Source organism: Eumetopias jubatus, unplaced genomic scaffold (assembly GCF_037043125.1).
Source record: "Eumetopias jubatus isolate StellerSeaLion01/CBP00866 unplaced genomic scaffold, mEumJub1_p1.0 scaffold_5, whole genome shotgun sequence".
Classification (NCBI taxonomy): Eukaryota; Metazoa; Chordata; class Mammalia; order Carnivora; family Otariidae; genus Eumetopias; species Eumetopias jubatus.
This window is the reverse complement of record NW_028274811.1, coordinates 140,291,294-140,363,382: the sequence shown is the minus strand read 5'-3', so window position 1 is coordinate 140,363,382 and position 72,089 is coordinate 140,291,294. Positions and strand designations below refer to the sequence as shown.

Sequence of the window (72,089 nt, the reverse complement as noted above, 5' to 3'; positions counted from 1 at the left end):
CTGGAAGGTTCTAGCATCTTCTCTTTATCTCTGGGATTCTGATATTTCAAGATGGTATGTTTGTGGTGATCTTTTCATTCATTGTGCTAGGCATTCATTGTGCCCTTTTAATTTGAGACTTGTGATTCTCAGTTCTGGGGAAAATGTTCTATAATGTCACTGATAATTTCTTCCTTTCTGATCTCTTTCTGGAATTTCAGAAAAGTTGGACCTCTTGTTTTGAACCTTTATCTTTCTTTACCTTTCCTATTTTCTATTTCTTGATATTTTTGTTTTACTTTCTAGGATTTGTTCCATGTTATATTCTAAACTTCTGTTGAAATTATATCTTGGTTATTATATTTTTAATTCCCAAGGAATCTCTCTTGCTTTCTGATACTTGTTTTGTATCTATCTTCCTGTCCTTATTTTATGACTAAACTCTCTTCCCTGATAGCTCTGAGGGTACGCACAGCACACACACATCCATTCCTGCATCACCTCTACGTCCTCTAGAGTCCTTCCTTCCAGTCTCCAAATCATGTTGCAAGTTTTCTTAAATACCTGATGATTCTTGATTGTTCTTTTATAATTAAGACCAAGATACTTGAAAGTGATTTGCAAGTTGTGTGTGTATAGACAGAACTGTGGACAAGTGGGCTTCAAAATAGGTGCCAAACTAAAATTTTGGCTGGGGGGCCCACTGACCTTTTCCTTAGGGGCCCAGTTCCCCAGAGAAGCCTCTGATCTCTTGCTTGGGGGCAGGATTTTCCTGGCTGTGGCCTTCTGGCCTCCGATTCTTGGAAGTAGGCTGGGTAATCTACATCAGTAAGCTGGGTTTCAGTGAATTCCACTATTTTCAGGTCTGTGCCTCACACTGTGTACTTATCAGTAACAACTAGACTGGCACCTCTTGAGATCAGTTTCTTTAGGGCACATTTCCAGCCAAGGGTGGGGACCAAGGAGTATGGAGGTGGTTGTCTCTATTGAATGATTGGTAGGAAATTTGGGACTGCATTGATCTACATAGAAATGTTCAACTAATCTCTTGCACTGCCCTCAACTTCGGGTATCTCCCACCTCCAAGTGTTGGACCTTTGAAAGTTCTGTAGGGAAAAATGGCTTTCAAACCTTCCCATGAAAGAATTACAGTTTTAAAACCATTTTCTTTGTTATTAAAGGGGCCAATCACAGAAGTATTGTTGTGAATTGTCTGATGGGGTGGAATTTGTGATACTTGATCTGGGTTGAAAGAATCAGTGGGAACTGCAGGGCAGAATCTACATCACTCAGGAAATTGGCTGTTAACTAGCAACTATCCAAAACTGTTTTAAGAACACTAAGTTGTTGGGGCACCTGGGTGGCTCAGTTGGTGAAGCGTCTGCCTTCAGCTCAGGTCATGATCTCAGGCTCTTGGATGGAGTCCCACATCGGGCTCCCTGCTCGGTGGGGAGTTGGCTTCTCTCTCTCCCTCTGCTTCTCCCCCTGCTTGTGCTTTCTCTGTCTCTCTCAAATAAATAAAATCTTAAAAAAAAAAAAACCCACTAAGTTGTCACCATTATGAAAGGAAATTTGTATTCTTTGGAACATTAGAATGTATTCTTACAGAAATATTAAGGCGATATAAAAATAATTCTAATTTGGCACTAAATAACTGACCCAGACATGTAGGGGAGTGTGCCCTTTCCTTTTCTTGATGCCAGGAACTCACTACCAGAAGTGAAGAGCACAAAGTTATTTAATGGAATTGAATTCAAAAATTAGAATATTTTAGATTAAGTAATTTCCTTCATTGGTTGTATTTAGGAGTCAAAGAAATGTGTACCTTTGGAATAATAGAGGCTGCAAAGACAGAACAGGGGTATCAGGGAAATTACCACTAATTGTTCAATAAATGTCCTTGAGTATGTGTGTCCCACGGATGGCACTTAATCATCCGTACCTTTTATCCCTCTCCATGTAGAAGATATCTTATCTTCTTTATTGGACTCTAAATCTCATCTTAAGCTTCTCAATGATGCCAACATCTTATAATACAAATTAGATGAAGCCTACATGTGTTTTATCATGAATATGGCAGGTAAAGTGAATGAATGAATGAATGAATGAATGAAAGAATGAATAATGATCGATGATATTAATAACTTAGTATTTTCTATTGCTTAATATATACCATACATGGGACTAAGTATTTCATAGGTATTAGTTCACTTATTCTGTGACTGACACAGGTATTGTCAGTCAACTCAGACTATGTAAGTTATGCCACAGTGAAAAAGAGCCCCAGATCTCAGGGGCCTATGACAACACATACTTATTTCCCACCCACACAGCATGTCCATCATGAGGCTGCATAATTAAGGATCCAAAAGGTGTAGCAGCATCTGGGTGAAAACAGGTAGTCTCAGGTGAAGGGGGAGGAGAGATGGTGAGCCAGGAGCTGGTTCTTAAAACTTCTGGTCAGAGGTGACACATGTCCATTCTCCCTTCAATTCAGTGGCCAAAGCAAGTCACATGGTCACTCCTGACCTTAATGAGTCAGGCTGATTTTATTCTATTTCATGGAGGGGCATCTCAAATCTTGCCGCTAGTCTGATATCAGTGGGTGGGGAAGTACAGTCCTTTACCAGGGAGGGCGGCAAATATTTTGAGTAATACCATCTACCATAGATAAAACAAAACCAGCAAAACCAAGCAAAAACACAGTATCAAGGTCCTAATTACGCAGAAATGTTAGAATCAAGTCCCTCTGTATCCCACTTTTTTTATTTTTAAATTTTATTTATTTATTTGGGAGAGAGAGGGAGAGCTTGCAAGCATGAGCTGGGATTGGGGGGCAGAGGGAGAGGGAGAAGCAGTATCCCTGCTGAGCAGGGAGCCTGATGCGGGGCTCAATCCCAGACCCTGGGATCGTGACCTGAGCTGAAGTCAGAGGCTTAACTGACTGACCCACACAGGTGCCCCATCCCACTTTTCTTAAAGAAAAATAACTAATTTTCATTTGTATGGTATTATTCCAGGGTATAGTTGGAGAAGAAAAATAAAATGGTAAGATATTACTATGAGGAATAACACCAAGAAATTTCCTTACATAAGGGCCAATCTAATGTTATTTGTACAAATAAAACTCAGGGTCTAAAATTTAGATTTCAGACAGCTTAGGTGGTCTCAAAGAGGATCTTATTTCACTTTGGGGATTCTCTAGTGTTTTACATTTATTGTGTGACTCAAACTTGCCAAATGTGAGAAATGGCGGAGAGGCAGTAAGTGTTATTGTTTTAAGGGGAAATAATTTTAAGAGGAAATAATTTCACATCACCAGAAGCATACCTTAAAACTCTCAGGGACTCAGCCAGTCTGTGCATTTTCTTTCTTTTCTCATGCTTGCATCGAGTCTTGTCTGTCACAAGAAAAGCAAGTACAGACGCATCCCAATGCTATCATTTGTTTTCTAGTTTACTCGAATGTTCATTAAAAAGTCACCACTTCCCTGGTTTTCGCCTTTATTATACTCTAAAAATTTGCCAAGTACTTGACGCTGTGTTTTCTTGAACGAGCCTGCCACCTTGTGGTGATTAGGAAAATGCGACTTAGCAAAACTAGCGCTCAGATATTCGAAATATTTGCTGCCCTCCCTGAAAACTCCTTTCAATAAGTAGTTGTGAGCCCCTAACCCTGTTCTAGGTACTGAGCTTACAAGAGTGGATGAATTGGATGAGAATCTCTCCCCTCCCGGAGCTTGTGTGTTATAGTACGAGGACTTGTGTATATGAGTTAAAATTTGGAAATGTAGTCAGACTTTGTAACTTGTAAACCTAATATCCTACCTACATACGTGCTCATCTTCCCTATATGTTATCTGTGAGCGATACATCCCTGCTGCTATAAAGGCTAGCTCTTCCCTTTTCTATTCTCTGGGTCGAAGCACTGCTGTTTTCTCAAGGACTCGGGGACTTTGCATCTGTTATAAGCCCCTCTTTCTCCAACATTCTCAAAGGCTTGCCTCCCCCTTGTTGTGTCCTTAAAAACATACACATGCTCACTGGCTTCCAGTTAAAAAAGTCTTTCCTTAATCCCAAATTCTCTCTGGCTAAAGCTATGTTTCTCTGCTTCCCACCACAACAAAGCGTCTCAAAAGTTTTGTTTTTATCTCTTGCGCCCACAAGAAGCTTGTCTGCCTTGTTTATTGCTGAATTCCCAGCGCTCAGGAATCATTTATCTAGTAGGTGCTTGATAAGTATGTTTAATCTGCCTACGAATTCATATTGCAATAATGGCAACGCCCATCCTGCCCGAGTCTATGGGTAATCTGGTATTTGCAAAACAGAAGCAGAAAGGGCATTATGTTGGAGAGAATCCTGCTTAGCACGCGGGAAGTTTCTTTAACCTGATGGCTCCCTGATTTGTAAAATGAGGATTGTACTATCTTGGAAATGACAGTTACATGACAGCCTTGGGGTAAGATCTGATTGGTAGTGGTATCTGAGTACAGTACTATAAATAATGTTTTGGCCGTAGGAAAAATTCCGTGATTAACTGATATTGATTTATTAGTGATGTCCACCCTGCATGTGGGAGGCAACATTGGCTGTAGATTCTTGGGCAATGCGGTTCCTTCCAGCTCAAAATGTGAAGAGTGATTTAAAAAGACAGAATCTTGGGGGCACCTGGGTGGCTCAGTTAGTTGAGCCTCCAACTCTTGATTTTGGCTCAGGGCTTGATCTTGGGGTCATGGGATCCAGCCCCGAGCCGTCGGGCTCTGCGCTGGGCGTGGAGCCTGCTTGAGATTCTCTCTCTCCCTTGGCCCCTCCCTCTCCCTCACTTCCTCTAATAATAAAAAATAAAAGTAAATTAAAAAAAAAAGAATCTCAGCACGTTGCTGCATTTTAGATTTAAACTAGACTAAAACCTTTGAACAGTTCTCAACATTTAATTACAGAGTAAGAATTAAACTCAGACTCAAAATTATAAACTGCAATCTCTAGGAGTGAATCTAAGATAAATGGATATGGATTTGCATCTATTTTATTTAACTGGAGTTCATCTGCTATCCCGTATCATGAAGGAAAAGTTTTTTATTGTATAATATTTAAAAACATTACTTTCAAAAAAAATGTCCTGCACTAAGTCTGACATTTATTATGCTTAATATTTTATTTCCACTTGAATGTGTTATCTTTCCTTCTCTTCTGGATGGCTGACTTCATTTGCTTTCCTTTCCCCCATTTTGCTTCCCAACAAGGAGGTAATTCCAGACTAGACTGGCAAATATGTCAAGCTATATTTCAATTACCGGGACAATAAATGTGAAGTTAATGAGATTAAAATACAATCAGCCTCAGAAGTGAGTGTAAGCCCCTTTTAATGGAAATCAGGATTAAACGCAAATTTTCATCACCTTATGTGTCAGTCATAAATGTTTTGAGTCCATGAGAAAACATCTGAATGGATTTAGAGACTCTGAGGAATGTAGAGTTTATCATAGTGAAAAGAAAATGATTTGAGAATATAGACTATTACATGACATTCTGTATATAGAATGTTAAAAAAAAATTGCAGAGTTCCTTTTCGTTGCTTGCATTTATTTGTTGCTCCAGAATAATTTTTTAAGGCCAATAAAAGAATGCATATGGAAAAATTTGAATTTGTGAAAGGAAGCTTCAAACTTACTTTATTACAGTCTAGGGGTGAATTTTGTAGGGGTGGGCAAACTGCAGCCCCTGTGTCAAAATTGACCTGCCACAGGGTTTTGTAAATAAAGCTTTATTGGAACACAGCCATGTCCATTTGTTTTCAAATTGTCTGTGGCTGCTTTCCTGCCAACGTGGCAGGGTTGGGCAGTGGCAACAGACATCTCGTGGCTTGCAGAACCTGATATAGTCACTGTTTGGCCCTTTCAGAAAGAAGTTTGTAAACTCCTGCCCTAGATTGTAAGCTTTCTCCATTATACTGCATATTTCTGAAGGCTGGGACTCTGTGTTTAAGCTTAGTTTTTAATTTCTCTTATAAAAGTATCCGTACCTTTGAGATGATCGGTTAATAACAACTTGAAGAAATACAGCATAAAATATAGATTTATGCAAGGGGTCATATTTTAAAATTTTTATAGCAGGAGTTACATGTGCTTGGGTGAATCCTATTTTTCTCAGCCCTTGGAGGAAGGTTGCGTTCTCTGCTTCTCTGCCCTCCCTTTGGGGTCTGTAGCCTGCCTCACGCCGGGAGGGAGCCCTGCTCAGCTGGACATCAGGCCTATCACCTTCCGGCCTGGAGCTCCTCCTCCTGTTTTCCTGGAGCCACTGAAGGCAGCTTAGAGCCCATCCTGCTGGTGGAGGGGGAACAGCTGCTCTCAAAAATCTTCCAGGTTGCCCCTTCCATCCTCAGTGCTTTTGGCCTCTGGAGCTTCCAGTTGGCAATTTGCAGGCTCTTGAGCAGCAACTAATTGATTGATTAATTAATTACTATTTTTAGAGAGAGAGAAAGTGTGGGGGCAAGGGGCAAAGGGAGAGGGAGGCAAGGGGCAAAGGGAGAGGGAGAAAGAGAATCCTAAGCAGACTCCCTGCTGAGCATGGAGCCATCCAGGAACCCCAGTTATGAAGTATTTTTATGAGAAGGTAAAAATAATGTGGTTCAGGGACTCCTGGGTGGCTCAGTCATTTAAGTGCCTGACTTTTGATTTTGGCTCAGGTCATGATCTCAGGGTCGTGGGATTGAGTCTGATATCAGGCTCTGTGTGCAGCGGGGAGTCTGCTTAGGATTCTCGCTCTCCCTCTGCCCCCACCCCTGCACACTCTCTCTCCCCCCCTAAAAATAAGTTAATTAGTTAAAAATACTTTATAATTATAATTATAATATATTTCTAGAATTTTTTTTTTTTTTTTTTTGGAGAGAGAGCACACGCGCACGTGGGTGGGGAGGAGAGGCAGAGGAAGAGAACCTCAAGCAGGCTCCACACCCAGCACCAGCCTAACTTGGGGCTCAATCCCACCCCAAGACCATGACTTGAGTTGAAATCAAGAGTCGGACACTTAACTGACTGAGCCACTCAGGCACCCCCAGAATTCAGAATTATAATATGAATTATAAAATCCAGAATTTTCATTTTCAGAATTGTGATATGATGGCTTGTGGAGTTTGCAGGTTGATGGCCACATGAGAAAATTTCTACTTCTCCAGTAAAAATCATTATTGGAAAATTGTCCTTTATGTAATTCACTATCCTTTACATAAAGGGCTATGTCGATATATTCTTCTGAAAGTTGATTGCTTTAGAAGATTTGTCCCTCTAGACACACTGCAAACATTTCCTTTATTAGATGACAGTTAGTAGTCCATACTATTTTGACTTTCTCTTTCTTGGCTGCCAGGAAGCTTAGAGCTAAGTTTCTTGTGCAAACATAGAGCGATACTGCGCGCTACGGGTTTCCGGTACAGCGACCCGCGGTGTCCCGCTGCTCTCCCTAATTGACTCTTCTTACTTTATCCCTTCCTTAATGGCTCTATTGGTGGTGCTGTAACATCAGCTTCTTTAGGACACATTTATTTCTGGGTGTGTTTCATGAATTGGCTGAGGGATTTAAATGAATTTTCTTGTAGAATCCTCAGACCAACCTAGTGAAGTTGGAAATATTTCCATTTTCCAGACGAAAAGATTGAGACTAAAAGAGATGAAGATCTGTGCTCAAACTCATAAAGCCGGAAAGCAGAGGCAGTTAGGACTTGGAACTGTTAATATCGAAAAATCAAGCTGTTCTGCACAGCCACGAAGATGTGCTGCTTCTCCTAGTCCTATTCCAGCCAAGTTCAACAGAGGTCAAAGAGAACTGGTCTGTGGGGCGCCTGGGTGGCTCAGTTGGTTAAGCGACTGCCTTCGGCTCTGGTCATGATCCTGGAGTCCTGGGATCGAGTCCCGCATCGGGCTCCCTGCTCAGCGGGGAGTCTGCTTCTCCCTCTGACCCTCCCCCCTCTCATGTGCTCTCTCTCTCTCTCTCTCTCTCTCATTCTCTCTCTTTCAAATAAATAAATAAATAAATCTTTAAAAAAACCTGGTCTGTAAGAATGAAATCAACTTTCCCATTGAAAAATGATTAAAGGGATGAATAGAAGACTTTTATCAACAGAATTGATAATAATGCTTTCATAGGAGATAGACTGTTAGAGCAGATGAAACCCATACAGTGAATCAACTTTGGGGGAAAAAAAAAAGTCTGATCTTGTCCCTAATTAAATATATGCAACTTAAAAACATTTTGCACCTATGAAAAGTTATAAAATGTATTGGGGTTGGATCTCTGGGGAAATGAATTCTCTTTGTTTCTTTTGGTTGCCCTGATTTTTGTTTAATCTTACTGGAGGACAAAACCATAAAAAGCAGCATAGCAGATTGATGGATCCCCTTTCTAGAAATTTAAAACCAAGAAAATACTTCAAAAGATGAGAACTATGTGTTAAAGTTGTCACAACACCGTTATCAGGAGTAAAAAACAAAAAAGGAAGATAATTGGCCTCCAGTAGAAGAGATAATGCTTAAGTGATTTCGAGTCAGCAGCATGCTGTGTAATAGAAGATCATCCAGATACACAGACGTACAGAAAACAGAGTGTCGGGTGTGATTATGGGGCCATCGACGCCAAAAGTAAGTTCATATATGGATGGCACAGTAGGGGCTATCTCTAGGTTGACATCTTGTTCCTGCAATCACCTCAAAAGCTGGGGAGGGGTGTTTTTTTGCATTCGAGGTAGACTGGGGTGGGGTCCCCCAGAGACCTGGTCCAGCAGATGAAGGGGAGTGTCAGGCCATATTCTTCGTCTAAATCAAACCACTACTTTAAACGTGAAGAAGCAGGAAGTTACGAGAAGTAGAAGTATGGTGTTAAAAAAACATAGAGCAGGAAAGCTGATGAGAAGGCAATCTCCAAATGGTTTCTTAGCCCAGCACAGGTTTCCCCAGCAACGTACCAAATTATATATTCTGCCTCTCACAATAATGAATGGTCACTGCAAAAATACTCGTTTAACATAGAACTGCATAACATGATGTTAGAAAGCTGAGCAACCCTCCACCCACCTCTGAAATGATACCAGTTCTCAGTGGGAGCCACTGCTAACAGTTTGGGCTAAAACCCCACAAAATTTTCCCACATATCTATTGACAGCATAATGGCACAATACCACACGTACTGTTCAGCAACTTGCTTTAGTACTTCCAAAGTTTTTGACATCTTTCCTCGTGTTTGATTTTGATCAAATGAATATTTCAATTACAATGAAACTGTTTTTCTTTTTTGTTCCAAGTCCTTTTGTAACACTGATGCTTTAAGACAGGGACCATGGTGCTTTGTGTCAAATACCCTGGCTCGGAAATCATTCTTTCTGACATTGAGTTGACCTTGTCTGAGTAGGAGATTCCCGGGCTTGAGACCCAAGAGGGTCATGGCATCTATCTGGGGGTCTTAGGGAGTCTATCCAAGGAGCAGAGTTGGGTAGAAATATTGGAATTTGGACAGTACTTGCACTTGGAGAAGTAGGCAAAGCAGCATCCTTTAATTAATTTATAACCAAAAATGTGCATCCTCTGCATTCTGTTTGGCAACTTGCTTTTGCACTGAGCAATTTATTTTGGGCACCATTCCTTGCATCGGAGTTAAAGTAAAAATATTTTAATTACCAGTAGGGGCTGATCTGAGAGTAGAGGCAGGTAGTAACAGGGAATGGGCTAGACCTCAGGCTCATGCTATTTAACACTAGAACCTCTTCCGTCTCCCTTATTCAAAAGTAGAACCATGTGAATAACTGTTTTACAACTGTCTTTATGCCATTTAAAAGTAACTTGTTCTTTGGAGGTTTTAACAAACGATTATAGGGGAAGGGCAGCCAAAGAATTAAGGACTGTTTTCCTAAGACTGAGGTCCCTCTGCTTTACTACCCTGCCCTATGTCTGTAGAAATAGGTGGGCACCATCTAGAAAAAGCCCTTGTACGTGAGTCAGGCAAACCCTCTTTATCATTGGTTTGATGTAGTTCTGTAATACAAGATGCTGGTGAGTAGAAAACTATTTGGGGACTGATGGCATGGGGGGGCAGAAATTACAGTGTGTCAGAGGGAGAAAGAGAGGTGGGAATGGGAACATTCAGGTGGAGTATGAGATTGTTTGTTTTAAATTTGCCTTTTATCTTGGGCAAAAATGTTCCTAATGTAAGTGCCAAGGCCAGCTGGCTCCTTCCAAGTCCATGTCCGATGCTTTGTAGTAAATACATGCTTGCTCGGGTTTCCCAGCTAACGTTTTACAGGACATAAAGGGGAGGCTGAAATTGGGAAGCCAGGTCAAGTCATGTTCTTCCAGTTCCTCAGCATGTAGTAACACAGACTGGAATTCAAAATCCCCGATGTTAATCTTTGGCACTTCTCTTGAAGCTCCTGCTCGGATTTGTGTTATAGTCAAGGAAGGTGGCCAGTGAAGGGCTCAGGCTGCATGGTGGGCCCCTGCTTAAAGGAAAATCTCTGTTCAATGTTGTACCTCCACACCCACTGCCTGCTAGACACACTGACGCACAGCAAGAGGCAGACCCCCTTGTAGTATGTGCTCTTAAATCAAGTCTTTTCCAACTTCATGCTCTTTTAAACCAAGGTTTCTCAACCTTGTCATTATGGGCATTTTCGACTGGGTAATTGCGGGTTGTGGGGCTGTTCTGGGCGTACTATAGGATGTTGAGCAGCAACGCTGATTTTTACCCATTAGATGCCAGGAGCACTTTCTCACTTGCACCCTCTTCCCCCAGATGCCTCTAGATATTGCCAACTGTGCTCTGGGAAGCAAAAGAGCACCTGCTTGAGCACCACTGATTGAAACAAAGGAAGTCCTTTCACTTGGGTATGTGAATGGTGAGGTTGTGATCATGGGAGGGCGGAGAGGGTAGGGAGACAGAGGAAATACATTTACAGATTTCAATATTTTCCCTTGATTGAAAATCATAAATATATTTCAGGGGAATGAAAGCTGTACACTTTCGTATGTAGTACTGGCTGTCTGCCTTTATAAAGCTCGTAATTTGTACGTCAGGTCTTTGAACATTTACAGAGATTTGGTTATCCGCCCAGCACTTACGTATAGAGCTGAAGTGATCAAATCCTCCGTGTGGGTCTCCGAGGGCTTGGGTTACCCCAGTGGCCTTCAGAGGGAGCCAACCAGAAAGATGTCAAGCAAGGGTGGCTGGGGTAACACGGGTGACAGTATGTCACCATGCTTTTGTTTCACTCACGTTGGCTTATATCTTTTATTTGGGGTCTTAATCCTTTTTACTATTTAGGAGAAAAGAAGGGGACGTGAGGAAGATGTCAGGCCTGGGTGGCTGATTTCGGAGGCCCAGAGAAAGGAGAGGTGGGTGAGGTTTGGAGGTGAGATGAGGTCTACACGCTAATCTCTTGCAGATGCCTCCATTGATGCACTCAGTAACAATTTGGAAAGCTGAACACACACTGAAGATCTTGGAAACTGACTAGTAATTTAAGTGACAATGTGTCCATTATATTGCAAACAATTCTTGGGCAAACCTTTTAGGAAAAATCAGTAGTCACTGAATAATTTATCTTTTTGATGAGTATTTTCATAATGCACGTTATGCTTCACTGAAGCAAATTATGCAGGCAACTGAAAATGACAACAGAATTCATTTTACAACCCAGGAAGTGCAGCTCTGTTTATAAAAAATATATTCATTCCATTTGGAGAGTAAAGCAGTTTTTATTTTCATGAGTGTAATGTTGACAGGTAATTAAATTTGTCATAAATTGCACCTTTAATGTATGCATCCAAGTCCATTAGTTTATAATCTAAGCAGCTACTGAAGTCCATAGGAGTTAATGTCAACAAGTTTTTTAAATTCCAGAGCTTCAAATGCTTATTCATGAATTCCCTAAGTGTGTGTTTTAAAAAATTTTTCAAGAGCATGCACCTTAAAAATGTAAGACATTAGAAGAACGACTAAAAATCAGACTAAAAACATCACCATATTGGATTTTATGTAATAATGGATTGAGATGTAACATTTTGGTCACCATTTGATACATGGCTACAAATTCTGGGATTAAAGCACTATCAACCAGTTACATCATTGTTTCATTAAAGAAGAATTCCTAAAAAAAATCCTTTAAGAGGACAACTAAATGTGATGGGAGATAAAATTGATGAGACACAGTCTCATTGGTGTAAGCTTTTGCCTCCCATTTCTATGGTAACCTGGGATTTGTTTTCCAATCATACCTCTGAAAGGCTTGTTTTCTCCATCATGAACATTTGGCCAGAAGCACTGAAGGTAACAAACATTTCTTTCTGTATTGTCTTTTTTTTTTTTTTTTTGAAAAAAATGGACAAGGGGAAAATAGAAGATAACATTCAGAGGCTTCTCAAGCAAACACAAAAGGAACTTACATTTACTAATTTTCAGATGACGGATATGTCTGAAAGATCACAGAGCTAAAAAGTGAATATTAATGAAATAACTACTCAGATGTCCTAACAAATACATTCAGTAAATGCCTTGAGCTTTAATAAAATTGCAAATGCTCATTTGATTTGATAAAGTAAAAACTTGGAGGCTTGCTCAAGATGACCTAAAATTTTATAGTCCAGCAGTTTTCAACCTGGATTGATTTCTGGGGACATTTGGCAATGTCTGGAGACATTTTTGGTTGTCCCAACTGGTGTCATGTTAGTGGTGGTGGTGATGGTAGAGTGTGTGTCTATGTGTGTGTGTGCACATGCGCGTATACTCACTACTGGTAACTAGTGGGTAGAGGCCAACAGTGAGACTAAGCATTCAACAGAGCCCAGGACAGTCCCCCCTCCTCCCCTCTCCCATCCAAAATAAAAAAATTACCTGCCCCAAACAGGAGGTTGAAAAAACCAGCATATAGCCTCATAGATGCTGTTCTGGAATGAGGAACATACATTGAACATATGAAATTATTGAGCATAAATGTTCAAATATATAAAATGCTTTGGAGGCAACCCTAGTTGTAATTTTCTTCCCTGTTCTTGTGTTATATTTACTTCTTTGCTATTTCATTTAAATGGCAAAAAAAAAAAAGGAAAGGAAAGGAAAGAAAGGAAAAAAACCTACATAGAAACAAAAATCACCATTTTTTTTCTTATCCCTTTTTGGTTAAAATGTGAACATTTCCAGCTTGCACGTGTTTAATTTGTTGTGGTCACGTATGAACTGTAAATATCCGTTCAGTCCGATAGTCTAGTGTTTCCCTTGCATAGCTTCTAGCAAAGTAGAGTATTGGCTTGACATTGGCACCCTGCTTCATTTAAAAGTAGTTAAGTTCTGATAAGTTTTTTCCTGTTAATTGAAAATGGACTTACCTTTCCTCAGTTGAATGCGGACGCACTTGCCTTTGGCGTCCTCTTTTTTAACTATGGTGGCATTTGGTCATTTTGGAAGACAACGCTACCCGCAAATCCACGCACAGGTCAGGAGCGCAGATCCACCTTGGAGAACTTGCAACTCAATTGAAAGCAATCCATGCACAGCCAGAGGGCGCCCAAATGCCGCAAATAAAAGTTCCAAAGGTTCGGAGGGTTGCGGGAAGGTAAAATTGGCTTTTGTCTAGTGAAAGTGCTGCCGTTGTAAGCGTTGTCATGTTGTGTTATTTCTTGCATTTGCTTCTTGCCAACAGATAAGCAAGGTGGGCATACGAACCCACCCTGGCGGTTATTTCATGTCCCGGTGTTAAAGTGGCAGTGCCTCAAGCCACCCGACACGTCGTTAGTTGGTTGGCCAAGGCTTGGACCTGTGCGCTTCTAGGCAGCGCTGTAAGGGTTGCCTCGGCTAACCCAGCCTTCCCGGGAACTGGTTGCCTCTTTTAAAGCACAGACATAAAACACCGACGGTTCCTTTCCTCGGGGTCTTGTCCTTTCTCCTTCCTCTCCCAAGTCCCGAGAGCATTCTTGCAGGGGGACGCTGCCCACCCCACTAAGGTGGACCTCGGCGGTCGCGCTAGTCCCAAGCCGCAGACCTCCAGGCTCAGCCCAGCGTGCGAAGGAGCCGCCTGCCCAGCTCGTCTGATCCGCGGGGGCGCCGCCCGGACTTGCCTGCAGTTAGCAGCCACCCTCAACCCCGAGGACATCTGTCTTGATGGGCTGAGGGGAGCCACCAGGTCCCCCTCAACCTCACCGCGCGTCCAGGTATCGGAATCTCAGGCGGACGTCGCGCACGAGCGGGACTGGGGTGCTGAGAAGGGTAGCAGGTGGCAGGGGGCGTCATTCATCACCTCGAGGCAGCCCCTTAAGACTGAGCGAGACCGAGCACTTCCTATCCAACCATTCCAAGTGGGGGGGGAGAAAGAGAGAGAGAGAGAGAGAGAGAGGAGAGAAGGGCCCACAGACAGCCCTGGCGCGGCGGGAGAGGGGAGGCGGCGCAGGGCTGGGGGGGGGGCGCGGGAAAGGACAGGAGGGGGGAGGGGAGAGGGAGGGGAAGCCCTCATGGTGGGCAGATGAGGACAGGCAGGAGGGACAGGGGGACGGAGGGGAGGAGAAGCGGAAAGGGGGACCACCGGGACGCAGGGAGGGGAGCGGGATGGAGGGGAGTTGAAGGGAGGCGGGCGGGGCCCGGGATGGAGGGGAAGGGAGGGAAGGGAGGGAAGGGAGGGGAGGGAGGCGGGCGGGGTACGCGGGAGGAGGGAGGCTGGGCGGGCGGACGCGCCGGGGGAGGGCGCTGGGCAGGAAGGGGAGGGGGAGCGCGAGCGCGAGAAATGCAGAGGCTGCAGCGGCGGCGGCGGCGGCAGTAGCGGCAGCGGCGGCGGCGGCGGCGGCGGCGGCAGCGCTCCAACTCGCTCCTCGCTCCGGGCTCCGCCGTCGAGCCGGGGAGAGAGCCTCCGCCTGCGGCCAGGCACCGGCCGGACGACGCCTGCGACCCGGGCCCCTCGGCGGCACCGCGCTCACCCAGGGGCGGCACAGGCACCCAGAGCCGGTAAGGAGGCGCGCCCCGGCGGCCCCGCCGCCCCCGCGGACCCAGGGCGCCGGCAGCCCGGGGGCCTCTGTGCGCCCCCGCCCCACCTCGAGGCCCTTTGTTCTCTCCGCGCCGCGGCCGGGGGCGTGGGACGCTGCGGGCCTGATTAGACGGCGCCCAGCGTGGGGACCCTCCTCTAGGTTCCCGTCGCACTTCGGGGATTCAGGGTGATGGGGGGGGCCCAAGGTGGGTAGCTTCAGCCTCTGGGAGGGTGGGAAGGAGGTGGGGGTAGCGAGTCTGCTAAACGGAGTTGGGGGGTGGGTAGCGGGAGGGAAGCTGCTCGTTAAGGAGGAAATTGTCGAGTGCGAAACCCTTTACACGCACTGAGTCCCGGGGAGACGGTTCTGTGGGGCTGAAGGGAGCGTATCTGTCATCGGAACCATTCACAGCCCGGAAGAAGGCGCTTGGTGCGCTGGGCGCAGCGGCTGAAGATGGAGGGTGGGGGGTGGGGTGGGGCGGGAGTAAGGGGGAGAAAGAATACGGGATCTGGTGTGATCGGAAGGAGGGAGGTGCCTTTTTGGTTTCACAAATGGGGTTCTTTGACCCGGGGGACTCCTGAATCTTGGCCTGCGGTGGCCAAGGAATGCGAGGTTCACACGACAGCGTGCCTCCTGAAGCACATCTGAGCGGATCAAAGCCACAGCCTTGGACGTGGCTGAATTGCCTTTCCACTAACCTGTGGGCGATCTCTGAGCATTTTATTTTTTCGAGGTTTGGGTTCAGAGATGCGCTGCGCGCCTCCACCCTCGCGGCCCCGGCCGGGAGGGTGTGATCTTGAACCTGACAGCGCGCCGTCCCCAACGGCCCAGCCCCTCTGTGAGCGAAGGTTTGGGGTTTAGCAGGTTTTGCCGAAAGCGCTAACGCTGAAACCCGACGCCTGGTTCCTGTCTCCCTCCCCACGCCCTCAACCCCCCCCCCGCCCCCGAAAAATAAAAATTGCGGAATCCCTGGATCCGTTCGCACACACCACGCGCGGCTACAAACCGCATTCTTTTCATGAATATTCATCGAACGCTCGGCCTGGCTCCTTATCTGCTTCCCCAGAGACATTTCCGCCTTGAAACGAACTCCGTGGACAGCCTTTGCCTGTGTAATTTTCACCCTTCTGAAATCAGCACCACGCTCACGGGTGCGTATTTTAGTACCTTCAATAGGGTTGACACACCTCGGTGTCCCGCGAGGCCACTAGCACATGTATGGCGGGGGGTTAAAACCGAACAGTAGCATCGAGGTGGTCGTTTTGCTGTAGGGGTGTGGATCAGCCTCTCCGGGATTACAGCCAAGGCTAAGAGAGCCTCAGTACTGCGGGCAAAATGAATGAATCGGGACTGTAATTACCTATTCCTTTGTCTTGGCCTCGCGCATGCGCCGGAGAGCAGGGTGTGGAGGGCCCCGGCAGCCCTATCTGATCTCTCTCCATCACCCACCCACCCACTCCCTTCCGAAGCCGAGGAACAAAGGCGTTTGCCCTAAATGTTGCGTGAAATTCTTGGACACAAATGACAGTTTTTCCCCCCTCTGTGTGTGTGTTTCTTCTTTTCCAGGTTATCTCTCGTCTTTTGCTTTCTTAGTGATTTCAGTTAACGAAAAATAAGATTATCCTTGGAGATGAGAGCAAACTGTGGATTAAATATTTTCGTGACCGAACACTGCTATTTTCCTTTCTAGTACTGTCCATTGTTCTTTTTTTCTGTAACATATTGCACCACAGTGATGGTGGCCCTCGATTTGCATCAATTAACCATTTGACAGATTTTTGCTGCTGGCCCTTTGATTAAGGGACATTGGTTTCAAAAAACTGACGGTGGCTTTCTGCCCCTAGTGTCACTATTTGGGAGAAATTAAGACATTTTGGCGTTTATAGGAACAAGATGGCCTACAAAACCCAGAGCAGAGAAAATGGTTACCTTGTCAGAATCCTAACCCTGTTTGTTTTTCTCTTGATTCCTGCCTCATTGTTTCACTAGGGATCCCAAAAGGCCAGCCCCATGGAGATGGAAATCACTGACAGGGGAGAAAGGAGGAAGAAGGCAACCAGGGCTGTTGGGGTGGTTGGTTGAATTCTTAATGCTTCCTTTTTTCTTTTGGCACTATCTAACAGAAGCCATGATACATATACCTTTGGTTGATTTTCTTAAAAATGGTGTATTATCTAGGTTCTGGCCATTTAGATTTCTTTTTGGCTTTGGGGGCTTTTTTATTCTACCATCCAAAAGATGACTTATGGATACAAAATAGCTAAATACCATATTTTTGCAATGGCCCCTTAAGAATTTTATGTTTAAGTGTTCTCAGTACACCCTGGTGGGATGACATGTAGCAGGCGAATGAAAGTCATCTCTTTTGTTCCTTTTAATAAAAGGATATTGATACTGATCACATTTAATATATCAGGGCCTATACTTGATAGGGTAGCTGGCTGGTGTCCTCTTTAGTCCTTACTATTGAGCGGCTTATTATGGTTTAGAGGGCTATCAGCAGTTTTTTTTTTTTTTCCATTTTTTTCTCTTTAGGTTATGGTTTTGAGGGAGAAGTGACTTGGAATGTAGATGGACTTTGATAGCAAATATATAACAGTATGCCCCAATTCAGTGAGTCTTAGGTTTTTAAGCGAGGTAGTTTTTAAACTGAATTTGAAAAAATCATCCGTTACCTTATTCTTTTATCCAGCTAGTTTTTTGACAGTCCTTAGCAGGTGGAGAAAGGGAGCTAATGGGCCTTTTGACAAAATGCGCCAACAATAAGCATACCAACAGTGGCATTTTTGTTTTTAACTGGTGCTCATGCTTTCATTATGGCGTGCAGAAGAGAATAGTCTCTCCTGCTGGACCACCCTAGTCTGAAGGTGTCCAATAGGGGAGCTCTAAGGGCTTTGGCTCTCTATCCTTGGAGGCATCTTTATAATCTTACTGGATTTACCAGAAAACATCATATTATAGTCTAAGAAGATGTGATGTGTTCTGCCTCTTTAGTTTTTGTGTTTTTTTTTTTTTAAACAAATTCACCTTAAGAACAATTTAAAAACCATTTTTCATTCCATGGTCAAGATAAGCAATGTATGGAAAACTTAAGTTTGGGGGAGATTTGGTCACTGTAAAATGGATGTCTGTGTGTTATACACAGTAGTTTTGTAAAAACCTGCAAAGTCCAAACATGTTTTAAGGTGCCGTGTAAATACACGTGGGTATATACATTAAACACACGCTCGTATATACACATTATGTATACATATGCAATAAAATAAAATCTTATTAATGATATGGAGCTAAACTAGTTGGTGTAGAATTTTATGTGGTTATTGGTTATTTTATAGTGCTTCATATTGGTCTTTGGAAAATAATCAATTTTTGGTCTTTCTAAATAAGTATTTGAATGGGGGAGCCTACCAAGTGTCCTAAGAAGCTCATTTCCAGTTTCTAGCAGTGTAAAACAAATGGATTGCTTTGAACATCTTAAATTAAGATGCTCATTTATAGGCTTAAAAACTCACGTGAAACACCCCTGAAATAAAAAGCTGTAATCAACAATGCTTACAAAATAAAGGACTAATAAAATTGTTCTGTCTTATTTTTCTGATCCTTTCCAAAATTTTATTTTGAAAAATATCCAGAAAAGGCTTGTCAACTATCGTGTGCTTTTGGTGTCTGATTTTGTGGAAAGAAATGCTCTGATTTGCTCAGGCCTTCAGCTTACATGGAGTTAATACCTACTCATTTTACACCTTCTGTATCAAAGGTTTGACGTCTCAATGACCATTTTAGCTGGTGAACTGGAAGCCACCTAACAGCTGAGGAAAAACGGAGGATGTAGACAAGCTGTTCTCGGGGGACATGGGTGCAGCATCTCGCATCTCATCACGTTTTCTCAACCCACCCAGTCCTTTCCATTTCTTCCAGTTTCGTAAGACTTCGGATAACCAATACAACATGAACTCTACTCTGTGGCTTAATTATGGTAGATTGATAATCAGGAAATAGCTTTGAGATTGTGAACAGCCCAGGATTTTTTTTTTTTTTCCTTCAAAGAGAAAATACTCAGTGTGTTTTGAGGAGGTGCATTTTGGGGAGACTCCCTAAAGCACAGTGGAAAGTAAATGGGTTTGAAAAATCTCTATAGACACTGGCTAAACCACTGTGGGGTAGTAATTCTTATCTTCTCACCATAATAAGGACCACCCATATGGCTAAAGTAGCTCTCAGAGGCTTCTTGACCTCTCAGTCTGCATTTTCCACAGTCGTGTGAGTGATATCACTAACTATAATTTCTGTATATTGAGCTGTATTTTTGTCCCATGCTGATTATTCAGGACCTGTGGGTTTCAGTGTATTCAGTTAGAAATCAAATATTTCAATTTCAGAGATGCTCAGATATCACAATTGCTAACTACTGACCTCATTCCTTGTACATATTTGAAATTTAATGAGACGCTGTATGGGAATTTGCCCAAAAGTGGATTGAGTGAAGTCAGGGTAGCCACCCTCATTGAATTTCCCATGGCTGCTTATATAACTCAGGAGATGGCATACATTCTTTTGAGAAAATAGAAGGGTAGTCCTAAAGCCACAGATGCTCCCAGGCTGCCAAAGGAAGGTTCGGTGAAATGCTGTTCCCTCCATCACTATTAAGACAGACATCTAGGTAAGTGTCCAGTGAACCACATCGAGAGTGACAACACTGCAACACTGACTAAACTGCATCTTCTTTTTTCCCTCTGGAAGTCAGAAATGGGGTGACAGGGATGCAGAGAGAGTCCTGTAGTGGATTTTCCTTCTTCTGCAACCTGAGGATTTAAATAACAAAAAAATCAGGCTTTCCAAAGAGTAGATTTTTTTGAACAACAGCAACAAAAAAGGGTTTTTTGACTAGCTAAGGCCATTGGTGAGGGGACGTTGCAAGTGAGCAGGTTTCAAAGTCTAGGAATACATTCCTGAAAGCTTTGGAGATTTAGAAATAGAAACCATCTGCATGCACACCAGGGGCCCAGGGCATAAGAAAACATTTCAAGATAATATAGAAAAGCGGCATTTACTGGGGAAGGCAAAGCATTTGCACAGTATTTCTCCTTACCGCTTAAACATTTTATGAACTTGTTTTTTAATTGATTATTTTTTCTTCATCTTAGAAAGAACTGGGTTTCACTGGTTTGTTGCTTAAACTTCTCTTTGAAATATATATTTCAGCCATTGTACATGGTGTAGGAGCATGATTTGGAGAGTTAGGAGTGGTAGAGGTGGACTTTTGAGCCGGCTTCACTGGGTTGTTTAGTACCTGTGGCCTTTGGCAAATTGCTTGGCTTCTCTGTGCCTCAACCCTCATCTATAAAACGGGGGTTACAGTATAGAGTTTTTGTAAGGATCAGGTGAAATTGTCAAACTGTCCCACATATTCTGCACGTCTTTGTAAGGCACATTCACCATAAAGTGGTGAGAGAACCAGTTTTCCTCTTTGCCTATAACTATTCACGTGCTTGTTTCGAAGAGGTCATTATTGAAAAACAGGTCTGTGGTGATGCTTTGGACAGAAGTTGGTAGAACGTAGAAGTATGTGGTTAGGAAAACCTGCCAGGTGTGGCCATGATACCTTGATCATGTTGCCAGGGCACTTGCCCTAGTTTCAAAAGTCCTTAGTGGGTCGATTAATACAACCCCAGCCCCCATATTGAACTGATATTAAAATGAAAAAAAAAAAAAAAGTGAAAGTCCTGGCAACTTCAGAGACCTTCAGAGAAAGGCTTAACTGTTTTGATAAGGTTGAGATCTGGGCAAAACTGTATGACCTGCCGGGCAATAGAGTAATTCATTCAGATTCCTGAAAGTAGGAAGTTTTGTTGTGTCCTGAATCAAGATGCATTCCTTTGCATTTGAAAGGAGTATCTTAGTCATTAGTACTAAGTACATAAGTACTTGATATAAACCAGTCTTGATATTTAAAATTCTGAGGACACGTGGTATACACTTGCCCACATCCCCACCGCCCCATGCCAAGAGTAGAACTTGTATTATTCAGGAATGTAAAGGTATTGTCACCTGTTCGCAGAATTTTTGGAATTATCCCCATGGAGACCTTAGTCACCCTGGCTTCTTAAAAGCTAAAAGGAAGTTCTTTGGAGTTTGAGATATTTGGGTTTGAAGGATCCTGGAATCAGTTTGACCCTTTCAGGCATTTAATTCAGGGATCTGCCCAAGTGATTTATTTGTATTTGTCCTTCTGTACACTTGAGTTTTGCTGTTAGGTGAAGGTAAAGTCATTTTCATTTTGGTTAGATCATTTTTCTTTTCTTTTCTTTTTTTTTTAAGATTTTATTTATGAGGAGGGGGAGGGAGAAGCAGGCTCCCTGCTGAGCAGAACACCCAACGTGGGACTCCATCCCAGGACCCCGGGATCATGACCTGAGCCAAAAGCAGGAGCCTAACTGGCTGAGCCACCCAGGCATCCTAGTTAAATCATTTTCTCAATAGTTTTTTTTAGACAGCTTTTTGAATCTTAGGGATTCAGGAGGGAAATTATATTTTGCTTTATCTGTCAGGCATTCACTGTAGGAAATGTTTTGGATATGGATGTTGTATCTTTTAAAAATTTCCCTCAATGAAAGCTTGTTTTTTGTTGTTACTGTTTAATCTGGCGAAGTTAAAGGATGAGATAGGATATTTGTTGATATTTCTTGTATATCATATGCTCTAATTGAATTTTATCCCCTCAAACAGATTGTAGAATGCATTTTACCCAGGAATAAATGAAAAATGGAGGGCTCAATAATGTATGTAAGATTGTAGAGTTAATAGAAAGTCCTAGAATTCAAATCCATGTCTGATGGCCCTGTTCTGTCCAGTGCTACACAGTACTTTCCATAAGCCTTGGCCATGTTATCTTAAGTCAAATGGACGTGGGATAAAGTGGGTGACCTTCTGACATATTAGTATCTTCAGTATTCATTTAGAGAGAGTTGTCTTAAGTTCTTCAATGAAAAATTACTTATCTAGAAGAGATACAATGCAGAATAAATATTTAATCAGTAAATACTTTGACCTATAGATTAGAAGTGCTTCTTGTCACAGTGAACATGAGCTGATATCCTTAAGTCATCCTTTTCTTGGATGGTGATGGTGATGATGGCTAATAAGGACTCTTAGATGGATGTGGCTTTGGTTGGCCCCTTTGCTTTCCTCATTACACTTCACAAGTGAAGATAAGCACTCAGATGCCTTACCTGTAATTCTGCCTTTGAGATACTACAGAGATACTACTTGACCCCCCCGACTGATGAGAGAAACAAACTGAGTCCCAACTTTGACCTCATTTTCATTCTGCCTCCATGCAGTATTCGTTTACAGAAAATTGGTGGCTGCTTTTAAATACCATCCTAACTACACCCTCAGCCTTTTGTAAATACTTGTGTCATCCTAACAGCAAGTTTGAAAAGCTCGTGGCCTAAACACTTGTTTTGGAACTCTCAAAAGGATCTTAGAAAAGTTAGTGGCTTACTCAAAGTCTCCTGAGCTGGTTAGTGGCTGAGGGGAAAACCAGGTTATTTCCCAATAAAGCCTCAGTCCTGCTGCCCCTCCCTTCTGTGGAATTGAGTCAAGCTCTGACTCAATGTCTACAACCTAAATTCCTGCCATTCTTTTACCCGGGTACCATTTTTTGAAAATCCAGTCCTGACCTTGTGTGTGTCTCCCGGCCACCCGCTCTCCCCTCCTCTGTAGCAAGAACCTCTTCTGCCTTTGATGGACCCACTGGTACGTCTTGTCTGCAGATGGCCCCTGCCATTGCTTTACTGCCTACACGCCCTCTTTCCCTTTCAACTTCTCTCTCTTTTCTTCTTGCATCATAGGCACGTGACTTCCGTCATAGGCCAAAGCATTTGTGGCATGCATTAAAATAACTTTGCTCACAAAACTAAATTTTGGTGTCAACATCTTGGTTTTCCTCCTAAAATGAACTGTGGTGCAGGCTTGGGGGGCTGCAGGGGGAGGGTACACAGTTGACAAGAAAGCCATTTGGCTTTAGACTAATTTGGGGGCTGTAAAGTGAGTGGAACAGTCCAGCATTGTGCCCTAGGGATACTCAAGGCGTCTCTTGGAAGGTCCAGTGTGCAGTGTTGTGGAGAAGGGTGGACACCAGCTTTTATGCCGATTCCTAGTGTTATCTGGCCTATTGGTTTGAGAGCTGCATAAAACACGAGGTTTAATCGTTTTTCTTCAGAATTGCCATTTATAGTATTTGGGCCAATTTAGAGGATTTAAGAGCTGCAGGTTTCTGAAGCAGCCATGAAAATATGGCACTTAAGTACTTAAGTTGTTAAAAACACTTTGTAAAGCTTAATAATCAGGTATTTGAAACTTCTTTTAGCAATGTAAATTGTTTATGTGCTTTCGCACTTGGAGAAACTGTGGTAAGTTTACTTCTGATGAGAGACAGTTTTAATTTCATATTTAAAATTATCTATTTAGATGTTTCAATAAGTGGAGAATAAGCTTTGATGAATTTATGTTCTTTCCAGGGAAACCTGCAATACAAAAGTGACTTCACAGTTTTTATAATGCTTTTAATTATTACAGTTTTGTAGGTCAGAAATATATTCCTAAAATAAATCCAGGTGAAAACTTCTTTTTTAAGTTGATGAAGAAACAGACATTAGAGTCCGGCCTTTGATGGTTGAGCTTTCTAAATTACGAGTTTCCTGGATTGCTTGGCAAACCGATTTTGAACAGACCCCCCTCATTTACCTGTTGACCATTACCCACATTGACATATACAATACCAAGTTAAATAGTAACACCGTCTAGTATCAAAAGAGAAAACAGCAGCAACCACCTAGTAACTGTAAGAACATTCCTATTACTTCGGGATATATAGAAGAAAGGTCTTCTTGGCTCTTTTTAGAGTACTGTCTTAGCTTCTCTGAGCTTGTCAAAAATAGTAGGGGCTGGAGGAATATTTGCTGTCTTTGACCTTTACAAATGTTCTCAGCTGTTTCAATACAGAATAGCAGCATCTGTATTTGCCTTGGGCATATTTGAGATGATTGTGGAAAAGGCAAATCTAGAGAAATCAGTGATCTATAGGTGGGAAGATGAGAGATGCCTTTCTGCCCTCCTTTATCCTGAATTTCATCAAGAAGATAGGGGGAAGTTACGTGACCACTTGGGCGTTTACTAAAGATATTCAGATGATTAAATAAGGTGGTCTGGAATCTTGTCTGAATGACTCATTTTCCTAAGGAAAAAAGCAAGAATCTCAACGGTTGGTGATGACAATAGCTCCTGTTGAGACCTCCTTACGATCACCTAACCTCAGCGAATAAGGAAGGCCCTGTTGACAAGGTTTGTTACAGCACTCAGATTTCCGCAGTAGCCCTGGTGATCTTTTGTTGAGACCTCAAGCCTTGAATTCCCAGGGCTCACCCACCCAACTGGACTTTGGAAACCCGGTTCTAGAATTTCCAGGGCTTGGCTTTCAGACAAACAGTAACAGGTGTTTGTAACAATGTTCTCCACAGGTTGTTAATACAAATCAATAATGGTTTCTCAGGTATGTGTTTCTTCATGTGACTACCATCTGAATGTTACTCTTCTTCCTCCTCCAAGCCAGTGGTTAACTAACGATTGCAAAGTCTCCCTGAAGGTTTCACTGGCGCAAGAGACAAAAACACTAAGAACTCACTCCATTCCCCTCTGCCCTTTCTGTTCTAACTGGTTTTGTTTCCACCACCCAGAGAGTTTAGCTTTATTTCATCTGTCCCAAAGTCTCTTGGGTGGGTGATCATCCTAGGAGACCCCAACTGGCCACAATGCAGAGAGAATGGAATTATTATAACACATGATTTCACTAAGGTAAGAGTGGTAGTTCTAAATGGAATAAACTTGGTGGGAAAGGGGTACTCAATATTTCTAAGATCTCATGTTCAACTTTCCACCAACTTTTGAGTGCAGGCAATGTAACCAAAAGTGAATTTTTAAAAATATTTTATTTATTTAAGAGAGAGAGTGAGAGAGAGCATGAGAGTAGGAGAGGGTCAGAGGGAGAAGCAGACTCCCTGCTGAGCAGGGAGCCTGATGTGGGACTCGATGCCAGGGCTCCGGGATCATGACCTGAGCCGAAGGCAGACGCTTAACCACTGAGCCATGCAGGTGCCCACCAAAAGTGAATTTTTGTAAAAGTGAATCTAAATGTCCATAGGCTTCACATTGCTCCCCCTCACCCCAACAGCCCTGTTCATTAGCCCTTCCTGCTTATAAAATATCACTTTGTTGCACTTTGAACTTGAGTGCTATCAATACTAACTCAGTCTTTGACTGTATCCTTGCTTCGGACAACGAATACTGCAATGGGAAGGAGAGCAGGTAGTGATTAGAGGGAGCAGTTAGCAAATTAAGACAGATGAACTCATGTTGCCTTTAACTTGACTGCTCTAAACCAAGAGCTCCTACTTGCAGTTCTCCTTCTGGTATTGATCTCAGTGGGCTAGGCATTCTACCAAAGGAGAATCTTTTGTCATTACTTTTCTGTAGTGAAGTAGCCAGGAATCTCAGATAAAGGGCAGAGAAGTCCAGAATGATGTAATACTGCAAAAAATGTGACTGCTGTCTCTAAGGGGAGTGAAAAAAAAAAACAAAACAACAACAAAAAAAAACAAGCCAGTTTTGAGTTGGGGCATGATTCCTATCAGAAGAGGGTGTGGCATGGGGGGAAATAGATCTGCAAAACCCCAGCCCACCCCACCCGATCCCTTAGGGCATTAGACAGTTGTTAGTATTAGCAGCAGGCCCTGGCATGTTTGCAATTGTTTGCATAGTTTACCTGGTAGAGAAATTATCTAACTGCTTACATAAATGTGTTAGAATGCTAAAATACACTGTGGTGAGAGTGCGAGGTTTCATTGGCATTTCCATTTAAATCTGATTCTGAGAGTATATTAACCAATCTACCTACCTGATGAAGCAGTCTGATCTTGAGGGTGGTAGGGGCGTGCATTTGTGCAATGGCATTCCTTGTTAAATATTGAGGTTTGTAAAAATGCTTCTGTAAAGGCAGAAAGGGCTATACTTGGAAGTTGTTATTCGGTGATTTTGCAGCCATGTTTCTGTCTGGAGAGAGGGGAACGCCATTCTTTTCTGTTTCTAGGAGTGTCTAGATTCCCCGAATGTGGGCAGGACTTCTGGTAAGTACAGAAAGTAAGCAAAACTACACTGTTCTAGGTCCGCAGTCAGTGACCTCTTGTCAGTGAGCCCCCCTGCTCCCTCCTCCTGGTGTTTGTGTGACAGGAGGAAGGGAAAGGGCAGGAGAGGTGGGGAAACAAACATGTAGTAATGGAAACTGTAGAAGACACCAATGCTCTGTTCCTGTCTTGGTCTTCTCGGGCTGCCATTATGCAATACCACAGACTGCATGGGTTAAGCAAGAGAAATTGCTTTTCTCATAGTTTATGGAAGCTAGAAGTACACAATCAAGGTGTCGGCATGTTTGGTTTCTTCCGAAGTCCCTCTCCTTGGCTTGTAGATGGCCACCCTTTTGCTGGGTCCTCCTGCATCTCTGTGCGCACGTCCCTCCTTGGTGTGTCTTCCTACTCTCTATAAGCACACCGGTCCTACTGGTTGAAGGTCCACCCTAACGGCCTCATTTTAGCTTAATCACCCCTTTAGAGGCCCTGTCTCCAAATACATTCACATTTTGAGGTTAGGGCTGGAGTTTAGGGCTCCAACGGATGAATTGTGTGGGAACACAGCTCAACCTGTAACAACTCATGCTTGATATTAAGAAATAGTGGGGAACGTTCAAAAGTCCTGTGCAGAAAGCTCCTTCACTCATCTTTGCCTTTGAGAGGAGAGCGGAGAGAATCAACAGTACTTGAGCCCCTGGCTTGGTCCTCACCAACCCATGGGGGTAAACTCATTTGACATGAGTTGCAGAGAAGTTAATTTCCCCAAGTTTCACATCTCTAGAAAATGTCAAACCTGGTGTAAGATTCAAAGTCGCGTTTCTGTGGCTTTGTTGTACTGGGGATGGCAAAGGGTGTAGGCAGGTACTGTACCCTCTGTTGGGCGCATGATGGACGTGGGTACGTGCCAAAGGCCTTGGAATCCCCAACACAGTGCTCTGAGCAGTTGCCACCAACTGGTGAGCATTAACGTGCGGTGAGACCTGGTTTTCACTCTAGCCTTGTATTAAGATTTTTTTGCCTCTGCCTGAAGGCTTTCCCATTTGGATATCCACATACCCAAATGTGACAAGAGAGTGAACAAAGGAAGTGACAGATTTACTTAGGACAGTGTAAAGAACTAGCTAGTCTTGAGGATATGAAGATGGAGTTATTTGAGGAAAGCCCTCTTTAAAAAGCTCCTACCACTAGTGAAAATGGCAAAGACACCTTATTGTAGATGAGAGTTGAACAGATGCATAGGCTAATTTAAAATTCTCCTCTAGCATCAAGGTTTTTTGGTAGGGATTCACCACACACAGTCTTACCATGGAGCAGGTTTTAATGGATGGAGGTGATGGAAGACGGGTTTTAACAAAGGCAGGTGTGGGAGAAGTGGGTAGAGTTGTGATGAAAGGTTTACCATATAGTGGGACACAAGGGGGTGGAAAGTAAGGAGTGTGAGGAATCATACGAAGTCTTGATGACTGCAGAAATCAAGGCTAATAAATTTTGGGTCTTTCCAAGCAATAAAACAAATAGTGATGCTTACGGGATTTTTTGAGGGGCATTCTCAACAAATGTGGATGTGGGTATATGCCTCTGCTTAACATAACACTTTGGAGAGACTCTTTCTAAAACAGTTCACAGTGTTGGAGGGTGCCCTCTGGAGTGATTCAACCACTGCCTTTGCTGTTTCAAATTTCAGGTCACGTCATGTTGTGTTAACTACAGCAATAAAAATACTACCTCATTAATCTACCACGAAATTGAATATAACAGTTCAGTTTTACTACACCAGATAAACCACAGGCCCTAAAATAATTGAAAGTTGGTACTATTTAGTAGTATCTTTTATAAAAGCTTATAAGTGGTAAATTACTTTCTGCATAAAATGTGCTGTAAGTAATAGAACTTTTAATTTTAACTCTTCAATTTATGCAACATCTATTTTCAAGCTGATGTCCATGGTCCTCATTTAGCGCTCATTCTTGGTCAATCCTTTTTCCTCTCATTCCTGAACGCTGGGCTCTTCCTGGTGACAAAGCTCTAGTCTACCTTGTCATTGTCTCTCTGTATGTTCAATGCCCTCTACTCTTAAGCCATGAACCTTGTAGAAGCTTCTAATCCCTCTCCTTGATTACTGCCCTAATACTCTTCTGTATCTGAGCATGGCATCCGTCTGCCTGAGACTTTATATCATGACTTTCTGGTCCACTTAGAATAAAATATAAAAATCCTTGACGATCTACAAGTCCCTGCACATTCATCTTCTAGTTTCCTCTTCAAACTCCCTCGTCCTTCTCTCTCATCCGCCCTCTGTTCTCAGCCATATGGCCCCCCACTTGGTTCTCTCAGGCTCTTGCCTACTATTCCTTCTGCCTGGAATATTCTTTCTCCCACTGCCCCAAGTCTTCTTCAGTTAAATGCCACTTTTTCAGAGATACCTTTCCTGACTGTCTCCACATCTCTTGTAGCACTTGGCATTTTTGTTCTTGCGTTGATCAAAACTGATATGATTATTCAATGTCTCTACTCCTCTGGATGAAAAGACCAGAAGGCAGGAATGTATTGGTTTTGTCGACTCATAACAGTGTTCTAGGACACTTCTGATGCATGCCAAGCACTCCATGTTTGTGCCGTGTACAAGGTTGCCTGCCATACATTATATTTCTTCTGAAAATCACCTTTGCCAGCTGAAAGGACTTCCATTTATGGACACTAAATTTCACCTCATCTGTTGTGCTTACTAGGAAGATGAATAGCTGATGAACTCTAATTAGTGTAATTATCCTGTTTCCAGGCAGTAACTTTAGTAGTAATTGTTATAAAGCCCTGAGACATTATGAATAATTAGTACTAATGGCTTATGCATCTAAGCTTCCTCCCCACGTAGGGTCTCCAAGGAAGAATAAAACTGTGTATTATTTGTGGGAAACAAACACTGTTACACTATGGAATCTTTTCAGAAATAAGCCCACAGCGAGTGAAAGCTGGGGCTGATTATATTATAGGTACGTTTCTCATCCTTTCCTCCAAGTTACTGGGTATCATGGGTCCGCACTGGATCAGTCAGGACTGAACAACTTAACCAATGCATTACCTAACAGCCTTTGTGAAGTTGGGCCTGTTAGGCCCCCAGATGGCGTGTGGTTTTAAGTCTTTACACATTAGTTGATTATAACAAAGTAAAAATGAACTTAGCCCTGGTTCTGTGCTGTAACCACTTACTCTAACTTGTGCAGCCCTCCAGCTTGCTTCATTCATCATTGGATGTCAGTTTTTAGTTCAGAACCTGTGGTCACGGAAAGGGCTGAATGCACAGAAGGGCATGTTTCCTTTGGCCATTTGGCATCGTTCTATACAAATAGGGCCTATTTCAGAATGTTATTTGTTTTGCCTTCAAGTCCAGGAACCAGCTGGTGATGAACCTTTAGCAAAGTGTTCCCTTTCGGGGGTGGGGGGCACACAATTAAGAAGGCATTTGTGATTTTCCCTTCCCCTCCTCCTTTTCAGTCAGCTGGCCAGCAGTCAACTGTCATTGTCTCCTCCCTGGAGCGTTGTGCTTTAGTTTGAACTAAGATGGTTAGAGCGATAAATACTGTCAACTCGAGATCTCTCACAGATCTGTGTCTAGTTTCCTAAAGGTGAGTCTTATTGATGGGATTCTTATTAAATAAAAAAAACAAAACAAAACAAAAACAGTTTGTAGTTTTTTACATTGATACAGAATGGATTTCCAGATCAATCTGTATTTAAGAAATAGTAATGCAGGGTTTCAGTAAACCTGTATCTGACAATAACAGTTTATTCATTCTAAAATGTTTCTAGATATTGACATTTTTTATTTGCAAAATTTTTCTTGTAATAGGTTTCTTTTTTACATATTACAAGTATAGTTGAGATGATCACAGTCTTTATTGCCTACATTTGTGAGCTGAGTTGGGGTGTGAGACCATCTACATGATTTATACCCTAAACACTTGCTACTTATACTGTTAAATCAATACTTCGTCTTTAAGTTGTCTCATTTTAAATGAATTCAGTTTATGGATTAGCTGGTTAGTGGCGTTCTGTGCACCTGTGACCTCCGCTCCCTAATGCCCCTCGGCTCAGCATTCAGAAGGGCACTTCTCTCTATCCATCGAAAGTGCCCTCAGGAAAAGAGAGAGCGAAGCTGTAGGTTGGCTAATCCATAAGGTCAAGCCAGTTTGATTTAAATCAGGAAGTAGAATAGAAAGGGCAGTGATAACTCTTCGCAGTTCATTTTTTATTTTAGGCCCTATTTAGTCTCCCTAACTTCACGTGCTGTTTGGAACCCTTGGCCCTGTTGTAGGTTAGGTACTCGGAAGATGTGATTAGCTGGAATGACATGGTATCGATGGTTGAGCAGGAATTTATGACACAAACTGACTGACTGAGACCCCTTTTGATGTGTATTTCCAAGCAGTTTACTAGATGATATTTTCCATCCTTTATTTTTCCTTAAACCCTCTGATGTGACTTGTATTAAGGAAGCCCAAGCAATATTGCTGTAGATGTTTAGATTTGGTTGTTTTTGAACTCTGGGAAATTCATGTGGGCCTCAGTCTTCGGCTGTTGTGGGCACATACTTTGCCCCCCTCCCCTTCAGTTGTGAAGATTATTCGATTTCTGCTTTATAAACATGTTATTGGGGTGGATGCACAAGATGTGCACTCACACATTTGCAGTCGTAAGTAAAAAAAAAAAAATTACATAGTTAAAAGATACAAATACTGCTTTTGTGATGAATGTATCCTTTATTTAAAGGTCAGTGTGGAGACCAGGCTTTTTAAAAACAGTTCAAATGAGCAGCCAATGTGGGATTTTTCTGCTCTGTTAAAGGCAACGTGGGAAAATAGAAACCACATTAAACTATTGCAGAATTAATGTTTGTTTATTGAATGAGCTGGGAGATGCAAAGACCGGTTTCCTTCCTTTAAGGAGCTTAGAGTTGGGGAAGGCAAACAAGCACACCAGCAACTACAATGAGACAGTGTTGGTCTCTAGATACACAGGACAGTCATTGCTTCTGTCTTTTCTCTGTTCTACTGTATGTCAGTTGACCCACCTCTTTTACTTGACTAAGCCGTGTGAGATATTCCAAGTTCAGTTGGCAACGATTGAAAGAGCTTTATGTGAATATCGCTTTTGAGAATATGGAATTCAGGATTGATTTTGTTTCATTTAAAGTTCTTAATTACCAGATAGAAAAGACACGTATGTATCTTACATTTTCATCAAAAACAAAGTACTTTAGAAATGGAAGGAAGAGCCTTCCAAAAATAGTAATTAAAACACAGTAAGCATATACTTTGTATCTCTACCCTACAGTGCCTGAAGGACCTCTTGGGGAAATGTCCCCAGCAGGTGCTCTCCTGTAAGTCTAACCGCACTGACAGGGTACTTGGCTGAAGAAACTGAAGGAAGAGTTTCTGTTGCTCCCATCTTCAAGAGTCTAAGGGCTCACGGTGGTGTGCAGGATCCTTCAAATCTGTATTCTAGGGAAGCTAACTTCTTGAATCTAAGGTATAAGTGGTGTTTGTCCTTTATTCCAAAGAGCGATGTAATCGCTAGGAACACAAATTGGGCGTGCATGGAAACGACTCTGAAATTACTCATGACCTACACATGAAAAGGGGCTGATCTCTGTACAAAGAAAATGTTTTATTGGGATTAAGTCTGCTTCGGAAAATGTTAATTTCAGAGCTTCTCTATGAATTGGGTAAGTTTGCAGTGCTAAGGTGGACAACAGATCCTTTTTCCCTTAATATTTTGTTACAGGTATTCTGTTTCCCTCCATATGTAGTAGTCCCTTTTGCCCTAAAGTGCTGGTGTCTCTGGACTCCTAAATTGCAAATAGTTTACAGAAGTAGCTGAGACTCTTGAACGTTTGTTGTTGTTGTTTTGTTTTTTTTAATCTCAACAAAGTTAGGGCAAGGTTGGTAACCAGTCTCTTACAAAGCCTCTAGCCTTGTATTACCCTCTATCTGTAATGGCTGATTGACAAATGATTATTTCTCTCTGGAACCCTGTCTGCTTCACTGTGGTTTTCCTAGAACTTCAGGCAGTAGTAGGTGGCCCAGAGTAATTCCTCAGTGTGAATCAATGTATTAATCCTTGAGATTATTCTACCTTTCAGGGAGAAAAGCAAAAATGACTTCTTATTACAGGTGTTAAACCAGTGTATAATGGGTGGTGATCTTGGGCAGATCATTCAGAGAACTAGTTTCCTGGCTGGTAAATAGGAAATTAAGTGTTCCCTTTGTGTTAATGTTCTGTCCTAAATAGTTAAATGGCTGCTGAATATATTCTGAAAGTATGTCTTATGGGCTTAGTTTTCATGTCATTGCTTAAAAAAAAAAAAAAAACCAATATTTTAATAATAGGAATGAAAGATTTTTATGAAGTCCTCATAGATTCTGATAATCTAGAGGCTGAGTAGTTCAAATATGATTAGTGCACACTTTTAATTAAGTCCATATTTTAAGAAAAATTGTTAACAGACAGTTTTGATGTAAATAGATCACAATTCTGTGTATCAAAAAAGCTGGTGTGTTACTGTGTAATTCCCCTGAAATTTTCAAAAAGCTGGAATTTTTCTGTAGACCTTGAAAGCTTGTTAATGGAATCTCCCAGTACACATTGCAGTAAACACCCAAGGATTCTTCATGAAAGTGTTGAAACAAAGACTAAAAGAAAGACTCATAGGACTGATTAGGGACCTGAAAAACCTTCCTTTGAGCTCATCTGGAATGCTTTTCTGAATTAAAACACAGACTATAGTCCTTAACCTTAGTGACTTGGATAGTTTTCGTTGTGGAGAAGGAAAACTGCCGAAGTCTGTGGTTGAACTTTCAGGCATTACAGGTGTGGACCTGTGGGAATGAGGTATTTCAATGAGGATTCTGTCACCTGACTCTTGCTAGGTCTTCCTGATGTTGCTTTCTCAAGTCAGAGAACGTGTTCCCAGCCCAGGTGCAACACAGTGTGTGTGTGTGTGTGTGTGTGTGTGTGTGTGTGTGTGTGTGTGTGTGTGTGTGTGTGTGGAGTCTGTGTAGTTATGTAAATGATTTTGGGGGGATCATTGTCTTTTCAGCTTGGCACTCCATTGACACTTTATTTGCTTTTTGACTTGAAATATGTTTTGTGAATTGTATTTATTGTCTAGATGCCTTTCTGTTTTCTCTTTATTGAAATTTCCTTTTTTTTTTTTTTAAGAACAACACTGGACTTTTCCTTCTCCTTAAAATCTTAATGGATTCATTTGGTTCTCGCCATTTCAGCCTTCTTACACAGGAAAAGTGGTTGCTGTTTTAAGCCAACGCAATTTACATAGCTGGCTTTCCTAGTTTTTATTGAAACCAAAATAAAACTTCAAAGAAACTGCAGAAGCTTGAGCCTTCCATCTCTCCCTTTCAACTAACACCTACCAGTGTTTATCTTGGGAATAATTTGATGTTTATTTGATGAAACGTGTAGTTAAATGTTAATGAAGAAGAATGTCAAGCTTCAGAACGGTGTGCAGAAACCTTTAATACTCTGTGTTGAGTATTTGATACTCTGTGTCAGGGGTGTCTGTGGAGCCCATGAAAGCGAGGAGGAAAAATGCTTGCTTGGTCCCTCCCTGGTCTCGAGTGAATGTGCTGGAGGGTAGCCACAGCCCTTTCTCATTGGACCTTGGCTCACCTTTTCCTCTTCATCCCCTGCCTTCTCTCTTGACTGCCTCATGCCATCTCCAGTTTGTCATCCTATTTCCTAGCACCGGGAATTGTTCGTAATTTCTGGTAAATATCTGAAGTGTGACATAAGCGATATTGCTATTTAAACATGACTCATTATGAATTGCATTTAAATATTGTTGTGACAATGACTTTTCAAAGAATACGTGGAAATTTCTGTTTGAGTGTAAACTGTTAATCACCTGCTTTCTGTTCAACTTTGGTAATCTTTGGTAGACTTTAAGTATCTTTCCACTCAAATGAGGAGTGTCCAGTTCTGATAAATGCCTAGGAAAGGAGGATTGGTTTAGTGCTTGCTCATTTTATCCATATAAAAAGCCAATGGAGTTGGTTTCATCCAATAGAAAATATAAATGAGTTGACAGATAAAACCAAAACCACTCGACACCTTCTTACCTGGATAATCCATCAACATGTGACTAAATATTGCACATGGCCTTTAGCTCTTTCTGGAAGAAGATATGGCATATATGAAAAGTCCATAAACCATTTTTGAAGCCACCAAATTCAGGGTCCGAATACGTAGGTCATTGTTGGTACATGTGACAGAAGACCGTATATTTGGTGATCATCATTGACCTCACACTCATCCTGGGATGGAGAGCCTCATTGTCGCAAGGATGTGTTTAGATAGCCCAGGCTATCAGTCCAAATTACAGCTTCATTTATCTCCCTTCCAAGGCCTGGTAAAGCAAGGCTGATTCTCATTAGGACCCATCCAGGATTTCAGATATGTGCGGCATATTTGCATCTCATAATGTCCTCTTAGGGTTGAAAATCCAAGCTCCAATTAGTGAGGCAAAACTCTTGTCTGGTTTCCCCTCAAATCTGTGAATATGTACTTATTCGGAATCATTTTTACTGCTAACTACCATGGTGGTGATGGAGTCTTTGGAAATGTCACTCCCACAGTGTGGTGGTGGCGTTTGCCTTTCCTCTTTCAGTGTGTGGTCCTGTAGTTGGAACTGTTAATAGAGATGTAATTTCAAAGACTACTAAATAAAAAACCTGGATTGTTGTGATTTCGACTCTAAGCTGACAGCGTAAAACCATCATTACAGGGAAGACAAAACTCTGTAGAGATTCATTTTTTTAAAATGGTATTTTGCCACATTTTATAATCTCTTTTAATTGCAATATATTGCAATATAAGAAAATAAAACCTTTTGGTCTACTGAACACAAGCTTACACTCAGGCAGTGTTCCAAGCTTTATAAAGATTGACATTCTAAGGTAGAGCAACCTGATGAGGTAGGTACTGTTGTTATCCCATTGTACGGATTATGAAATTTTGACACAGAGAAATAATTAAGAGTTTATGTAGCCAGCGCGACTTAGCCTTTCTTGGCCCACATTCCATGCTAGTAACTTGCCGGAAGCATTCCCAGTCAACAGAAAAACTTACTTTGTTGCTTCTAATTTGGGTAACTTTTATTCTACTTCTTTAAATAAGTGCTGTCCATGAACTGCATTTGTTGGAAACGAACTAGATTCGGAAGCTTGCATAGATCTGTCCTGGGCCTGGAGCAGAGCCAATGCCCATGGCCATCCTGGTGTGTGTGAGCCCCTGAAGGCCCCTGGTGTCCCAGACATCCCCTCCCCCGGTCCCTTGGCCTGGGTGATGAAGGGGTGTTGTGATAGATCCACCTGGACTTAAATCCTCAGTTCTCACCTTATTTATGTCTACATTGGCTTGGGCCATTGCTCCAACCTTCTTAGCTTTGGTTACTTTTGTGTCTGATTTGATATGAAAGAGGTCTAATCGGGGTTGTTGTAGGGATTAACCAGGCAGGGAGCACCCTTGAGGAAGGAGTGGTAGTTACTGTCATTCCTTTCCCTGCTCCAGTCTAGATCTTGGTTTCCTTAGAGGATTTGTGACAAATTGTCATTATTTTGCTTGTGATTTTGTCTTATTTATTCATGGACTATGTCTTATTGTGTGATCGTATTGTTGGTGAAGTTGTTGTGACTCTCTAACTGTCTCCCTTATTAGCCTGTACTGCCTGCACTTTGCTACCAGCCCCCCTGTGTTCTGTGCACGGCTCATTTTCCAGCATCCTGTACCTTCTAGGTCTTCAATGAATATTTATCTACTGCCTACAGAGAACAAAGCAGTAGAGCTCTTGCCAGAATGTTCATCAGGCACAGTTTCTCCAGTGCAGGATGTGCTGGGTACTATGTGAAATCAGGTAAAGTTAATTCTTTGCAAATAGATGCTTACACTCTAAACCGTAAAACAGGGTTCAAGATTTCTAATTGATATTTTAGATTCTCAAATAGTGGAAGATAAATTTCTATTCTGTGGGAATCTGCATATTAAATATTTCCAATATATACCTTCCCGATAAGAATGTGTACATTACACATTTCCAGAGGAAAGTTTGGTCCAGCATTGTGTGTGTGTGTTTAACAAGTAATTTAATTCATGCCAGTATAATTAGATTTATGCTTATGAGTGATCTGCTTTAACTTCAGACTGAATTTTATATAGTTGTCACTATTGTTTGCCTTGCTCTGTGTGTATAGGCAAAAATGAACCTTAAACATGAATAAAATGTAAGAGTGTTATCCAGTATCAGGAAAACACATTCTGGCCGAGGAGTGCTTACCTGTGAATATCTGGGGACCTGTGTCGTGGTTAGTAACTCCTGCCAGGCTGGGTCTGACATTGAACCCTGGGGGTCGCCTCTTCAACCCCCATTTTAGGGAAGAGGGAACTCATGATAGAGGACTCTGAGTTACCCACACATACGCTGCTATTGTATGTACTGTCAGATCCTAAAGTGATATTTTAACCAAAGTAGGACTTGATAGAAGTATATTATTGAATATATATTTGCACTGATGTGCACTGAAGACACTGTAGTTTTTTAAAAGATAGTTAAATGTCAGTGTTGAAATAAGACATTTTCCCCTGTAGTGGCTATCAAATAAATTATATTAAATTGCTTTCATATTCAATATTTTAAAATACTAAGGTTATTTTAAAATTAAAATGGAATTTAAAAAAAAGTATTTTTTGCTCTCTCATTTTGAAGATGGAGTATATTTTATCATTGTTGATGCTATTTTTATCCCCGTGGAGCTATTCCATTAACACTGTTTGGTTTCACTATTATATTCTAATTGTTAATAGACATTGTATAAGTCTAAGTGCTAAATCTAAATACCAAATATATTTTTTTGTGTATAAATCTGTACAAATCTATAAATACCACTTTGTCTCTATGATTAATTCTATTTCTTTTGTAAACATTCTCACCTCAGCGATTTAATATATGAAATTCTGAGATTAATGATAAATTGTATAATTTTATAGGCTTTTAGAAATTCCTAGGCTCTGCATAGAAAGTTACATAATTCCCTCCCTCCCCCAGGCAGCGTTATCTCCTTAACTATTAGAAAAATACAGAGAAAACTTGCTGGGGTGAGAAAAGACAAAAATAGAGAAAGGGGGAAGGAGGGAAGAAAAGAAAATGAGAGAAAGAAAGAATTGAGATCGTAGGGAACAAATTCATTGTCTGGGATAGCTCGGCTGGCATCAGGATGGATTATTTGAAAGCATCAGGATTCAGACCCATGTGCGTGTGACGCCTCAGCTTGTGTTTGCTTTCATAGAGTCAGAACATAAAACTGGGAAATGCAGTGAATTACTACTGATGAGTTGAATAGTATCAATGAAGCATGTGGATAGAGAAAAAAATGCCAGGAAGACTCTAGAAAGGGATAGATGTTTTCTAGAATTTTTCTAGAATTCTTGGAGATGGCTTCACAGTAGAGCCTCATCCTACTCAAAAGTATTTGGAGGATGGGGCGCCTGGATGGCTCCGTCCGTTAAGCATCCGACTCTTGATTTCAGCTCAGGTCATGATCTCAGTCAGGGTCCTGGGATCCGGCCTCGTGTTGGGCTTCACACTCAGTGGGGAGTCTGCTTGAAATTCTCTCTCCCTCTGCCCCTCCCCCTGTTCGTATTCTCTTTTTTTCTCTCTCAAATAAGTAACTCTTTAAAAAAAAAATAAAAAAGAAAGTATTTGGAAAAGGTCTTTCAGCCAGAAATAATTGCCACAACTTGTCTCAGCTGTTGAGGATGGGCTTAGCCTCTTCAAAGGACGGTCTCAACTGTATTGACAAGAACCCAACCCTTCCCATAAAAGACCTTTGGGAAGGTAGAAATTCTAGATCACAGCGGCCACGACAACCCTGAAAACTAGGTTGAAAACTGAGCCCCCATGATGGCAATGGGGAGCCAGTGGGACTGGTGTTTTATCGAAGTGTGAATGCTAACAGCAGTGCCAAGATGCCTGAATCTGTAGCTCTCCAATGCAGTGCTGTTACACGGGCAGCGGAGAAAAATCTGAGCCAGGGGCCAAACTACATGCAGCCTGGTGAACTGGAAGGAGATTTTTAGATTTAGAATGGGGTTCTGGTTATTATTTCAACTATTTTTATTTAATTTCCATTCCGTTAAGCACAACTTAGTACTAGAGAAGTGGTACTGTGCTTTGGGTCAGCTCAGTTTCTGTAACTAGACACAGGCGTGTGAGGGTATTTGTAACTTAGAGGAATCTGAAAGAAGGGCCTCATTCCCTAATTGCCCATTTCCACAGTTTGCTTTACAAGCCCTTCCGTAAGAGACCTTTATCAAAATTGCATTTTTGTACCCCTCCCCCCGAGTCTCTGGGGATCTGAACTCTGGCTGTAACCATTGAAGAGAAGCACCTAAGCTTCTATCGGTCATCCTTATAAGTCTCACCTTATAAAAATCATTTCAATTTCTGAGTGTTGGATTCTTACTTGGATGGAAGTTCTAAACATGGATCTGAGAGGCTTTTGATCCAGGGCCCCAGAGACTGAGGAGGATTCCACAGGCGCTCTAAAGGATGTGGATTATTCATACATACAACTAACTTACAGTGATGCTTTCATTTGGTGCAGGGGATTGATAAACATAAATGTTACTGTGTCTTCATTCAACTATGGAAGAAATAGTTGAATACCAGACTGCCCAGTGGGTGGGTGTTCCATATACTCTGATCTGCAAGTTGTAACTCTTATCTGGAATACTCCTTCAAAAGGTGTGCATGGTTGGGAGTCAACTTTGATGTGGCCTATAAAGTTCCTGGCCCAGCACTTAAGCTGGCCTTTGATGGAATAACTCCTCAGTTAATATTAAGAAATTGTACCTCTTTCAGTATAAGACAGTGGCTGGAATTAAGCACGTGAGAATGGCCTTCTGAATCCCACTTCGTATGTCCCAGATTTAACTTAAAAAGAATTGGTAGACTTTGTGTTATGAGAATCAGGGGATAAATGTACTGCGGAGGATTTGGAAAATATTTAGCATTTTTGTGGTCTCTTTAACAGTGCCCCAGTGTTTCCTGGGGGAAAAGGCATTAGTGATCACAGAAACTGTGAATCTCTGCATCTGGACCACCATGGGGCTGTCTTGGCCATGGACTGGCCAGTTCCCTAGGGTCATGTGTCTTCCTTTGTCTTGGTCTCAGTTACTTATGATTGTTTGAGTTCAAACAGGTCTGAGATATTCCAGACCTGGGATCGTGAACAGATGGTTTCCTGCTAGTCTGTATTCTAGTAAATATGGGATGCCTTGCTGGCTCAGTCGGTAGAGCATGTGACTCTTGATCTTGGGGTCATACGCTCAAGCCCCACATTGGGTGTCGAGCTCACTAAAAAAATAATACGTGTATGTATAAAAATAAAAAATATTCTTCTGGTAAATATATTTTAGATGGTTTCCTGTAGCATATTGTTAGAATTCTCCCTTCAGCTGTAAATTCAACAGTCTGGCACACACTTACATTTAGCCACTGTAAACTGATGTGATGGAAAGACCAAGGTCCTATCTAATAATGTTTGTTACCTGGAGAAATTGACCAATAGGTGTGCCTATCAGAGCAGCCTCTGTTGGGACCTTCATCTGCTGATTTGAAGTGAAAACAATTAGGCCATACTTTTTAAAACAAAAGTTTATTTTTTATCATGTGCTGTTGCTGTGTGTGATGGATAAGGCTACAAAATTTTGAACTTCAGTGCATAATGTGGCATTAATTCTGTGGCTGACTGCGCTCTGCGTATCCCAATGGTGACAGGGGCGGGGGTCACTTCAGTAGAATCATTTAAAAGTATCTCTAGCTCGAGTTGGACATCACTCTGGGGAATGGTGGTGTTTAGTAATCATTACCATAAGGACAGTGCAATGTGTTTTCTATGACGGAACATCCTCATTGCACACACCTGAGGACTAAGTTCAGTCACTGAGGTGTTCTTGCAAACTCAGAAGCGAGGAGACATCGTGTGCCACTGTAGGATGTGAGTTGCTTTCAGCCCAGAGGGTAGCACGATGTCCTAAAACCAGCATGTTTATGGTTGCCCACATTAAACAAGAGGGCCGGATGGGCACCCTAACATCTGGATAAAAATACATACCCCATTGCCATGGTGCTTTCTTGTAGCTCATAAGGTGCTTTCCCATATTGTTGCTCCTTGATTACCTTTTTCCTAGTCTCATACCACCATTCCACAAGTTCTAGCATCTCTTAATTATGGAGGGCTTATACCACATCATATTAAACTTTAAAACACTCATATCTCAAATTAAATGTATTATGCATCCATCTATATGTGTTTGATAAATCCACATGTGTTGATTTGTAGAATCTCGATGGCATCACTATTACTGTAAACATTTGTCTTAGCCCCTTCAGGCAGTTCTGACAAAATCCCCGAGAGTGAGTGGCTTAAGCAATAAATATTAATTTCCCTCAGCTTTGAGGCTGGGAAGGCCAGGATCAAGGCACTGACAGATTCGGGGTCTGGTAGGAGCCCTCTCCCCCGGTTGATCGAGGACTGTGTTCTTGCCCTCGGCTCATGGGGTGGAGGGGGCCAGGTGCCCTCTGGGGCCTGTCTGAGAAAGAGTGCTGATCCCATTCATCAGGGCTTCCCCCGCGTGACCTAACACCCACCTCCCTCCCTCCAAATACCATCACACTGGGGATTAGGTTTCAACATATGAGCTTGGTTGGGGGGCATAAGCATTCTGTCTATAACCACACTTAGGGACTTATTCATTAAAGTCTCTTTTTGTATTTTGGAGACTCTGTTTTATTTCTTTGAGATCTCAAAACTTTCAGACTTTACAGGGCCCTTGAGAGCTGACACCCTTGCCCCATGCCTGCAGGGCCACGCGACACGGGAACCTTCCCTGTTGCTGGTCTGGCCTTGCCTCACCTCTTGGTGGGTGGGTCTGACCTGTGCGAGCTACGGTGTCAGGTCAGGTGTCAGGTCAGGTGTCAGACTCCCAAAGCCTTGTTTTTCAGCCCGAAGAAAATTAAAGGTAAGAGGCTGTCTGTTCCTCTCTTGCTGGGTGCGTGCGTGTGGCCATAAGTCAGAGTTTTATCTCCCTGGGTCACAAAGTTCAGGGTCTTCTGTTCCCCCCTGAGCTGTGGGGCTAGCAAAAGTCTAGATGGACGTGATTCACTAACGTAGAATTTGCAAAGCCAAATTCAGTTCCTAGTTCCAGAGATGACTTTAGTCCTGTTCGATCAGTGGTGAGGCAGTTCTCATCATCTTTTTTTTTTTTTTAACCCCTACTTAAAATCAGTGGTGACACACAGCTTCTTTACCTTTTTAAGCCTTCGGTGTAGACTCTTTCATGTTTTTTATAAATGGCTTTTTTTTTTTTTTTTGCACATACTAACATTTCTAGATCTTAGCCTGCTTTGCATCTTCATATTTCATTACTTTTTCTTAAACCCAAGGTCTGATCTCTCTCTCTCTCTCTCTCTCTTTTTTTTTTTTTTTTTGACTGTCCCTAAGGCTTCTCATTTGAATGTGTTTTGAGGGTTCCATTTTGCTTTTACTTACTGCTGAGACTCTTGCTAGTGCTCTTTGGTCCATCCGTACTAAAATATGACAGTGTCAATTTGATGTTTGTCCCACTTGACTGAACATCACTTTATTCTTCATAAAAACTGCATTTTATAGAAAATGTATTCTTTGATGAATGTATCTATTTTGTGACATTAGCTGCATTGACTTTATAGTAAGTATTAAAAATCAACCTAATTTTTGTTAGTATTTATTTTTCACAGCATCAGCAATATTTTATGTGGTGAATTCATTGAGCAGATTTGGTCTTTTCAGGTGATATCATATTCCGACCACTAATTGTTGAGAAATGTATGTTTTTGAGAGATGGTCATGGTGGGGAGGGAGTCCTTTGAATAATTTTATTGCCAAATGTGTTGAGATATTTTAACCTGAATTTTTGGTGCTTAAAGAGTGGTTTTGAGAAATTTAACTCTGGTAGAATTAGATTTTTTTGCAGAGAGCAGAAAATTTTAAATTACAATGGCTTAAATGACAGAGAAGTTTAATTCTCTTTTACATGAAATTCCAAAGATGGGCTCCAGGGCTGATGTGGCAGTTCAGTGGTGTTTTCAAGGTACCAGCCTCCTGTCTCTTAGCTTTCATTCTCCATGTTGATTTCTTTTTCTTTTTTTTTTTTTAATTCCATGTTGATTTCTGCCCTCATGATCAAAATGGCTGCTGGAATGCCAAGCTCTCTTTTTCCAGAAGTACCTATAACACAGTTATAAATATAAATCGGTTATAAATCGGTTAATAGTGGAGTAACGAACTTATTTTAAGTAGAAGAAGGACACAAGCAATTGGATACCTTGGTGGTGCAGGTTCGTCCACAAAACCCCCGTATTTCTCCCTGGGCAGTGGGGCGGATGGTCGTTCTGGGAACACAGGAAAAGGAGGAGGTACAGGTAGGTGGGAACGGTGGTGATGAGCTCACCTGGGGACATCCCACCCAAGGGATGTCTGTGTTGGGTCAGTGGTATACCACACCATGGCTGCATCTCTAGCTCAGGAAAGAACAGTGTGGGTAAGCTGTCGACACAAGACAAAGGAATCCCCAGCATCCCAGAAGGCTCTTGAGACTGTGCAAGTGGGTGAATCTCTCAGGAAAAGGAAGACAGCTCAACTGATGAGAACTAAAGGTGATGCCTCCGTGAACCTTTGAAGGAAGTCATGGACAGAAGAAAGAAAGAAGGTTGAGGCTTGAAGATGAGAAAGACAGGTCTGTGGAAAATTAGAGGGAAGCAATAGCTGTGTTTTCTTTTTTTTTTCCTTTGTTTTTTAGAGGGGTGGGGAGGGGCAGAGGGAGAGAGAGAGAATCGTAGGCAGACTCCACACCCAGCTTGGAGCCCAACTTGGGCTCACTCTCATGACCCTGGGCTGAAATCGGATGCTTAACTGACTGAGCCACTCAGGCTCCCCAGTGGCTGTGTTTTTTGTGTTTGTTTGTTACTGTTTTTGTTTTTAGCTTCACTTTCACCATTGGACTATTGTTTGATATTATGGGAGCATCATAAAGACAAGCGTTTTAACTTCAAAGAAGGCTAAGTGTGATATAATCTGAAGGACACCACAAGACCATGCTGTCTGCTCAAGAAGAGCACTAAAGTCTTTGTTGTCTCATTTAATTATTAATAGATACTCTCTCAATAAATCTTCTCTCACATTAAAGGTATTATTATCCCCATTTTATGCCTATGAAAAACAGGCTTAGAGAGGTTAGGCAACTGTCTCTTTGCCGTGCAGGAGAAAGGGATGGAACTGGGGCTTGGAAGCCAAGTGCATTTATTGGTTCTGGTCAGGATTTTGTGCTTTAGTCCCATGCATGCTTCCTGAGAGGAGGTTTTTGACCTGGTAAGTGCTGTATTGATACTACAACCAAAGTTTCTGTGCTCTCAAGTGGTCATAATACACAGAGTAAGTGATGAGAATTAAAAAAAAAAAAGACGATGACGACAATGGCGACTATCTTGTTTTCCAATCTTACAACATTCCCATGTGACCATCTTCTTTACTGATAATATTATTGCAAACCAAAAAGAGCCTGATCGATCTTTGCAGCATCTTTCAGACTTGAATCAAACCCTCCTCTGATAGTAGGAACTGAGTCACTGGTCAAGTGTGTTCATCTAAGACTAGACAGGGATCCGCAAACTTTTCCTCAAAGGACCAGAGAGTAAATGTTTTAGGCTTTGCCAGCCATGTGATTTCTGTCACAACTACTCAACCCCGCTTGTACGGGATGAAAGCAGCTGCAGTGTGCAAATGAACGGGCATGGCTATGTTCTAATTCAGCTTTATTTTCAAAAGCAAGCAGGCGACCCAGTTTGCCGACCCCTGTTCTGGAAGAACGCTAAATTCTACAATTTCTGCTTTTAATCCTGCAAGTAAAATCATTTGACAAAATTGTGAAAATAATGAATTATTCTTTCTTATTTCCAGAACTCAAAAAATATTTAGCTAGTTTTGTTTTTAAAATTGACTCTATCTCTGCAGTGATCTATAAGTGTAATGACAGTAGTTCTGGGAGAAGAGATGATGCAAAGTAGGAAATTGGAGTCCTCATCTTATTTGTGATTATTTTCTCCTGTGTAATCTTGATAGAATTCTGAGCTACCAAGGTCCTTCCAAATCGCTCAAAATAATCTATATCTTTCAAGTCAACCCCTAAGTCGCGGAGAGCCTTGATCACCGAACTAAGACTTTTGAGTTGCTCTGATCACCATCAGTCTGCACCCCGACCCCGGTGGTGTTAATAGATTGGAAAGAGGAGGCTTGGATACTCACACTATTGGCAGATTTTCGTGCCTTATATTCCCCAACAATAAGCAGACCACTAGTGCATTCAGGAGGCTTCAAGGAACAGAAAAATCCTTCAACAGTAGTTCATCTGGTGTTTTCGATTTGTGTTATGCAGATGTCCATAACTATCTTAGAAAAGCACTGTAAAGTGCAATTCGCATGGTGGTAGTTTTACAGTAGGTTCCAATTGCAAATCTTTTATTTGTACCTTCACTGAGAGTTTTTAGTAATGTGAACTAGACTAGATTTTTGAGAGAAATATCTTTTTCTCATAAAAGAACAAACTAAGAGGACATTAGCCTTTTGTATGCAAATCAGTGCTGATTATGACAAATGAGCATAATTAATTTGTAAAGAATCATAAGCAGATTCTCATTCTTTTTAGCTGTTAGTTTTCATGTATTTGTAATAGAGAAAGCAAATTTTTGCTAAAATGATTATAGTTCACCTTTTGTGTTCTTTAAAAGTGCGCTGTCCCTCCCAGGCAGGCTGCATGCATTGCAGTAAGTACAGGATGGCATCTTTTTTCTTTTTTCAAGATTTTATTTATTTATTTTGAGAGAGAGAGAGAGAGAGAGAGAGAGGATGAGAGTGAGCTGGGGGCGGGGCAGAGGGAGAGAATCTTCAAGCAGACTCCCTGCTGAGCTCGATGCCAGGACCCATGAGATCATGACCTGTGAGCGGGAGATCAAGAGTCGACACTTAACCGACTGAGCCACCCAGGTGCCCCATAACAGGACGGCATCTTTAGCGCATGTACCCACTCCTGGCCTTTGAGTGCTGGTATCTGTGTGACCTTTGGCTCTCTTCATGACTTACAGGAAATAAAATATTTTCTCCTTGTGCAAAAGGTCTCTTGAAGTTTGAGCGGCTGGAGGAGCTAGAAGACTGGGTGTGCAGAATCCTAAGAGTCTATGATAATCACGCAGGACAGTCAAGTTTCGCTAATTCTAAATAAAAAGACTCCGTTTTGCCTGGCTTAGAGGATGATTTGGATTTTAGCATAGTTCTACTTTCAGAGCCACATTACAAGTGGAATCAATCTGTGTGAATAAGTAAAGTGAAGTAATTCTGATAAAAAACTGTTCAGTTTGCAATGAATCTTCAGTAGATAGTCAAGAACTCAGTGACAGTTTTGAAGAAACTACGTTTATTTCTCAGATTTTAATTTGTTGAATTGCAAATCCCACATTTGAGTTGTCACAAAGTGTGAGTCATGTGATCTAGAATAAAGAATTTTTACTATACACCATGCTCGGTACTGATTCCGAAGACATTATAGGTTTACATTAGATAAGAGGTCCCATACAAAGGTGGATAGACTAAGTCTTAAAGCGCCATCTCTGCTGGATGTCTTCATTTCATATATGCTTGGCCAGCCTGTTTCAGTTGACGATAAAAAAAAGTAACAATGTTCTGACAACTGATCTTTATTTTAATGAATGCTCTGTCTTTTATGGATGGTCTTAGGTCATGTTAATTCACGCTCTACATCTTTTTAGCCTTCCAACTGACTGAAGGTATAGCTTTGATTTTCCTGTATTTTCCACGGTAATTGACTCTCACCTTTTATTTATATATTTATTTATTTGGACCCATTATTCCAAACATGCAAATAGTTTTGGACCTGCAAACTTTTCCTCTCTTGGTATTTGTTGTATTGATGTCTTAGATGTCTCAAATTTTAGAGATGAAGTAGCTCAGTCCCTTTGTTTTATAGAAAAACATTGTAGGTCCAGAGAGGTGTGGGACCAGGTGTCCAGTCACCAGAGGTAACAAAGATTCTCTTTCCCTTTGATTCAACTTAATTTGTTTTAGGTGTCATGTTCACAACATAGTAAAATAATCTGCCCACTTAATACTATAATAAGTTTGCTAGGATTTTCTCCATTAAAACCGACTCCATGAGTCATAGTTGAGTATTACTTTCCAGGGTTTTCTTCTGTATTCTCCTTATGTCTAAGAGTCCTATGGAGTCCATGGTACTGTGTCATCCTAAGGCTGCCTTTGTGTTTTGAAATCTCTTACCCCACACCGATGCCTAGTGTCAATCAGGAAATGTTGCAGTTTGTAAGCCGCTACTCTGGATGGTGTTACAGGGTAGGAAGTTGTGGGAATGCAAGGTCGGTGGCAGGAATGAGTAGTGGAGTTCTCAGAACCTTTTCTGAGGCTGAGTTTTGCCAGCTTGTATCAGTCAGATCGATTTTGTCACCTTAGATACATCTCTATCGCTTCTGCCTTCTGTTTTAAATGGACAATATGTTTGCCTTTGACTTTCTTAAAAGACAGTAGTGTTGTACTCCTCAAACACATCTGTCAAAACTTCAGGATTGCTTAAGACTCACCCCATCACTGGTGTGTTCCATTTAGCAATGTCCTCCAGACCAGAGTAAGCTTATAGACAGGGAACTGCAGGTACCCCACATAGAAGACATGGGTTGAGCGCATAGGATGGGATCCTTTGTCTGTTCATCAGAAGGAATTTGTGCCTGATTGAGTGAATCCTCAGGTGTCTGGGATCAGCCTGACTTCCCACCCTTGCCTTTATTTGGCACCCCACTTTAGCTGCTCCCCACCTTGCTCCCCATCTCAGACAGTGCACAACAAATTTGAAAGGCATCCCTAGGAGAGCCCAGAAAGCCTCGTTAGGAAAGATTTGGGCCACTGCCTCTGCATTTTCTGCTCTAACTCTTGCAAAATCATTGATTTTTTATTTTAGGGTACTTGTTAAAATTGTTTAAGCCACACTGTCAGAATCCAGCCCCCAGGCTAGCATTTATCTGCTTGTTACCTTTGACCACTTTAAGAGGCATAGTTTTCCTGCGATGTAGACCAGCGAGACCTCTGGGAGCTCAGAGTCAACCTAGGACTGTGCCTGGATATTTGTGGCAATTCTGAAAGAAATGGCCGTTCTCAAAGTGGGTTTCAGTGCTCAATACAATCTCATCCAGTACACAATTATTGCACATTTGTACAAAGGTCTAAAAATTACAGACCTGAGGGATACAATGATAGTCACTAATATCAAAAATGAAATAACCAGGCCTTGGGGAATTAAAAAACGGCTTGACATAAACAACTAGTCGTGGCCGTCGATGTGAAATGTTGGAGTATGGGAGCGAACTCTGAAGAGAGACATCTTGCAGTGCAAAAAGGGTGATTTTGTTAAAGCCACGGGGACAGGCCCCGTGGGCAGTAAAAGTTGCACTGGTGGTGTAGGGAGTGACTGATTATATACTTGCAAGTTGGGAGGGGTTTACGAATGGTACAAGTCTCTGAGGAATTTGGAAGCAAGGTTTCCAGGACCTTGAGGGGTCGTGTACCTACAGTCTAGTAAAACCTTAGTCATGAGACCTTCAGATGTATGGAAGATGTGAGCCGTGTGTTTGGAGGATGATTGCTAACATGGATCTTGTGCGTGTGGGGAGGGAGATAAAGGAAGTTTCCAAAGGGATTTTCATATGTTAAAGGAGACTGACAGGATCCTGGAGGTCGGGCCTAATGTCAAGCTAAGGTTGCCTTTTGCCCTTAGCCAAGTATTAACGTGGAGGCATTTGAGTTCCTGGAGGAAGGTCACTCTGCCTGTCCCAAGCCCTTGTCAAGGGACTGTAAATTGTAAGGAAGGTTCATTTATTTCTGTATTTCTTTTACCTTGTCTCCACATCGGCCATAGTGAAATTCAAACCCAAGTTGAACGCATGTTGCTTAAAGATTCAAGTTCACAAAATCATGCAATTAATGGTGTTAGTTCCTTTCCTAAGGAGAGTGATTGGGGTGAATTTTTTGTGGCTTGAACACCCCAAGAGGGGTTCTCCTGAGGCATTGAATAGGTGCTTGGTGTTACGTTCACATGTTGGGATGGTATTTAGCATTGGTCAGCAGGCGAGTCCCGACGTGCTCTTGGCGTGGCTTGGAATGCAATGCTTCATTCCCTAGTGGCTCCCTAATTCCAAGGAAACTGCTCATGAACTTGGGCAGTCTATTTTCTTGACATGCTTTTTTCTAAGCCTATGGGGGCAAAAATAGAGAAATGGCTAACTTCTTGCCTGAATGTTATGCTAAGATTCAGGAAGGGTATCTGGTAATTCTCTTACTTTGTGTTCGAATATATTATTTTATAGCTGTAGATGGAAAATAAAATACTCCTAGGAGAAAGGTTTTATTGATATTTCCATTTTAAAACTATTATTGAACTCCAGGTGAAATGGGCAAAACAGAGTATTATGCGTGGCCCTTTGCCACAACCTCTCAATCTACCTAAAGCAAGTAAGATGGAAATATAGTTTGGAAAACACTCTCTTTCCCAGAAGTTGAGCTAAAGCACATCTTAAGACATTTTGATTTTTTTCTGGAACATTTTCCGGTGTATCCTGGGCTCACTTAGTTATTTGGTGTTCCTAGTTGGCATTCATCTTTTCTCAGCAGGAGGCATCTGTTCTTATCAGTGTAAGATTTTGCACTTTTCGTAACATTTACTTGCTCTTAAAATCTATGGATTATAAAATGATTATTGCAGGCTTTAACCTAGGATTTAAATGTTAAGGAACATGATTATTTTGATCATAATTGAATCAATTTCCATTTGTTTGCCTGTTTTGAATATAGTACTTTGATCCGCCTGTGTTTTACTTAATCTTGAAATTCAAGGTTACCTCGTAACAGGGCAGAGAAGTGGTTTTAGGCACAAAATTTTGAAGATCTAATTGGCTTTATCAACCTATTCACGAATCAGGCAGCATCCCATCTGGCAAGTAGGGGGGAGTTCCAAGGAACTGTACAAAATGAAGGTTTTTATAGGAAGGAGGGGGCAAGGAAGTTATTAGCAAAACGTTGTTTCAGGCAAGGTCACCTTCCCTAAGTTGCCGGGAGAGCAGGGGCTTCTGTCCTGTGGATTACTTCATCTTCCTTTGGGGCTGGAGAGAGCCCATGTGACAGATTACCTCACTGGTGCTGATCAGAAAATTCCTGGCTGACCGGGTAACCCCACATTTCTAGGGGAGGTTGAAACTGCGGTTAGCTTAGGTGTTCAGCCCTGGTTTGGTGACTTGGCCTAGCATAAGTGACTCCATTTGGGACCTGTGGTTTTCTTTTTAATAAGGTAAAGGAAGGTAAATGAAGATTTCCTGAATCCTAGCTGTGTGTCATGAGCCAGACTGTATTCTGTCCTGCAAATACTCCAGTTAAAACTATGAACAAGCTCCCCCCACCCCTTTTTTTATCTTTCATAGGGGAGATTGAGTTTGCTGAGGCTAACTTCCCTGCCCAAGTTCACATAGCCAAACTTGGCCTGCTGACCCCATTGCCCATTGCCCATTGCCCATGGGCTTTCTCCCACAGAATATATTGGATCAGGGCTCAAGACTCATGGGCCAGCCATCAAAGTCCATTTGAAGTAAAAGAGGAAAACCTTTTTTCTAATGACATAAAATGGATGCTTCTGAAAACAGTATTGCCTCAGAAGGAGGGTTGCAAACCTTGAACCCCAATTGAAGCCTGAGTTAAGTAAGAAGGGAGTTTACAGAGCCCTCTGGCTACTGGACTGTGTTTCCCCGACCTGTGACAGAAGTTGCTTGAGTAACAAAGGACGCCCTAAGGCGTGGTGTAGGCCTGAGGGCTTCTCTGCAGCTCATAAAAACCCGCTCTTGGGTCAGGAACCTTGCTTTTCTCTTCGAGCTGCCCCTTCTGTGGCTAGACAGTGGCACAGATCTGGGGGGGGGGGGCGGCGATAGGGAGGGTAGTAGAGGAGTGGGGTCAGTTGGCTGCTGGGGAGTTTCTGGGTGGGACATTAAGTTCTGATAATTCTAATGTATTTGTGATTCTGATAGCAAAGAGAATTCAGATAAAATGGCTCAGTAGTTGCTGAGACTTCCTTGGGGCTAACGCCACCCTGTTCTGTCCACCCTTACCTCTAGGTTAGACCCAGCTAGGAGTCCTTAATCATGCTGGTCTTTGGGATTTTCATTTTTCAGTTTATACAGATGATGCAAAAGCCCTCACTGACTCGTTGTCACTGCCGACTCCATCTGTCTGTATTGCTCAGTGAGTGGCCCCTGAGCCACTGGCTTCAGCTTTACCAGGTCAATTTGTAAAAAAAAATTGATGCTTAGGACCCACAGGAGTCTGGAGATAAAAGACCTAGGGAACACAGACAGCTTGGGGTGGGTGGAGAAATTTCGGGAGATATACTGCCTTTTGTAAGGGGGGGGTGCTAAGTTACAAAGGACATTAAATGTTACACTCTGTTGTTTAAACTCAACATTATAGGGACTCCTGGGTGGCTCAGTCGGTTAAGTGTCTACCTTCGGCTCAGTTCATGATCCCAGGGTCGTGGGATCGAGCCCCGCATCGGGCTCCCTGCTCTGCGGGAAGCCTGCTTCTCCCTCTCCCACTCCCCCAGCTTGTGTTCCCTCTCTCGCTGTGTCTCTCTCTCTCTGTCAAATAAATAAGTAAAATCTTTAAAAAAAATGTCAATATGTGGCAATTTTAAGTGGTCATAAAAAGTGTGAACCAGCCCTTTATGATTGGAGATAGAAAATACTGGACATAAAACTGCGGTTATTCCCTGAGTGGGTGGACCTCCTCCCTTCTCTTTGGCTACCAGTCAGTCTTTGCCCAGTGGGCTACATTGAATGAGTCTGTTATGGCTCCAAGCCCAGGATGGTCTGTCTAGTTCACCAATAAGCTGCAAAAATATCTCAACTTCTAGAAGGCTTTTTGTTTTGTTTTTCCCCTGTGCTTTATTTAATTCTGTCTTGAGAGTCTTAAATTAGTTGCAGCAATAGGACATACTAGTTTCCTGGGTCTGTGGATGGGAGAAATGGTTCAGGAGTGATCTTAGCTTGCATTTCCTGAGTTGGTTGTGGTTCACTTACTAGCTTTATCGATTAAAAGAACAGGTGATTCCTTTAAAAGTCAAATGTCAGAATGCTGGAAATAGGGCTTTTTGAAAGGACCACTCGTTAAGCGCACATAAATAATGATATAAGCACACAGCCAACTCAGAAAACATATTTAACTATTGACAAGAATGAATAATACATGGTCTTTGATAGTGTTTGCTGCATGTGGCAGGATGTTTTAAACGGGAGGAAAAAAAAGCCTTCTGCATAAGGCCTGCATTTGGTTAACCTTATATTCAAAGACAAGCTTGACTGTCATCTGTTATATTTATAGAACCATCATCAATTCAGTTTTACGGTTAAACTTTATAGAATCGGTAGGAGGTAGACTTTGAAAAATTGGTTTCTACAATGTGCATATAGCAACTTCAAAGATATCTGGTCAATATTATTGCAGTGATTTGTGTATTCTCCTCTTTAATTATGTGATGAGTCCTAGCGCCATAGAATTTGCCATCGTGGATGATCTCTGGAACTTGGCCATGTCTCATTTAATGGAATGGCATTTCAGTTATAATTTAGCATACTTCTTTCTACTGCTAAGTGAAAGCAGAGTTCATATAATTGAATTTACACTCATGGTTCTTTCATTTTATAAATTTATAATTTGAAAATTGCACATTTCAGTGTGTAGTAAGTCAGCAATATTTATCAAGAACTCATCGTGAATTAACCTAAAAATCTTTGTTCTGGGGTTTTCAGATATATGTTGAATAAATTTGAAGAAAGGCTTTAGGTTAATGCTCAAGTAAAGCTAGGTCTGTTTTACTGCTAAAACTCCCCACACAATACAACAGAATATAAAAGAGCTAAGCAAGGATGGTACTGATAAATACCACAGGTGGATGGCTTATTAAGAGACCCAAGACCAGACTGCATGATCAGGAAAGAATAAGCGTAGTAAAGTAGAACTTTTTATATCTCCATGGAGAATTAGTGTCTAGAGACCAACTGTGCATTCCCTTATCTCAAGCCCTTTTATAATGCAGGGAGCCTATTTGCCTTACTTTTGCCCATCAGATCATTTCACAGTAAGACCTCTCCAGGTTTAGAGGTCACCGTGTTCATCCTTTCGCATTTTAGTTGATGAAATGTCTGTCTTTTTCCTCCGCGCACTTGAGAAATCCTAAATGTTGTAATAAGAAACAAGCTAAGTGATAAGCTAAATGACTAGACAAATACAGACCTAAAGTGCTAAAAAGATAACCAACTATTTCAAATGCTCATGATTTAACATTTACTATAGAGAGATCTTAGCGAATCTTTGTTCCGGAATAAATCATAGTTGACCATACTCCCTTGAAAGTAAGTGATGTGGATGCGGAGTCTGGGCGCACTGTTGGACTTGGATTTGCCCTCACTCCTTTCTCTTTCTCCCCATCTGTATACTAAGTAAACTTTACCATACTTGATTTTGACTTTCTGTGTCTTCCAGAACCTTGAACTATCAGTGATTTCTCCGTCTTGTTTCTACTTTAGCTTCTTTCTTTATTCTTTGTCTCTTCCCACCTCCCCATATGTATTTGCAATTCTTCCCAGTCCTTGTAAACTCCGTCTTGACAAAATTGCAAGTTCTCGTCTTGACTTTTGCCTTTACTTTAACAACATTCTTTTATGTTGACCATTGTGGATGGTCCCTGGCTCTTCCTACACTGTCTGAGTCCTTCCTGAGAGGCATACGTCCTCACCCCTCTACCTGGGTCACTCCAGGGCCAGCAGCTGACAACTCGTCACCAGATCGAATTGCACAATTTCTGTCCTTATCTGTCTTAACCTTTTCGCGGTAGCATAGAAAACCTCCAGGCTGCTTCCTAAAAATCCTCTCTTCCTTTGCTTTCTGAGACACTTTCCTTCTTTTCTAACTCCCTTTAAGAGCTCGTTTTCTACTTTCTGCCACCTAAATACCAACATTCTATTAGACAACCTTTATAGATTTATATTCCATCATCCCTCCTTCCAGGTAAATACATCCTCCCCTGTCTCCTAAATCTCAAGAGGGTTTCTTTATAATCTCGACCGGACCTTCCTGTTTTTCACATACGTACTTTCTACTGTCCCATCTTTATCTACAGGTAACATAGCAACTTTCAAGACTGTTTGTCATGGTGGCTGAGACCTCAGGTAAGAAGAGCCAGTGTGCTTGGGTTCAACACCATGTCCAGGCCAGGGATTATATAATCATCCTAGGTGAGCTGTTTACCTGCAGCCTGCCTTCGTTTCCTCAGGGTAGAGTGGAGGTAGTAATAATTCCTTCCTCCTGGGATTGATGAGACAGTTAATGAGTTCATATACATAAAAATTAAATAGTAAGAGTCCTAGGCAGAGTAAGTACTGTGTGTATAAGTACTTTCGATATTTCTGCCATCTCAGACCCCATCTTCTCTATAAAATTTTCCTGGTGCCCCGACTCCAACCAAAGATTATCTCTTTGGGGAAAACTGTTGTTTTGCACTCTCTTCTGACACTTCACTTCCTCTTATTTTAATTGTCTCTGTATGTCTTCTCTCTCCTGCCAGGCTAGAGGAGGCATTTTGTTCACTTGTCCCTGCGCATGACTTATACCTGTCTGTACTTCAAAAAAGTTCTCCCATTAAAATCAAGTGTATTTTTCTTCTGAATAATTTCTGAACATCTGAAGTTCTTGAGGCCACTCTGCATGTTGAATTATTATTATTTTTTTAAGATTTTATTTTTAAGCAATCTCTGCACCCAGTGTGGGGCTAAAACTCGCAAACCTGAGATCTGGAGTTGCACGCTCCACTGACTGAGCCAGCCAGGTGCCCCTACCTGTTGGATTTTTGATGAGAGATCTCCAAAGATAGCTTGAGGATGCTTCTGCAAGGCTACTCTGTACTTCATGAAGGAGAAGAATGGAGAGGTCACTTGTGGTTCATTTTCTTTTGTATCAGAGACCTTTCTGATTTTGTAGATCCAACTCTTCTTAATCAACTCTTTGGGAAAATTGGGTTGTAGAAGTATGAGTGTGTCTGTCCTTTTTTCCAAATATTTCTTGCACATTTTTATAGTACACTTTCACAGTGCTTTTTGTTATGACAAGGAAATAAATTGTCTTAAATGTTTTAGAAACTTGGACATGGCCCTCTCCCCAAAGGACATTCCCATCCCCTCCATGGTGGTGATGTTACAGCTGCTGAATAGAAGCTATGACTGAACCAGATACTGAGAACAATAATTCCAACAATGGAAATTATCACCAGGCATTGATGAAACCTCACAGCAAATCACTGTGGCCAGAATACCAAAAATACATGTAGGCTACAGGATCTTTATTTCATTTTTTCTTTTAGAATAAAAATTGTGACTATTTAAAAGAAAAGGAACAGTCATTTGTTGGTATTAGAAATTGTTGGATATAACCAAATGCTTTCTTTCCTCTCTTCTTATTGATTATAGCTTTTGAATTTGTTGTGTTTCTTCATTCTTTGTAAAAGGTCATTCCCCCCAGCCCCTTTTCTCTCACCCTAACGTTTGCTTCAGCTGGGTTTAGCCAATAACTTGGATTTTTTTGTGGCCAAGTCATTATAAACCCAGTTGATCTGGTGAGGAATTTGTCTGCAAATGTAATTCACGAGTCAGTTCTGTCTTTATAGGTTACTTTAAAAAAAATCAATAATGGATTGCTTTGTTTATAAACCTGTTGAAGCTTTGCAGCCCCGAATTCGCAGTTGCTAGTTCGAGGATATAGTTCATATGCTCTGGCCATACATTTACCTTTGTCAGGAAACATTGATTCATTCTCAGCATCCTTGTGAAGCAGATATATTTTCTTCTGATTATAAAGTGGAAACAAAATCAAAAAGAGACCTATTTCATATTGATCATATCATGAAGCAGCAGTCAAACCAGGAATAGCAGTCCCGTCTCTGACGCATACTGTGGCATACTCAGTGTTGTTTTGCTATACAGGTGGAGTCATCTTCTTCATTGTAATCTGTTTGCTATCATCCTTAAAAACTCTTTTCTCCTGCTTCTAGGTGAAATGGTTAGTTAATCCAGATTTGCATTTTCAAAATCAAAACTTGGCAATGGATGGGACCTTTGTATGATTCAAACTGTCCTACAAAGGAGGTGCCTAGATATTACTAGTGCAGAAAAAGAAGACATAAATAAGAATAGCATGTGAAGTTGCAAATATAGTTACTTTTGGATCATATGGGAGAAATTTTATATTAGTCATATTTTTTTTGTTTGGTTTTATATACCAGTTAAGTATACCAATGATTTTTATTGTCCTAGAATTGTGTTGTTGTTCACTGACAGAGTAAGAAAAATGTGAAAATATGCTAATAAGAAATGGAATTGGGTGATACTGTGGAGTGTGTAGTAATTGTAGAAAGAATACAGTGCATGTAATCCCCCCATGGTTTTGAGGTAGTTAATGCCTGGAAACTATGTCATTATGCAAGGTTGCCTTTTCTGAAGAGGGACAGTACTATAATTGGGGCTTGCATTTTTGTTCCAAAGACTTGGGCAACACTAATGGATATAACCAGCACAGTGCTACTGGAATAAAGATTCAAAAATCACAAGTGGTGATTCTCTGCATGTTAAAACATCTAAAAATTCAGTACGTGGGCTAAGATAAATACTAACATTTAACTACCAATAATTTTGCTTGCCACCAAGATGCAGACGGATTCTTGAAAGCGTTTGGAGGGGGTGGGAAATGAGCAAAAATGGGTATAGGGGAATACAGGCTTCCAGTTACGGGATGAGTGAGTCTCGGGGGTGAAAGGTATAACATAGGGAATACAGTCAATGGTATTGTTAATTGCATTGCATGGTGCCAGCGGCTACGCTTGGGGTGAGCAGAGCATAACGTATTGTCTTGTCGAATCACTATGTTGTACCCTGAAACTAATGTACCATTGTGTATCAGCTACAATGAAAAAAATCATCTGGAAACCATGAGGCATAAAAAAAAAGCTTTTCAATTTAAAATTTTTTTAAAAGCACCAGGAAAATAGATATGAAATGTCCCCCACTACGCAGAGGAAGAAAGTGAAGCTTGGGGATGAGGATTTCGTCAGGTAGCACAGGTAGTAAATAGAAGCGGACTCCTGCGTGCTACCCTGAAAACACGCAGATTCCTCAAATCCCCCTCCTCTCCATTTCTCATCACTGAAGTCCGTTCTGACGGCAGTGGGACAAGGTGGGTGAGAAGAGTGTTCTGGAAAAAGAAAAAAAAGGCAAGCAAGCTATTAGGATGACCCAGGTCTCCGGAAGGACTCTTCTGGGGTGGCTGGTTCCTTAAACTTGCCTCGAAGGACTGAAACCTTCAAGTTAGTCATGACAATGCTATGGTTTCTTCTATTCAGAACTCCTTTTGATCCAACATTTCTCCTTTTCTCGTTCACCTGCACCCAACCAGACTATTTAGTAAGTGTTTTATTTCAGGGACTATGGACAGGAAAGTATAAATGATAGCTCCCAGAAACCCGACAGTTCACTGGGAAGCTGTAGGAACAACTCCATCATGGCTAACATATAGTGATCGATGCTCTCCAGGTAAGTAGGGCGGTGTCTTCCTTTGTTTTAAAACACTGGCAGTTTTCTTGACTGAAATCAAAGGCAGTTGGGGTGAAGCCATGTGTTTTCACTTGGTAGCAGCCATATAGGATTTGAGAACCTCAGTTCTGGAAGAGGGAGAACTGTCTTCTATGGAGGCTATTGAGCACTAAGTCAGATCAAGGGCTCCACTCACCACAGCAACTGGCGTCTGCCAGATTGGGCTCCTTTCTGAGCACCAGAGAACAGAGAAACTATTTTAATGGGCTTCCTGATTCAGAAAGCCATTGCTGTAGCTTTTGGTGCACAATGGCATCAAGTTATAAATCGTGGACTGCTAGATAGTCTCGTTCTTATGTGCCCTGAAGGTGTCCTGCTAGAGAACCTTGCAGTAGAGAATATTTGGCTTCAGTTTCCATAAGTTAACAATGAAGAAAGAGATTGGATCTGATGGAGGAGTAGAGTTTTAGAAAAGAAGCATTATACGGTAGGTGGAGAGAGACTTTATTCAAAATGAAAAATGTTCTCTCTTGCCTGTCTAATTCGCTCTCGCTCTTGCTCTCTTTTACATGAAGGTAATGAATCGTTGCCCTTACTGTGTTTAAAGTCATCGTGACCTCATGCTGATATTCCCAAGGCGGAGTTGGCATTTAATACCTGTAACTGGCCTGAACTCTTTCCCAACTTACAGACTCCAAACAAAATCTTCTAAAGTGTTGCTTTCTGATAGCTCTGTTAAAATGGTGATATGTCCTGGTTTTCTTGTGTAGCTTTTCCATGACAATAAATGTAGAAATGAATTATCCCTTGATTAAAAAAAAAAGCTATTCATGAGAGATGTCTTAGATAAAACTGTTTAATGAAGTTCTGAACATATGAGAATCTAGAAAAGATACGGACCTTTATGAACAAATTGAATTTTTTTCCTTGGAAGAAATGTTCCATATTTCTGTGCTCAATTAAAGACAAACAAAAATGGTTCTACCCAAAGTAAGTGGTATAATTGATTGGTGATAGTAGTACTTATGGTTAAACTCTTCAGACTTCTCAAAGGAAGGAAAAGAGAATGAGTCCTCAGTGAAAACCTTCAACTTTGGCAAAATTTAGACCATTTTTATGATACTGGACCATCTTAATATTTATTTTGTCTCAGGAATGAAATCCACCTTTTCCCATAAAATTGAAGATCCTTTTTTTTTTTTTTCCCCATGAGAAGATCAGCCTAGGCATAAGCAAAATTGCCTTGTATATTTTAAATATCTCTTGCCAGCTCTTGGGTATGAGGGATTTTGTGGATAGGAGCTTGAGAATTTTAGCACTTACTGAAGAAGAAGTGAATCTAATCACTGCTTAGATCATTTTTCTCACCCGTAGCAAGTGGGTGAAAGCTGGTTTCTGGCAGACAAAATAGACTTTGTCAGGAGGCCACACATGACTAAGCGCTTAGTGGTAGTGTCCTATGAAACAGTTTAATTTTGCTTTAGAAAGAAGGCAAATCCTCCATTTACACTGAGCAGTGTTCCTGAAAGATTTGCAAACACCATTGGTATCAGCTAATTCTGGATGAGGCAGTGGGGATGATGGCAAGAAAATAATTTCCACATTGTGCAAGTTTGTTTATGTTTTACAAATGCTTCTTAAAAAAATATTTATTTATTTATTTCAGAGAGAGAGAGAGAGAGAGAGAGAGAGAGAGAGAGCAGGGGGAGGGCCAGAGAATCTTAAGCAGACTCTGCACTGAGCATGGAGCCCTACACGGGGCTCCATCTTACCACCCTGAGATCATGACCTGAGCCTAAATCAAGAGTGGGACCCTTAACCTACAGTGCGACCCAAGAGCCCCTATAAATGCTTTTTATATATAGGAAACAGATTCCTTAATCAGTCTTAGATAACTACTGAATTTATATATATATAATATATATATAATGTTATGTTTAAGTAAGCTGACACCCAGCATGGGACTTGAACTCACGACCCTGAGATCAAGAGTCATGCTCTACTGACTGAGCCAGCCAGATACCGCTGAATTTATATATTTAAATGGTTCTAACATGATGCAGGATGGGAGAAGGAAATTGTTTTAATTTGGCTGCTCAGGCTTGGTAATCATTTTATGTCACTATCTATTTAAGTCACTGACTTTTTTTTTTTTTTCTTTTTGAGAGTTAGGTAGATCTACTGTTCTAGCAAATTGGACCTAAGAACTCTTCCTACATGGTTTTTCTCAATATTTCTACACAACACTAAACAGAATGTCATGTTAGCTTGAGGGACTTGTGATGGATCCTCTGTAGATTGACTTAAATTCTATTGAAAAGATAGTTCTCAAATATCTTTAGCATTGCATAAAAGGGAAGAAGGCTAGTATTTGATCGTTTTTAGAAAATGCTCCTTCTTAGAGTTTGGCATAGGGCAGATATTGGCAAGCAGGACCACCAATGGTTGGTAGATGACCCATCAAAAGTAGGTCAAGGGAAACAACTGAGTATCTTCTGTAAACACAACACCACAAAATAGTTCTGCATGAGCAAAGCCAAAGAAATGTAATTTTTCTGACAGTTATGTCTTCATCTGACATGTTTTCAATTAAGGTCCATTCCCACTCATTACTTACAGAGCTGATACATTCTAAAAACATTTCCTAAATGTAATTGAAGGGGCGCCTGGGTGGCTCAGTCGGTTAAGTGTCCAACTCTTGATTTTGGCTCCGGTGATGACCTCAGTATTGTGGGATTGAGCCCTGCATCTTGCTTCTTGCTCAGTGGGGGAGTCTGCTGGAGCTTTTGTCTCTCTCCCCTCTCCCCCTCCCTGTTACTTCTCTCTCTTTATAAAATAGATAAATCTTTAAAAAAATAAATGGAATTGAAAACATCAGATAGTATTTTTTGATAAATGTTTAGATGTTTTATAATCTTTATTTCTAATTTTTAACAAGCTTCGCATATGTTGAAATTATTGTATATTTATCATACATTTTATGTGCAAAGAAATCCAGTTATAGCAGTAGACCAAGTGATTGTCCATTTGATCTTCAGAGTGCAAGATGGTGTCAGTTTTTATGGTAAAAATTAGCAGGAATATGGAACTTGATTGTCTTAGTCTGTTCCAGACAGAGAGTACCTTAGACTGGTGGCTTCTACTTTCTCACATTTCTGGAAGTGGGGAGTCCAAGTCTAGGGAGTAGCTTGGTCAGGTTCTGGCGAAGGCCCCTTTCCGGGTTGCAAAATGCCAACTTCTTGTTTTGTCCTCACCGTTATGGAAGGGGCTGGGGGGGATCTCTGGGGTCTCTAAAGGGCACCAATTCCATTCATGGAGGCTCCACCTTCATGACCTAAGCACCTCCCAAAGGTCCCACCTCCTAATGCCATCACCTTGGGGATTAGTATTCAATTTACGAATTTTGGGAGGACACAAACATTCAGTCCATAATATTGATCATAAGACATTTTTCACATAGGTAGCATTTTGTTAGTGTCATTCAGAAAACACACACACACACACACACACACACACATCCCCTACCTTCCCACCCCCAAAAATGAACTTTAAATATCTTCATTTTACAGAGTAGGAAATTGAGACCCAGAGGGGAAGATGATTTGCTCAGTCTTAAGCGGATTATTTACAGCTGGGACCAGCGCTCAGCGTCCTTTACATTTTTAGCAAACGTCATACTGAGTGCTAGGTGGTTTGTTTTTGACACGTCTTTTAAAAGATTCATAATTTATTTAACTTTTTTCTAAACGACATTTTGTCGTCTGCCTTTCTGCCTTTATTTTCTCAAAATGAGAGACTAAATTTTAATTCAGGAGGCTATGCTGATGATAGATTGGTTTGTTTTAAGGTAAGAAAATTTTAAGTGCATAAGAGGAAAGTTTTGGATGAGCTGATCACAGTCGAGTTTGTAAGAATTGTTGTTTAATGAAATTCTGGATTGAATTCAGCTTCCAGAGAGGTGATTTCAACCCCCGTGTATCCTGGCGGTTGTGTGTACAAAACAAATATGACTTAGATGATTTTCAATGGCTAAGAAACATCTTCCATGTTCCTTGACAGCCTTCCTAGAGCAAAAGTAAAAAAGAATTGGAAGAACTTTGTAGGGGAGATCATCTCTATTAGAGTATGTTGATTACAACATAATCTTACAAACGATTTCTTGCCCTTAATCCCCCAAAGAAATTTTTTATGTAAATTTTAAGTGCTCAAGAGTCATTTTTTTAGGTTTTCTATAGTGACGATATATAGGATCACATCGTTTTCTTGATAGATAGATAGATAGATAGATAGATAGATAGATAGATTATATTATCCAACATTAGCTTGTAACAGGATTTTGTTTTATAAGAAAAAAAAAATACTTGGGGAGCCTGGGTGGTTCAGTCGGTTAAGTGTCTGCCTTTGGCTCAGTTCATGATCCCAGGACCTTGGGAGCGAGCCCCATGTTGGGCTCTCGGCCCAACGGGGAGCCTCCTTCCTCCTTTGCCCCTTGCTCGTGCTCTCTCTCTTGCTATCTCTCTCTCTCTCTCTCTCTCTCTCTCAAATAAATAAAATATTAAAACAAACAAAAAAAGTACTTGTCAGCTTTAAGGCTCAACAAAATATTTGCTTTGGAGAAAGAATTAAAACCTGATTTTTAGGTCATTTATTACTTTACTTCATGTACTTATTTCTGAGGCCAAAACCCGTCACCTCACCTTGCCTGCCTAGCTAGGGAGTTGCTCTTTTATGTGCCTTCCTCCGCCTGAAGACAGAGAAACACACCTTTGGAATTTTCATGAAAGTTCATGAATACACACTGTCATTTACTAGGAAGAGTCATTAGCGGCCAGTAAACAAAGGAACGTTGTATCAGAGATGAGTGTGTAGTGTAGGCTAACGACTGGGCTGTGAGGTCAGTGTCACGAGTGGTGGGTGTGGATGCGGGCCCTGAGACTGCTGGCAGGTGAGGCCAAGAGACTCGGTAGAGAATACACCGCCTACACCGCCGTTGGTCCCTCCTCAGCCTTTCATGGCCTCCCTCTGGCTTCCCACTTCCTATCCCAGGTTGCTTTGATCAACAAAACGGTGCTAGAGTGAGCCTTTATCTCCTCTCTTCACCAAAAAGCAAGACTTTTAATTCTTTTGGAATATTTGTTTATAGCCCAGTGGGATTAATGAACTGGAGAGAGGTTTGGTTTTATGAGATAAGGGGAGTAAGTACGGGACAGCTGTGGGAGATTTCAAACGCTATGTTAGGACCTTCAAAGTATTAAAAGTATTGGTACTTTATAAAAGAAAAAAATTCTTCTGCAGAAAGTTGAAAAAAGGAGTGGGGGGAGGCATTTGACAGTGTTACCTTCCCTCCTAAGGAATTGACGTTTAGCTTATTAGCTGAGATAAGGCGTAGATCAAGTTTTTTGCCTATCATGTAATTAATAGGCAGTAAATGAGTTTTAACTGCAGAATTTTGGTTCTGTCTTCATCCTGATGACTGAAATGGATTTTCCCTTGTTTCCTTGGAACAAAGAAAGAGGTAGTGGGAAGATGAAATATTTCTTCTATGGTTGCTCTCGTATCAGCTCAAATTTGGAGGAAGTAGATTTGATGACTAGTCTGAAGTAGACTAATTTACTATTAGCAGCATGGTAACAGAATGGTGACAACATATAAATGCACAAGCTTCTTTTCCACATACACCCAGCCAGCAGGAGCAAGCTTGAAATGCACATACCAAAAACCTTCTTGATGACATTTAAAAATATTTTTAAATATTCGTTTAATGACAGCACTTCTCAGGCCTAATGGTAGAGCTTGTGTGTTTCGAGCCCTGGTTCTACTATTCTCTTGGAATTTACAAGCATAGAACTACCTAAGTAAGAATTGCAAAATTAAATGATGGGGAAAGTAATTAACATTTATTGCAGGCCCATGACATGTCAAACATTGTCCTGATACCTCACATTAAATTCTCTTAAGGTTGACATTTTTTACCAGACAGGGAATGAAAAGACAATGAGCTTAAGTAACTTGCCCAAGGATTCAGGGCAGGTGCGCTGGGGAAATGTGATTCATAGCAACATCTTATGAGTCAACCATGACGCAACATGCAAACACTCCATGAAATAATTCTTGTTCAGAGTTTTCCAGATTACACACAGTGAAGTTCTCTATTGTTGCTGACCGTTAGTTATTTTCTGTGCCAATCTGAAGCCATAAGTCTTACAGTTTTGGCCCTTGTGGCATCAGATTCTCTTGTAATTTTAAAGGACAGCTCTGGGAGTTTCTTTCCTTTGACATGTTTTAACTAAGAGATCAACTTAAGTGTTTGGTTACTGTATCAACACATGGAGCTTAGTTTTCGGCCCATGGGCATGGGTCTGAGTTTTTAATGGATAGTGAGTGTCCCAGATGTGCAGTGCAGAAATGCAAAGGTAGTGTTAGCCTTCACTGTAGCCCAGATTTAGGTTTAAGTGACTTCCAAGGTGGATTATTTGTTGCTGGGTTTTTTTACACCAACTAATTTCCTTCAAAATTAGAAGTAATAGATACGAGAGAAGTGATTAAAATATATGCCCATCGCTCTCCTTATTTCTTAAGGATACTGATACAAAGCCCCACTGACAAATGGGGCAATGAAAAGGTTAAGGGCAGAGAGTACCTGAAGTTGTGAATTTCATCATTACCTTGACGACATCCTGAGTTCTGAGTCACCCCACATCTGCACCAACCTTGTGACCCGGGCTGGGTAACATTCCTGAGATGAGCTCTGTCCAGTTAGCGGCTTGTTCGTGACTGTTCCCTTTGACCTCCTGGATGGTGCCTTTTCACCTTAATTTTGTTGGATTTGGCCTTTTGCTTATAGGTACCGGCCCATGAACTCGGCTAGTTAGAATTTCCATATGGGTAAAAGGAGGATGCTAATGGTATATTTACTACCTTATGGTCTGTTGAGAAGATTAAATGAAACAATTTAGTAATGTGTTTAGGATTTAGGATAGTGCTTGACACTCAGGAAACCATTAATAGATGTTAATTTTTAATTTTAATTTACCCCGCGTATATGCAGGGTTTTCACTCATATTATCTTGGGAAAAACCAGACTACCCTGCTTTTCCAGGTTCTGGTGGATATTCTATAAGCCTTCCTCTGATACACCGCTGTAACTTACACAAGAAAATTAGCAAAAAGCAGGGGTGTTTATTAACTCTTGTGTTTGAAAAACAAATAGGGATAGAGACTTTCTTACTTACAACTTGATGATGTACATTCATTTCCTACCCAGAAATGAATCGCAGCTGGGCTTAAAGAATAGAAAGTGGCCCTAACTGTGTTGCAGAAAACCAATTTTAGTAACACAGATTTTAGGTTTGTAAACTAACATGACTTTAAGCCTCTGGGGATAGCTATATAGAATTTCATGCTGTGTGTGTCAGAAAGAGGCTGCATTTACACTTTGTCCTCTATTCTGTAATTTGTAAGTTGGTGTATGGGTTTCTATTATAGAATTGGAGAATATAGAGAAAAAGCAGAACTGTCAGGTTTTGTTTCTTAGCTCTAACCTAATGTTCCAAAATACATCTCGACATATCAGAGCTGAAATTATTTTGACATTCCTGCACACTGGCTAAATAAGAACTCAGTTATAAACTATATTTAAAACACTGGTCCAATTTATTTCTTTATATTTTCATTTATTGCTTTGTGATTGCTTATGAGATTAAAGTGTATTTAATTGTATTTTACCATATGTATTTGCCCTACTTCTGAGGGAAAAATAACCAAAAATTAAGTCAAATAGAAACCATTGGTGTCTGAAGTGGGTTATGACCAAAAACCATTCTTTTTTTAAAAGAGATATGTAAGAGAAATTCTTTCAGAACATAATAAAGGCCTTCCTTCAGACTAGGAACATTATTTTGGTCACCTTTCAACTTACTGCTTTTTTTCTCCTCCAACATGAAAGGCATTCCAGACAGGAAATTCACATATGGGGTGGAAATTAGCAGATAGAGACACATTTTGACTGAAGAATAGCACTCTGCTATCTAACACCCAGCTTTTAGAGATAAATGTAGATTATTTCACTCTCATGAGTCATGGTTTGAGAAGTGTAAGGAATAAAATTTTCTGTTCCAAATGGATGACATAAAAAAAAAAAGTGACTGATCAACAAGAACTTTATAACTAAACCCAGAGTCGTCCTTCACCTGGGACAGAACCAGGTCATCTGTCACCTGTACTTTATAACCTCCAGTGGGGCCCAGGGCAAGGCTCTCTCTACTGGACTTTTCTTAATTGTGGGGACTAAAGAGTATTGGCATTGGATCTCTTCTATGTTCATTGAGGAGAAGCGACTGATTTTCCTCTAAAGAGCTACAGTTTCAGTCGGTTCCCACTGATAACGTGATGGCATCAAAATGAACTTGAAAATAAAAGTACCATGCCTGTGTAGTTCTGGCAATGGTTCTAGACTGAATTTATTATTTATAATTTTATAATTTATTATGTATTTAGATTCATTTTTGTACCAGAGGAGAAAAATTAAGGATTCAAGTACAATTGTAGTTTCTGATGTCAGAATCAAAGGCCTCCAAGAAGCTGGGGACTTCACCTGGAGTAAAAAATTCTGTTAAGGAGCACTGAACTAGTTTGAATTCTAGTCAGGCAATTGACCATGAGGGACATTTTTATGTTGCTATAGAGTATTTCTTTGAAGCCAAAATCATCTCAAAAAGCAATGAATACAAGTCTGACACAACTTTTTTACCAGACAGAAGATGCTGTAGGCTTTTCATTTCTTGGGTGATAGTTTTCTCTTAACTGGTCCTGCTGATACTAAGGAGATAGGCCAAATACTACTTGCCTTTGGTCTTTGAAGATATACGTGCTTATATGAGCATGTATATGAACCATGGAGTTTCAGAGGAGTTTGTTGTTTGAGATTGTTTTCTAGAAATTTGTGATTTGTGCTTTGTCAGCAGCTGTGCCATTTCTCTGGAAGGTATTTTAAGATTGTGAAGCCTTTTACTAGATCTACTGTAGATCTAAAATGGCTGCCTCTGCCATTTTGTACGTAACTGCTCAATACTTAGTATCTGAGCTGCTCATCAGAAAGCACTTAAGAAAAAATAATGCCCCACTTCTCTTTACCGTTGACAAGCTTAGTATTTAATCACGGAGTCTTTGATCTCAGTGTATGATTTCTTCCCCTTGCTGCAACTAGACACTGCGTAATTGAGCTCTTTACTTTTTATGATGCGCTTTTTAAGAATTTTTGATTGTGGCAAAATACAGGTAACACGAACTTTACCCTGGTCACCATCTTAAAGTGTACCCTGAAGTAGCATGCTGAACTCTTTACTTTGTAAACGGTAGCCTTCTTTTAGTTTTCATACTTGGAAGCATCAGGGTCCATTCTGGCTGCTAAAACAAACTACCGTAGACTTGCGTGGCTTATAAATAGAAGTTTATTTCTCACAGTTCTGCAGGCTGGGAAGTCCCAGGTGAAGGTGCAGGCAGCTGAGGCTGCGCCTCACCTGGGGACCAGGGCCGGAGCACCGCGGGGTCCCTTCTATGGCGCTGCCCATGAGGGCGCCCGCCACCTTCCTGGCCTCATCACCTCGCAGAGGCCCCACCGCCTAATGCCATCACCTCGGGGGGGGGTTAGGATTTCAGCCTATGAATGGGGGCGGGGAGAGGGGGGCACAGATGTTCCCTCCCGGAGCCACGAGTAACTCCTTTCTGTGTTGTGTCCCGTTGTGCTATGTTACAGAGCTCCAAGATGGGAGGCAAGCTGAGCAAGAAGAAGAAGGGGTACAACGTGAATGATGAGAAGGCCAAGGACAAAGACAAGAAGGCCGAAGGAGCGGGGACCGAAGAGGAGGGAACCCCGAAGGAGAACGAGACCCAGGCGGCTGCCGAGACCACAGAGGTGAAGGAGGGCAAGGAGGAGAAGCCCGACAAGGATGGCCCGGACGCGGCGGCCGGCAAGCCCGAAGACAAGGAAGGCGACAAAGACACGGCAGCGGCGGCCAAGGAAGACGCCCCGAAGGCGGAGCCCGAGCAGACGGAGGGGGCGGCCGAGGGCAAGGCCGAGCCCCCGAAGGCCGAGCCCGAGCCGGCGGCCGGCGACGCCCCGCAGGCTGCGGAGCCCGAGGCGCCCGCGGAGGCCAAGGCGGATGACAAGGGCCAGGAGGCCGGGGAACCCACAAAGACTGAGGCTCCCGCAGCTCCTGCCGCGCAGGAGACGAAAAGTGACGGGGCCCCGGCTTCAGACTCAAAACCCAGCAGCACCGAGGCTGCCCCGTCGTCCAAGGAGAGCCCGGCAGCCACGGAAGCCCCCAGTTCGACGGCCAAGGCCCAGGCCCCCGCAGCCCCCGCAGACGACGCTGCCGAGGCGCCCGCCGCCTGCGCCGAGCAAACCGTAGCGGTCAAAGAGTAACACGGACAGCCTCTGGAACCCGAGTCCCGCTTACACCGCCTGTCTCTCTCTCTGTGTCTCTCTCTCTCTGTCTCTCTCTCTCTCTCCTCTACTAACGCGTTTCCAATTGGAAGTAATGATATGTATTGCCCAAGGAAATTAAAAAATAAATACATAAAAAGGATGTTGTCCCATCGAGGGAGGGAGGGAGGGGGTGGGGAGAATCCAAATAGTATTTTTGTGGGGAAATATCTAATATACCTTCAGTCAACTTTACCAGTCAGTCCTGGATTTTAAAGATCAGTGTCTGAAAGTACAGTACATCTTCTGTACCTGACTGCCGTCACATGCGCTCCGCCGCGAAGATCCGAATAAATGTCTTCTGCAAGGGGGTTGGGAGTGATGCGCTTGATTCTGCCCGCACGGCCTATGCCAAGGCAATCAGATCTTTATGAAAGCAGTATTTTCTGTGTTTTCCTTTTAATTTACAGCTTTTCTTATTTTGATTTTTTTTTTTTTAATGTTGTGGATGAATGCCAACTTTCAGACAGCCCACTTAGCCAGTCCACGTGTATCTCGATGCCAATACTCCATTCTTCCTCCCCAGGTATTTTTGGGAGTAACAAACATTCTCTCATCCTACTTAGCCTCCCTAGATTTCTCATGACGAGTTAATGCATGTCCGTGGTTGGGTGCACCTGTAGTTCTGTTTATTGGTCAGTGGAAATGAAAAAAAAAAAAAAAAGTCTGCGTTCATTGCAGTTCCGGTTTCTCTTCCATTCTGTGTCACAGACACCAACACACCACTCATTGGGAAATGGAAAAAAATAAAAATAAAAAAAACACAAAAAAATGTACAATGGATGCATTGAAATTATATGTAATTGTATAAATGGTGCAACAGTAATAAAGTTAAACAATTAAAAAGAAGTAATGAAGACTGTTGGTTTTCTTTTACCACCCCTTCCTCCTTGGTGATTACCTCAGTAGAGAACAGAGTGCTCTATTGGACATGTTCCTGGTGATATTTCGAAAGAAGTATAAAGCAGCATGCTCACATTTTTGCGAATGTTATCTGTTTAAACAATTAGCTGGTGGATCAGTGTCAATCCATTCTCTTGAAGAGGCTAAACTGAAAACTGACTTTGGCTATGGATATGCATCCTCTAAAAACGAGTGTTACTAATTCACTTGGAACAAATATTTTGAATAAAACAAGAGGCAGTGAGTGGAGTTGCTCTTGAAGGCTCGGAAAGAGAGTTAGAAGATCTTGTAGGAATATCCTATGTATGTACGTTGTGAGACCACTGATGATCATGTTATCCCTTTATTTGTCATATTCATGCAAAGCCTGGAAAGGGGACCCAAGGGTTATGAGGAGGCAGTGAGAACAGCACTGTGAGAACAAGCATGGAACTGGACTTCGTGGTGGCCGGATTCCCGTCCTGCTTTTGCCACTAATGACTTGTATGGCTTTTAAGTCACTTGACCTCCAGGCTTCCCTGCTTTGCCTACGAGAGGGTGAAGTCTCTATGATCTCTAAGCAAAGACTCCTTTCACTTTGGAGTATGTAGTAGTTTGTGTGTATGCCTGGTGATAATTTTATAGGATGGATAGATGCGCACCGACAGATGTGACTTCACCTCCATTCTTTGAGGTTGCTCGGATTCCATATATTCTGTAGATGGAGAAGAGCTTGGAGAACCCGGATAAGCAGTGACTTTTATTGAGAGTGCACGTCGATCTGGAACATGAGAAAAGAAGAAATTGTCTCTTGGATCTCTTGGTGGTCACTTGGTGGGTCTTTTCCAATTGGATTCTAGAAACTAAATCTCAAATGTAAAGTCCTTTAAAATGAACTCAGCTCTAGCCACAGAAAGTTTTCTCATGATTGAATCAGATAAATGACAGATTTTGCGGGGAGTGGGATTGGGTGGTAATTAATCAGGAATAAATATAGTTTCACACTCTAACATAGAAAATTTTCTATAGAACTTGTGAAGGGTGAGTACACTGGAATTAATTCCCAAAGAGAGATTAGGGATACAGTGGATGCAAATGAACCTGGTCCTGTTCCTCTGGGTTGAAGAACTTGTCTCTAGTTAACCTCTGAGTGGTCTAGTGTATACCACATCTAAGATGTTGCCAGTGGGTAATGCTGGGAGAAGTAATGGTCAAACTGAATACTGGGCAGATACACCTGTTGGGTTCAATTCATGTCTGTCATCACCTTTTGGCACTTTTGATTCTTGTTTCTGTAGTGAAATGAATTTGAATTCTTAATGCTTGAAAGCACAGCATACAAGAAATATGTAAACACCTTAACCACCAAGCACCTGTTTTAGGTAAGGAAGATGGCAGAGGAATGTCCAGGTTGTTAACAATGTGTCCTGGCAGATATAAAATAGCCTGGGGGCAGGTTGCTGTTGCGGGGCGGGGGAGGGGGGGAGAACAGATTCAGTGAACCGTGGAGGACATTTATGTGGTTACTGATATTAAATGCCGTACATTTCTTACAGGTAAATGTGATTGGTGGGAGTAATATGTTATACGTTCACTGTCTTTTCATACCCTTCTTTTAGTTAAAAAATTCACTAGTTTTTTTGGTGATTAGAACAATCAAATCAGGGGTGCCTGGCTGACTCAGTCGAAAGAGCATGCAACTCCTGATCTCAGGGTTGTGAGTTCGAGTCCCATGTTGGGTGTAGAGATTACTTAAAAATAAAATCTTAAAAAAAAACCCAATCAAATCAGCCTCCTGGATTAGTATTTATTACTATAAATCACTGTTTAGGGATAAGTGAAACTAAAGAGACATTGTTTTCTCCGTTGACTAACCCTTAGACCTGTTGGGTAGCATACAGGAGAACTAAAGTCTGAGCCAAGTATTCATTTTTTGTTCTCTTTTCTAACTCTGAATTGTGTTCAAGCAATTAAAGACAGTCATAAATGTGGTCACCAAAATATTTTAAATCAGACTTTTAACCTAACTATGGTTCATGACGTTCAATTCTACCATACTTAAGAAAACTTAAGATATAGTCTGAAATCATATATTCAGCAGAAAATGTTGTATGTGTGGGAGTAATTGGCTCAGCCAGGAAGGGAACAATTGGGCAATCCATGTTAATTTTGGATTAACCTAGATTGTACCCACATCGTGAACAACCTAAACTGAAGAGAATGCAATACACAGGCTGTGCTTGACAGGCAAGTCAACACTGCTCGGAACTCACCACCTATTTGGCCCATTAACTCACACGAGTACAACCTCTATGAAGAACGGAGGGTTCCAGGGTCTAATACTTGTTGGGGACCTAATGTGCATACACTCAGGAGGAAGCACAGGAATGGAACTTGTCCAAGGTTACCAGCTTTGTCCCTCGATCTTGAAGGTCCTGTCTAGGGGCTGACACTGCCTCTGCATGATGGAAATGGACCCAAATCCAAAGAGCAGGGGTGCACCAGGCATCCCAGGGTGGCCCTACCTGGCCTCAACCCTAGGAGAAGACCATCTTCAGCCTGGCCTTGTCCCTTGAAGCAGAGGTCAGACATGGCCATGATCCGGGAACATGATTCACTATTCTTGGAGAGTTTTCCAGTGGGGTCAAGACCCAAGGTCTAGCATACAGTAGGGAACTGGTGGCCAATTTTGGTGCTGACAAGATCTAGACATTCTTCAGCTGCCAGAGTTGGATAAATTGGTAAGGGCCAGCAGCTACACAAAGTTTGTTTTCATAAGGCATCCTGAATCCTTAATTTTCACTCAATGAAACATCATGGTGTATTGAAACACTATCTTCATCGAAACATACACACAACATATCCCTTAATGTCCACTGTCAAGAGCTGGCTTTGGGACACCCATCTTAGGTTGCTCCTTTACAGATAGACGGCTGTGACATGACTGATTTCAGTCAAGTTTCATTTATGGGAAAAAACCTGCTGTTTATAGAATTTACTATTTTGGTGATCAACTTCTTGTCTCAAAATCGATGAGATTAATCTTCATTCTTTTGATTGATATTTTTAACTAATTTCTCCAATACTGAAAATTGGATGCTCAGAAGGTAATGTTAAGAATATGCCAAATAACACATCACTAATAGTTGTGAGAGTAATCAGATGAGCTTTTATGTGCACCCTCATAAAAGGAGGCAAGATTTGCCTCATTTTTAGCTGGCACTGCTTCTGGTCTGCCAAGAAGTTAATATTTTAAACATTTAGTTCAGGGACTGCATTTGTTTTATTTTTTAAATTTAATTTTAAATTTATTTTTTTATTATTTCATTTTATTATTATTTTTTTTTTATCCTCTCTGCTACTGGAAAAGTGAAAAGGACAATGTAGGGAGTTTTTCATGAAGATATATGTCTTTGGTTTAAAAAAAAAAAAGCTATACCTTATCCTGAGCCTGTAAGTTTCATGCCCCCCCCTTTTTTAAAGATTTTATTTATCTGACAGAGAGAGAGTGCAAGAGAGCACAAGCAGGGGGAGCTGCCTAGGGAGAGGGAGAAGCAGGCTCCCCACTGAGCAGGGAGTCTGATGTGGCAGAACTCCATCCCAGGACCCTGGGATCATGAACTGAGCTGAAAGCAGACGCTTAACCGACTGAGCCACCCAGGCGCCCCTGTTTCACGCCTTTTTAATAAAAAAGATTTTATTAATGTATGAAATCTCTAA

General features: G+C 41.6%; 1 protein-coding gene across 2 annotated transcripts; it reads left to right on the top strand.

Annotated features, from left to right (window-relative positions):
* The first annotated feature begins 14,771 nt into the window (after positions 1–14,771).
* BASP1 (brain abundant membrane attached signal protein 1) lies at positions 14,772–68,336 on the top strand. Of its 2 annotated transcripts, none has more exons than XM_028097942.2 (2): positions 14,772–14,948; positions 66,759–68,336. In XM_028097942.2, the coding sequence occupies exon 2, from the start codon at positions 66,768–66,770 to the stop codon at positions 67,425–67,427; it is 660 nt and encodes a 219-aa protein (XP_027953743.2). In that variant the 5' UTR covers positions 14,772–14,948; positions 66,759–66,767; the 3' UTR covers positions 67,428–68,336. The 2 variants fall into 2 exon arrangements, with proteins under 2 accessions (XP_027953743.2, XP_027953744.2); XM_028097943.2 differs by lacking the exon at positions 14,772–14,948 and adding an exon at positions 15,988–16,116.
* The last annotated feature ends 3,753 nt before the right edge of the window (positions 68,337–72,089 follow it).

Coding starts and splice junctions, on each gene's coding strand:
- BASP1 (XM_028097942.2), top strand. CDS start 66,768: ATGGGAGGCAAGCTGAGCAAGAAGAAGAAGGGGTACAACGTGAATGAT.